Source organism: Rhipicephalus microplus, chromosome 3 (assembly GCF_043290135.1).
Source record: "Rhipicephalus microplus isolate Deutch F79 chromosome 3, USDA_Rmic, whole genome shotgun sequence".
Lineage (NCBI taxonomy): Eukaryota > Metazoa > Arthropoda > Arachnida > Ixodida > Ixodidae > Rhipicephalus > Rhipicephalus microplus.
This window is the reverse complement of record NC_134702.1, coordinates 15,360,872-15,432,243: the sequence shown is the minus strand read 5'-3', so window position 1 is coordinate 15,432,243 and position 71,372 is coordinate 15,360,872. Positions and strand designations below refer to the sequence as shown.

Sequence of the window (71,372 nt, the reverse complement as noted above, 5' to 3'; positions counted from 1 at the left end):
TCACAAAGTTGAGTGACCACAGGTTTTACGCTGCATTGCGTGTGTTGTTAAAGGTGTTTCTCTCTCTCTCTCTCTTATTCCCTTACTACCCTCCCCATGTGTAGGGTAGCAAACTGGGCGTAGTCTATTTAACTATCCTACCTTTCCTATATCCTTAGCCAAGGGAGGGTTCAACCATTCTGTATGTATGGTCGTGCATTTGTTTGTATGTGTTTATAATACAGATTCAAAAATGAAAAAAAAATTGGGTATTGGGAAAGGGGAGGTGGGTTGAAGCCTCTTTGGGTACGCCAGTGATGAAGGAAGCTATCCGCTCAACTGGATCCGCTATGCGCTTTAGCACAGGTACAAGAGCCTGCACGGAAACATGAACTTGATGAAAACATAAACGTATATAGAGACGTCATTGCACCAATTCAGGGGCGCACTCGCGTATGCACCGATGGACATGATTCAATATAGACACGACCTCACATTGTGCTACTTTTTTTTTTGCATCTATTCGCGTTGTACACAAAACCAGCGCGGCCACCAGCACGAGTGGCAACATATGCCGTCTTCGCTTCGGAGCGCGCACTCAATCTCTCGTCGTGTGCACAGTCCAAGCTTGCCTCGGCGTGGCCTTCCAGAACTCTGCGTCTACAATCTCGAAGGCCGTGGTTTTCTCCCATTTTTACCTTGATGTGCTAGTGGTCACAAATGAACACTGGCCGTGCAGTGCGGTAACTCTACTTCAGCCTGCCGTAAAACTCGTGTGCTGGGTAGTGCGAACTTTTGAAATGATCAGAAGGGAGAGCATATCTGCTTCATGGAAGAGTGACTTATCTCGACGTTTACAGCGGGAATCGATGATACACGAAGCACAAATGAGGAAGGAATGATTGATTGCCCCGCCGCGGTGGTCTAGTGGCTCAGGTACTCGGCTGCTGACCGGCAGGTCGCGGGGTCGAATTCCGGCTGCGGCGGCTGCATTTCCGATGGAGGTGGAAATGTTGTAGGCCCGTGTGCTCAGATTTGGGTGCACGTTAAAGAACCCCAGGTGGTCGAAATTTCCGGAGCCCTCCACTACGGCGTCTCTCATAATCGTATGGTGGTTTTGGGACGTTAAACCCCACATATCAATCAAGACGCCCCCCCCTCCCCCCCCTCCATCTGCACCAGCGCCAGAGATGTTTACGCTTTGTATGTCGTGGGCGCAACCGCAAGGTTACGAATATCGCATCACGTGGCAGGAGAAACCGTCACTCGAGACACTGGGCGAAGAGAGAGAGAGATAAATATAGAAGAAAGGCAGGGAGGTTAACCAAGCTTGGCTCGGTTGGCTACCCTACACTTAGGGTGGGGGAAAAGGAGAATAACAGAACGGAAAGAGATAGAAAAGAAGAGGAGTAAGAAATAGAAGCATGAATAGTCAGCTCGATACTACACAGCACGGTCTCACACTGTTCTTTCACAAGCGGTCGTGAAGTCTGGTAGCCCTTAAGAAGTACAAGAGGGCTTTCGTGGCTTTGCGTGTATTGTATGGAAGCCGTCGGCCAAGGTCCCAGGATTTTCTCTTCTGTAAGCGGCCGTGAATCCAGCTGACAGAGCTTGGCTTCCATAATACGTCGTTCGGTCTGGTATGCTGGGCAATGACATAGAATGTGTTCAAGCGTTTCCTCGCAGGCACAGATGTTGCATGCCGAAGTGCTCGCCATTCCAAGGAGACGAGAGTACGCATTCGTAAATGCGACGCCCAACCTCATGCGACACAGTAAAGTTTCAGCGCATCATGGGAGCCCGGATGGCAAACGAAGTTGCAAGTTTGGGTCGATCGAATACAGGTGCGTGTAGGAGAAACCCGGCGTATTGCATATTAGGCAAGCTATGCGGCGAGCAAGTGATTGTAGTCGCCTTGCAGCATCCGTTCTCAAGAGTGGTATGGGCGTACGCAGGTTTTGGTCATGAGCCGATCGAGCAGCTTCATCCGCGCGGTCATTGCCGACAATTACGCAATGACTCGGCAATCACTGAAATACAATATCGTGACCTTCCTTGAGCGCTTCGTGGTAGTCGTGCCTTATCTGATATACTGATTGTTCTTGTAACCTGTGCTGCATAACAAACCGTAGTGTCTGTAAGGCTGATCTCAAATCGCAAAAGATGGCCCATTGGTTAGGTGACCTTGAAGCGCTGCGAGCTCTGCTGCTGTCGCCGTCATGGTGTGAGAAAACTTGTATTAAAGCAACACATTATCAGATGGAACAACCACTGCTTCTGTACAGTTGTTGTAATTAGCGGAGCCATCGGTGTAAACATGTATATATATGCGGTCAAAGTACCTTTCGCCCGACAGACGCAAAGTCAATTGCTTCAGGGCTAGCGGGGACATGCGTGCCGTCCTAACGATTCCAGGAACTGATAAGCGCACCTCAGGTTGACGGAGACTCCATAACGCAGCTGCTATAGATGCATCACAAGTTTGAATCCAGGCGGTAATATGTCCTGATGTTTTGTCACAATACCGCAGAACGAAAAATGGGGCCTCCGCGCTGTCAAACACGCTAATTGATGTGACGGTAACCGTGAAGGACTCACAAAAGCGCTCCATCTTTCCAGGCTGTGCCTGCCGAATCAGCATGCAGCCGGGCGAATCTACGTACCTTCCTTTCTTCATCCATTAAACTGTTGTCTAAAGACAACAGTTTTCTGCAGTAAGCTTTCCAAAGTAAGCAGTAATGCTTTCCAAATTCTCATTCACGCACTCTTCACTCGACCACGACAGTACACGTGGCACAGCCAGCAGTGGGAGGCTTTGGGGTTCAATACAACCCCCCCCCCCCCCTCAAAACACACACTGAAATTTTAACAGTTTACGGAACCTAGAAGACATCTTATACACAAACGCGCGTGCGAACATGCGTAAAAAGGGGGTTGGACAACCCCTACCCACGAAACAAAATTTCTGGCTGCGCTCCTTGCTGTGGGACATTCTTACAAATGGCAGCTAGCAGTTTGGACGAAGTGGCGTTGAGAAATTCGTTCCGGTACTGGCAAAATTCGAAGATAGGGAACCAGGAATGTAACGAATGAAGAGACAGAGAACGAAAGGGGTGAAGGCGCCACTGTATCTGCACTCTGTTATCGTCGCACAGCTCCTTCTCCCTTTCTCAGCAGCGCTGACACGGGTAATCGCGCCCGGATGTTACGCTTCGGCGCTGAATCACTCGGTCGGCCTCGCTTTGCGATATTAACACAGAACACCTATACACTACCACGATATGAAGGAGCCGTGCTTGGCAACCACCGCGATTGTGTGATCCAATGCCATCACTCACAATCGCGTGGTGACTGATACAAAGCAGCAGTGAGCACAGAATGCCAATCACCGTATATGCATACATGGTGCTTTTGAAATCTTTCTGTCTTTTCATATTATTTTATTTTTTCTCGTTTTCCTTGTTTCGGTGTTTTTCTTCTATAACACTATCATGCTGATGGGATAACCAGCTGTAACGCGCTTTTTTTTAACACTTCAGTATAAAAAAAGGCAGTTCCTACGTACAGTGGGAATCAATGATATGCGAAGCACGAATGAGGAAGGTTGATATATTACTTTCGAATCAGCACAGCGTTACGAGGTGGACGTAAATTATGCCGCACATGACTTCCATGTCATGATTATCATCGTTGCAGCTGGCATTTGTGTTCGTCGTCCATTCACGTCTGTCACAAACGACTACAATTCTCGTTTCGCCCGCGCGCCCCATCGTCCTGGGAAGGGCGCTTTTGAGTTGGGAAGACGACATCCAGCGACTAACGACACAGCAATGCAACGGTGCCACCGCGTCTTCCTTACACCTGTACCGAAAGGGGCACGCATGTGTTCAAGGAAAGGAAATGGCCTTCAGAGGGGACGGGAGCACGCGTACGCCGCGAAAATGTTTGGGACTGCTTCGGAATCGGCAGTTCACGTGCAACCAGCAAGAAGCGCGGTCGTCGGTGTCGCGAGTCTCGCGTAGGCGGCGAGCATGGAGTGACCCGCGCAACGTGTTGAGACGGCTGCAACACCGGACACCCTGGTCGCCTCCTGTACTAAGCTGGCGAGACCTTCAGCGGCACCCCGTCAACTCCCCTACGTGTACCAAGAGCTGGCCTGGTTCGTATGGAACTTTTTGTTTTCACTTTTTTTCGACTGTTATTTTATTATACCCAGCTTTTCAATAAGTGTAGTTGTGTGCGCTGCGTCGCACGTAGACGTTCAGAAGCGCGCGCATGATCGTTGTTCCGTAATTATTTCCCCGTATCTCTTTTTTGATTTCCACCATGTTGCTATTTTATTAACATTCCGCGTTGTGGTTACTTGTACCGGCTCGAGCGTTCTTTTGGAACATAGTTTGTTGTGTAGTTGTTCTTTTCATTCGCGTATTAGTGTTTTTCCTGTGTTATTTTCATAATCTCCTTGGCATTGCCCTTGTTTTAATTAAATGCTTGTCTGTGTTTAAGCAAATGTCCGTGTCTGCTCTATGAGTACGTCGGTCAGGCCCATACATCACTACACGTGCAACCCCGCACGGGTCGACCGACCTGCAAATAAACTTGAGATGCACCACTTCGAAGCCTTTCAGGCGTCGCAGGCCGAAGCGTAAAGTGGAAGCCTGCGAGTCTGCCGCACGTCGATGTTAGATCGGCAGGGCCTCACCCGAAGTGTGTGACAACGTCATACACCCAATTTGGTATGTGTGAAGCTAGCGAAACGGTCGCGAGCGCACCATATGCATGAGCGTGGCGTGTATTCATGACTTGCATGCCACGCATGTCACGATGTCCACGTTAGGGCCTGTCACTGCAGTCATACCACACCATACCAGTTCTGCAATATGTCATTGAACGACACCACGGCAAGATCAGGAAGACCGTGGCATGTAAATCACGACATTCATGACATATATGTGATGATTTTCGCGTTGTGACTAGTCACTTATGCTCGTCATGGAGTCACGTTATGTCATAACAATTTCCGTATAGATCCCATTATCGAAACGGCCAGGATGGCTACAAGTCGTATGCGGCTAGACAGATAGATAGATACGTATGCGAGTACTCGCGACATGGCCATCCGGAGGAAGGTGCAAGGGGGCAGCTGCCTCCTGGCAACCTCCCCTCCCCTCTTCCAATGGCAGTGAAAAAAAGTCCCCCTGCTTCCTCTACGTAGCTGCACGATTCTGCAGAACGTTTTGCGGATGCCCTTTACTCATGAATATACACAAAGGGTATGTGTAGCAGAACTCCTCTCACAAGGAAATATTTTTGGCTATGCCCATAAGGATACCCCAGAGAAGAGGACTTCCACGATAGACGTGATCACGGACGGATCAGTCATGTGACGTGATTCCGATCACTCTGCAGCCATCATTCACACGACGAACGAGAATTCACGCTCCCCCCACGGGGATCCCAACTGTGGTTTGGGCTCGGGTGACGTATGGTGGTAGTTACTTAACCTTCCTTGTCCCTTAGTGCATACATCTGGTTTTTGCCTATGCCAAGTTTCCTCTTCACCGCTTTGACGCTCCCCCCCCCCCTTTTTTTAGAGCATGTTCAATTCGCTTCACGTTATACCTTCTTACATTGGATACATTACGCCTATTAATCAACTTCGAAAGATCTGCCAGTTCTCTTTTGTCTGTTGTGTTTGAGGCTTTCATGCTTTGACGTTTCTTATTGAGGTTCTTCGTCTCCTGGGACAGCTTGCTAGTGTCCTGTCTAACTACCGTACCTCCAACTTCCACTGCACACTCCGTAATGATACTCGTCAGATTATCATTCATCGCGTCAACGCTAAGGCCGGTTTTTTTCGATAAGAGCCGAGTATCTGTTCTGAAGCGAGTGTGGACGATTGAGTTTGAGTTTAGTTTATTTACCACGTACAGTCGTACAGTAAGTGGCTGGGACAGAGGAAAAAAGCTGTATAAAACAGCTTGACAAAGCCCTATATTCCCATGGCAACTGTGGCGACAAAAACGGCAAAATCAAATTAAACACAGGACAGTTTAAACCAGCAATGCATATGCTTTGCATCAGAACAAAAAAATTAAACAAACTATACTAACCAAAAACGCACATACTATACATCGCAAGAAAGAAGTAATCAAACAGAAAATAATACTACACACAAATTAATAAAGCATATTTAAAATAAAAATATTAGAGAGCATACGAACATTTTCATAATTAATTCCTAATTTATTTAGTATACGCGGCAAGCAATAACTCAATGTCTGAAAGCCATAATTTGTGCGCGGTCTCGGTACATGCCAATATTCAGAGTGTCGGTTTAGGCGCGTTGAAGGATTTAATTGCAAGTTAGCTAAACTACGTATTGTTGCGAAAGACGGCGACGCCAACACGGCCCCGGAGGCGCCACTGCTTTCAACTCCGCCGGGAAGGTCACCAGCCGTTTGGTAGCGTATGTTTATCAGCTCGCGACTGCGTCTGCGCAGAGCCGATAAGACGAGCGGACGAGACGACGGTGAGTTAAACAAGGTTTATGTACAGCATATATACAGAGGCGTTACAATTTCGGCACTGGGGCCGACAGAGACTCGAAGAGCCGAACTCTCCTCTCTAACACATAGGTCAGCCTTTCGCCTAAGACCGCTGACTCACACACATGTCGGCACTCCGACACGGGGACGCCTCTCACATAGGACCGCCGATCGCGACGCGCCGCAGGGCTTCTTTTATTTACACCGGGTCCAACCAAAATGTCCAATCAGAAGCGCCGCTGGTCGTCCGGGCAGATTCCGCCAATGGGGCCGCCGCGCCATGCGTCAGACCACCTGACACGAGGACGCCGGCTCGCTGTCACGTGCGCAACTGACTCACTGCACGTGGGCCAGAGGAGCGCCGCGCGTGTTCACGCCGTCGAGGTGATCGCGCCAGGCAGACTGCGGGCTGGCCTTGACCCAGATTGCCTTTTTCAGAGGCACGGTCGTTTGACGAGGACTCGCTGGCATAACAGCACCCCCGCCGCCAGACAATGCACCGGAAAGACGAGCTGCTTCCACGGGGCTCGGATGTCAGGTGCGCTCGTTCGCCAGGTCCCTCCAGGTTCGCCTCCAGGGCCATGGGGAGAATACAGCTCCAGACTGGTCCGGGAACACATTCCACTTTTGACGACGGATCCCAGCTCCACTGGCTCGTCGCCACAACTTGCTGACCAGCTTCACTCGTCTCTTCTGACCATCTTCGGTTTCAGCACTTGTCGATGGTTCTGCAACTTGCCAAGAACGGATCGACAACAGACAACACACGACACACGCAAGTGCCCTCGGTCACCCGACAGAACACCAGACAAAGTATAGTACAACATATACCTATCTACGTGTTTATCGGAATTTTGTTCCCTCTACATCAAGAGGCACATGTGGGACAAAAGACTCTTAAAATGACAACTCAAATTTTTTTTCCCACGTACAACAACGTAACGAATTAGAATACCACATGAAGTTGGCCCCTTGAGATCACTCTGAACGAGAGCGCTCAGCCCAGGTCGTGATGAGGTCAAAATTTTGCCCCGAATCGCCAGCCAGAAACCGAAAGGTTGAGAAGTTACTAGCTGGAACGCACTGCTCAATGCACCTGCATTAGCGTTTACCTTTTTTTTTCTTTAGCGAACGTCAAAGTTGCGCTGTGGAGCAACATGCTCCACTTCAGTAACCGGCCACTTTTAGGCGACGATACCTATGCGGCACCAAGAGCGGCTCACACTTTCGACGTTGCACAGGGGAACAACGATACGGCTTGCTACGGATTGACTCCTCACCGCTTAGCTCGATATCGTGTTCGATCACCCTCATGTTTCCGGGGCAGTCCGAAAACACGTCTTCAAACTCGGAACCAATCTTTCTCAGGTCCTCTTTCTCAGGTCCTCCTTCACTTAAGCTAGGCTCTAGGTTTATCTGCTCCCGGATTACTTTCGATCCCCCTTCGATTACCTCACTAGAACTCAAACTTTCTGCTTCCTCTTCCTCTGAAGCATTCAACAACAGATTTACGATCGCTTGATGTTGAACGTATGGTTTCATCAAGTTGTAAATTTTGTCCGGCCGCCTTCCTAATTTCACTTCATAATTTGTATCGCAAGGCTTCGATAATACTTTGACGGGCCCTTCCCAATCAACCTCAAGCTTGTTCCTTTTGGGTGGCTGCAGCCGCATTACCTGATTATCAACTTCAAAAGCGCGCTTCTTCCCCGATTTCTCGTAGTGCTCCTTCGACGGCACTTTTGCCGCGTTTTTCTGGCTTTCCACGAGCGCTTCAATTTGGCTTTCCACTAGCGCTTCAATCGAGAGATCCTCACTCTGCCCTCGAATGAGCGTCTCTCGATCAACTCTCGGCAGCTCGCTCCAACTTTCCGCTACAGGCGAGAGCGTTGCAACCCTCTCGCTCTGACTCAATGGCGCCACGTCGTCTCCCCCAGCGCATACCGCGCAGGCCGCTTCCGCGACGGGCCGCTCGCGTGACTGCTCCCATGACTCATGCGGAAACTTTCCTTTCTGGGGTTCCGTCGACCCGCCGACAAGGCCACTTGAGAGTTCACCGCATGGAACCAGATCAAGCTGCCGCGATAGCTTCCGCGCTTGCGATCGCGTGAGAGCCATGCACGCTAAGTTGGGGAAGAACGATTTGCCCTGCTCTTTGAGAAGCTGCTCTGAGTTGTTGGAGAATAGATAAGGAAAATGATCATTTAGCGCGGCAGACACAGCTGCTTCGGTGCGAAGCTTACCGAACGGGCCTTCAATGACAACCGTGGCGATTGGTAAGCGAACACTCTGCACCTCGGCGACTTGCCTAATCCACGCGCATTCTCCTGTGAAGTCATCCGGAGACACCAATGAAGGATGGACAACGTCCATGGTTGCCGCTGAGTCTCTAAGTGCTCGGCACGTTTTCTCATTGACCCTAATTTCTTGGAGATACGGCTCCAACAACCGAATGTTTTTTTCTGATTCTCGGATCGTTGCGAAAGCAAACTTTTCCTGACAGTTTCTCGCGATGTGCCCTTCCTTTTTGCAGTTGTAGCAGATTAGCGGCTTCCGTTTGTTTTCCGGTTCTAATGCCTGTGTGGTAGAAACCTCACTCGATTTCTCCGCTTCTGCTTGCCCTTCCCCTACACTGTCCTTCGTAAGAGACGGGTCCTTTTTGAAATTACGGTGCGGAACGGGTTTCCGTTGATCAGGTTTCCTTGAAAAGCTCTCTTTTCTCTCATCCTTTTCAACGCGCACTGCCCTGCTATGCAACTTTCGGCGAGTATAATACTCCTCAGCTAACTCAGCTGCCTTGTTTAACTGTACGTCCCCAAGTCTGTCCTGCAGCCAAAGTTTGACATCCTCCTCGATGCAGCGGTAGAATTGCTCCAATGCAACGCATTCCACCACTTTATCGCGGTCGTCATAAACACCTTCGCCCTTGAGCCATTCAATTAAATCGGCTTTAAGACGAAACGCGAAGTCAACGTGTGACTCATTCCCCTTTTCAGCATACCGGAACCTTTGTCTGAAAGCCTCGGGTGACAACTTATAACGTCTCAAGAGCACTTCCTTAACCTCGTCATAGCTCTCAAACGCTTCCCTCGACAAGCAAGTTATCGCGTCGGACACTTCGCCGGGAAGAAGAGCTAGCAGGTTCCGCGCCCAAAGAGACTGCTCCAAAGCATTTCGCTCACAGACGTGTTCAAACTTGACGAGATACTTCGCCATGTCCTCGCCTACTACGAACGGTGGCAGTTGGTCCCGAATTCTGAAACCGCTGACCTGAATCGTCGGAGAAGCTACGCTAGGCGCCTGCGAACACTGTAGGATTGCCAATTCTATTCGTTTCATCTCGAGGCGCTCCTGTCTCTCGGCCTCCTCGCGCTCGCGACGTTCGCGCCTTTCAGCTTCTTCACGTTCGCGAGCTTCGCGCCTTTCTTCACGTTCGCGAGCTTCGCGCCTTTCAGCCTCCTCACGTTCGCGAGCTTCTACTTCTCGCCTTTCAGCCTCCTCACGGCGTGCTTTGATATCCACCCAGGCCTCATCGACTTCCTCAGCCGACACTCCCTCATCCTTCATGATCTCAAGGATCGCTTGCTTTCGTTTCGCACGGCCCAAAGTAATGCCGAGTTCCTCACAAATTTCGATGAGTTCCTTCACTTTAAGGTTCTCCATCGTTCACACTAGCCTCTTGCTGTTTGCCCCTGTTAAGAATCTACTTGCCGTACCCACTATAAGCCTACTAGCAAGACGCGCAAGCAATTTTTCACACTCCCGTGTTTACCCCCTCCGCATTAACTTTGGTTTCAAAGCGCTTCGACTTGGCTTGAAACTATCAAAGCTCACTTCAATGCTTCACACAGCCCTTCTCTAAACTACTACAACCTGAGCTAGAGTAGTCTGGTGAACTGAGGGGAAAACATCAGGCACTCACCGCATCGATGTCGCTGACGCCGGCCGATCCCGCAGCTGCCAACCACTGTTGCGAAACGACGGACCGATCCCGCCGAAGCCACCACTGTTGCGTAGCCACCTCCGAATCCCACCGCTGACCTCCACTGTTGCGAAAGACGGCGACGCCAACACGGCCCCGGAGGCGCCACTGCTTTCAACTCCGCCGGGAAGGTCACCAGCCGTTTGGTAGCGTATGTTTATCAGCTCGCGACTGCGTCTGCGCAGAGCCGATAAGACGAGCGGACGAGACGACGGTGAGTTAAACAAGGTTTATGTACAGCATATATACAGAGGCGTTACAATTTCGGCACTGGGGCCGACAGAGACTCGAAGAGCCGAACTCTCCTCTCTAACACATAGGTCAGCCTTTCGCCTAAGACCGCTGACTCACACACATGTCGGCACTCCGACACGGGGACGCCTCTCACATAGGACCGCCGATCGCGACGCGCCGCAGGGCTTCTTTTATTTACACCGGGTCCAACCAAAATGTCCAATCAGAAGCGCCGCTGGTCGTCCGGGCAGATTCCGCCAATGGGGCCGCCGCGCCATGCGTCAGACCACCTGACACGAGGACGCCGGCTCGCTGTCACGTGCGCAACTGACTCACTGCACGTGGGCCAGAGGAGCGCCGCGCGTGTTCACGCCGTCGAGGTGATCGCGCCAGGCAGACTGCGGGCTGGCCTTGACCCAGATTGCCTTTTTCAGAGGCACGGTCGTTTGACGAGGACTCGCTGGCATAACAGTATATAGCCGTGACCTTTTATGGTATCAGATCTAAAAGAGACTGCTAAAGAATATTCGTAGAGCAGGTTTAATTTGATTATTTTGTATTTAGCAAATAATTGTGAAGTATGGGCATTAAAAAGGAGGTTAGCAACAGATCGTAGCGCCTTTTTTTGTAAGATAATAAGATTACTAATAGATTGCTTTGTTCCATTACCCCAAATTAAGTTGCAGTAACTCAGATGTGATGTAAAGAGCGCATTAAATATCAGAAGTTTTTGAGGAACTGGCAATAAACCCTGACATTTTCTCAAGACACCCAATACTTTGCAAAGCTTACTGTATAAAAATTCCGTGCGATAATCCCATTTCTTGTGTTCATGGAAAACAACGCCCAAAGACTTCGCGGTGGAAGAAAATTCGATTATGCTGCTATTTAACATGAGATTGTAGGGTTCAGTGGTTTCATTGAGGGGAGATTTGGCACGAAAAATAACAGCTTTTGTTTTGAGACAATTTATAAGTAAAGAGTTTTTAAGGGTCCAGCTGTATATCTTATTGTATTAAAGAAAGACAAAAGTCAAATTTGTTAAGAACTGAAAAAAAAACATATTCTTAAACGTAACACAAAGAAAGAACACGGAAAACCTCAGCGTCTTGACACATGTCCGCTCTCTACGAGATCTTATGAGCGTCTCCCTCCACGCAGTCCGTCCCATCCTGTTGACGTAACTACGCACCACTTTCACAAACACACCACACACAGGGCGACCCCCGTCGAGGCAATATCGGCGGCGGTGGGGCGCGGTCTCACGGTTTCAAAACCTCGGGGCTGGCAGACGAGGGATTCTGTCGCTTTCCTAGAAAAGCGTCTGGACTACGCACGTGACGTTGAACAAGTACAAAAGAAAGAAAAATAGAAATACAACATCTATAGACGCCCAATCCCTGTACTTTCCCTCTATAGCTCATTGATTGGCTTCTTGCGTTAGCGTTGATTGAGTTACCTACGGATCAGAAACCTAGAGGCTTACAAAGAGGGTTCACCTTAAATTGAGGACGACGCAGCCAGCGATGGAAAGGAAAATGATAGGTATGTAACCTTAAGACACAAGAAAAGAGCAGAGTGAATCAAGGAACAAACTGGAGATACGGATATTGTAGTTGAAATAAAGAAGAACGTTGCCGGACACATAGCGCGTAGGCAGGATGACCGCTGGCCATTAAGGGTAACCGACTGGATTCCCAGAGAAGGCAAGCGGGTGAGAGGGAGACAGAAAGTTGGGTGGACAGATGAGATTAGGAAGTTCGATTCGTGGGTATAAAGTGGCAGCAGCAAGTACAGGACCGAGTTGACGGGTGGAACATGGGAGAGGCCCTTGTCCTGCAGTGGGCGTAGTCAGGATAATGATGATGATGCATGATGATGATGATGATGATGATGATGATGATGATGATGATGATGACGTAGTACGTGATCCCCGGGGTCGGACAACGATTCCGCCTGTCGTGTGAATACAGCTTTAGGTTCAACGGGAGATCCGCGCCTGCATTCACTAGTCTTGGAAGTTGGAACGCCCTCGTGCGCCCGTTGAATTGGATAACGGGGCAAGCGCCTCGGCACCTCACGAACCTTCGTTGTCTGTAATGCCCTATTCATTTGTGAGCTCTAGCTTTCTGCGGGCAAGTGGTCTTAGAGACAGACTGTAAACAGCGTCGTGGATCATCTGATGACCTTCTCTCTCCTTTTTTTTTTTTTGCAACGTCTCTTTTCTCTCATCCTTTATCCCCCTTACCCCCTTCCCCAGTACAGGGTAGCCAGCCGGCATGAGAACTGGCTAACCTCCCTGTCCTTCCTCATTTATTCCTCCTCCTCCTCCTCTAGCGGAAGGGCATTTCATTCGGAGGTCATCTCTCGGCCGTCGCTCTGTGCGTGGCAAATTCAAAATGAGCGCCAGGAGATGCGCGTGCACGTGATATGCCTTTTTCGATAAGGACTTCGCGTCGAACCAACTTCCGGCGTTGCGGAAGGCGCGCGCAACGCGTGCAGCATAAGCAGGGAGACGGCTCATACGGCTGTCGTGACCGTTGCCGGCGGGTGTACGCCACGGTGCAATAAAACTCTGCGGTGTGTGCTCACAGTGCCTGTGCGATGGGCAGCCTCCAGAATAGCATCGGGGCCGAACCGAGAACTGGACGTGAGAGCCCGCCTGCCACTTTCAGTGAACTTGGAATACGCACGGGCCCGGATCTGCGGAACACAACTCTTTTTGGGCCGGTAAGGTACACCTCGCTGCATCAATACGCTACGAATACAAGTAGCACCATCTGCTGCTCACAAGATCATGCACGACATTTATGGCACAATCAATTGTCACCCTTGATCGCGTAGCTGGTAACCACGTATCATATCGTTGTCGGCAATGACGTCCGGACAAGTTAAGCACTTCCGACTGGCGAGAATTTGATTCCGGGCGTTGTTACGCGCGCGGTCCTATTGGTTGTTACGCGTGCGTCGTTACAACCATACATCCTGCATCGTCAGACGTTTGATGTTTTAGGACGTGATAAAAAGTAAGTACATTTCGATAGCATTGGGGCGCATGCAGCTGGCGCTGGAGACTGCATATTTTATCTATTCCGTCCACGGTCTATCAGTACCCCGAGTATGGCTGTACGTCAAAGCGACCGTCAAGATTAGTTGAGTGTATCCTTCACATGTTTGTATGATCAAACCAAGAAAATTGAAGGCTCGCACGCACGAAGCTCTACGCGCGTGGAAATTTAATAGACCTGCACAATGCAACTGCTGTTGTCAGAATGATGGTTCGACTATTTCCTGCTCAGAACTGCATAGTTTCCGCACACATCGTATGCCCCCTACATACATACATACATACATACATACATACATACATATCGCTGATGATAGTACTGTTGCATCTGTGTGCAGCAGGGGCGGCGCCAGGATGTTTTTACTGGGGGGGCAACCACGAAAAGTGAGTTCCTCCGGGGGGGGGGGGGGGGGGGCAAGCTAGCTCTGCTCCTACTAGGTTTTCAATATATGCTTCCGGGCACTTGGGTGGGCATAGGGGGGGCAGGCGAGAATTTTGGGGGGGCTCCAGCCCCCCCTTGCCCCCCCCCCTGGCGCCGCCCCTGGTGTGCAGTATGTGTGGTGAGAGGCAAAGCCTTGGTGTAACAAAGTCGTGTCAGTTTCCTTAAAAAAAATTGAAAGTACACCATGCACTAAACCATGGAGTGTAGTCATTCACTAAACCACGGGGTGCAGCAGAACTTTTTCGAGGGGGGAGGGGGGGTTAACCGTAGTTTATGTATGTTCATGCGCGCGTTTGTATGTCTTCGTGTGTATATACACAAGAAAAATTAAAAATTGAGTGTAGGGGCGTAGCGAAAGGGTGGCAGGGGGGGGGTTCAATTTCACCCCCGCCCTCCCCCTTGAGTACGCCCCTGCACCAAACAATTTCCTTTTCTTCAACAATTCTTGAGCGTGTTCGGAAAACGCTGCCGATTGGTGGAAGAGGCTGCCGAGAACACGCGAGCCGGATATTGCAGCGAAGCACGTGGCCTGGAATTCGCAATGAAATCTCACGGTCAGCTGAAAAATTGCTATCTCTTCTTTCGGCGAAATACGCTACGAGCTCAAAAACTACTCGTCACAGCCATTGCATAAGCCATTGTCTGATTTCAGCATGGCGTGCTCGGTCCGTTGTTGGGGCGGGCCACCGCGGCACGACTTGTCAACGCATGCGCGCGCGATCCCACGAAAAGCCACAATCAAAAAAAGAGAGAGAGACAGCTGAAGGTCGCGAGGGGTGCTTGACGTATTTTCTCCTCGCTTTGAACGGGACGGGAGAAGTCACAGCGAAAGCTAGAAGAGCGGCCTTTCAGAGCCTTTTCTAAGCACTCATTGGGTAACATGCAATCACTCCTGAAAAAAAAAAAAAAAAAAAAAAAAGTGGGGGGGGGGGGGGGGATTTCAGCATGCTACAAGCCTTTGTAACTCCGCTCGTACTGGACAGAATCTAAAAAAAAAAAACTTTGCGGCGTTGAATTCGTGAGAAAATAAGCTCATTTAATGAATCAATTCCATGTTTACTTAAACAAGTGTTTCAGGGCTCCCTTAAGTAATACTGCTCACAACTGAGAAAGCTTATATTCGACGATGGATCAGCTAGGAGATCAATACTGATGAAAATCCTCCGTGAGGAAGTGCAACGCTTTTCGAAGCAGCCGATAAATAAATTAATTCACTAAAAGATTTCATTGCCTCACAATATTCACCACAGCGTTTTTTTTTTTTTTTAGAATCCCTCCAATACGAGCAGAGTTGCAATCACATGCGCGCGCTGTAATTCCGTTCTTTCTTATCTCGTCCCGACGAAAGCACTGCAGCGAGGAATGGCACGGATAGACTCTATAATAGGCAGGGAGAAAGAAAATACTCGCGTACTTTCTCTCTCTCTCTCTCTTTCCTTCAAAAGCGTGGCTGTTCAGTGCGATCTCGCGTGCCCGCGCAGACATGTCGCGGCCTCCCGTGGAGGCCCCAGTAACTTCTGAGCGCGCCATGCCCAAATCAGCCATCGGCGTGATACTTAGCCTATGATACAATTGTTCTTGATTGTATAGCATCATTTCACCAGACAGGAGAAAGTGCTTTTCAGCTGACTGGGAATTTGTTGTGAATTCCAGGAGTCTCATGCAACTACCGATTGGCAGCCTTTTCTGACCATGCTCAAAAACTGTTGCAGGGCCCAACCATTCGAAGGTGCACATTCGCCAGGCGGGTTTTTCCTAAAAACATATGTATCCGCCCTACTCACGACGCTTGATTTATTTTGACAAAGCTACACGCTGGCACCATTGCTCCTACAGGAAGACTACTGTCATTGTTTCCATTATTTCATTGAATGTGACACATGGCACTCATCGTCTCATTGCAGCTTTCCTCCTCGGCCTGCTCGCATGATTTGGGCATTTGTTCTCCCCATTTTTGCATATCAGCAGCCTATGATAGCTTCACAGAACTGTGTACCAGACCTGCATGCCCGCATGGGTTGCCGTCATGAACTTTTCATATGTGCAGGCGTGGGTTTGTAGGGATGGCGCAGTAGCTTTTCAGTGTCATTTCATTACAATTTTAGATTTCAGAGGTCCAAGTAATATCTTTTTTTATTTTAGAAATTTCCCAATTTAACAATACAGTAAGTGTGGTCATTGCTTCATTAAATCCACTTCCAACAGTACTTTCGCTTTCACCCTCTTCAGTTCATGTCGCATATATTATTTGCTAGTACGCTTGAAGAAGAGTCGACATCTCTTTTAGTGGCCAGATTTCTAGCACACAATGTGGTTACCTATGGCAGTTGTGCATAGCAGTCGTTGCGCTTGACATTTCAATGTCGCGTGTCATACCGTGAGCACTATACGGACAGCAAGGCTTTGTTTACAGTGTTTTAACAGCATATTCTAGTTCATGTGTCAGTAGCATTGTCACTTGTTGGAGCTGGTGTGTATTTACTCTGTCGTTTACTCTGTCAACAAATAATGTGGCCATTAACGGGAGTGTGACAATTTATTTAATTGCAGAGGCAATGAGATACTCATTTGGGTGAGTATCTGAACTTAGGAAGGCAGTAGATACCTCACCCATATGAGTATATCTGATTGCCTCTATGATTGAATAAACTGTCACACTCATGTTAATGGCCACATTCTTTATTGGCAGAATAAATGACCGCACGATTCACAATGTCGCTCTAAAATGCACACCCATTGGGGCAGACTTCTGAGCACACCCATTAGGCAGCATCTTCCTTTGAGGTTTAAGTGCCGCTACCTCCTATAGTGGTCCTTGGCTATAGTTGCACAGATAAATCTTGTGAAAGTGGGGTTGTCCTAATATTATTGCCTGGGAATGCTGCCTTAGATTTCTGTTTTGTTCCAACTAGTAACGCCATGGCATCCACCTACTAGTTCCCCATGCATGAAATGTCTTTTTTTTCTCATACATTTGTTCTTTTCTTTTTACAGATCAAACGACTGAGTGCTGTATCTAAAATAGAATGGGAATTTTTCACCATCTCTTTGCTGAGCCTCCTAGTGTCCCTAGGTTTCACAGTGGAACGTCTGATAAGCTTAAAAAAGAACACGGACGATTATACTTTTGCCATCATGTTATGCTTCACATCATGTAAGCTGTTTATCCAAGTTCTGGCATTTTAGAACAGCTGTAACACTGTACTATTTATAATGGCTTCCAACCATTTACATATGACGTATTGCATGACCTTGATATAGAGCTCTTACCTTCACCTTCCGTGGTGCTTTAGTGTCATATGTTTCAGTTGCTCGTAATCAATATGGGAAATTTAACATCCTTCTAGGGGGCTCTAACTAGGAGGTAGTTGAGGGAGTTCCTACACCCCCTGAAATTTTTTTCCTGCTTTAACTTTTCACATGATACTATTTATCTACATGCCCTCACATCAATCACCAATTGCCAGTTTGCCAATCTGCACATAAACAAGTCCCCCGAAAATTCCTGTCCCCTTACGCGTGCATTTGTCTGCCAACTTGTGTTAATGCCTTAGACACAATCATAACTCATGTGTATAAATGACTGTAGCTTTTATAAACTTTTTGGATAATCAGGACAATAAAAATTCACTTAACTTTCAGATTGTGCCCCTTTGATGTAATATTTATGTTAGTCATAACTACAGTTTTGTAAAGTGTTGTGTTAAGGTTGTTTGCCATGGTACTGCAAATTAAAGTGCTCATCCCAAAAAGTATTTTATTAAAACAGTAATTTATTAAAGTGACATGCCGAGATGGCTTTTTGCAGATTTCATGTTCCGTTGTATTCATGTGTCAAGGCATATTTGTGTTTGCATTCCGTAGTAGCATATTTTTCCTGAGTAGTGCCACAATAATTGGTAATTCTGACACGCACCACTTTATTGTTCATAACTTCAGTTGTTTACCATATGTTTTGTGAACGAACTCACTACAATATAAATGTAGGGAGGTCAATTAGAGCAATACAAGCTCTGTCAGCAGTATAAACTCTTCTACTGAGGTCAATCATCGATGACCTGAAAAAATGCTTCAGGACCCCTTTAAGTTCACATTATCAGCACTGCTGAGAAGTGTTTATCGTTTGTGCTTGTGTGACATCAGTGTTCTTGTTTCTTTTTTTCAGTATTCTGTTTCTTCTACATCGTGCATGGGATTCTAAAGGAAAGATACCATGAAATTGCCATCTTCATCTTTAGCAGTATTCTTCTACTTGTGTATTTGATCCTCAACGTTGTATCTCCAAGCGAGACTCCTGAACCGTCAGTTCTGAAAAAGATACAGTAAATTCACTGCCATAATAAGCTTGGCAGAGAACTCTTTTTAAAAAGGAAATAACAATTTAAAGCTTTCTTTACAACTCTCTGAAGTCTCTATGGATTTGGGTATTCTTTTTAGTGATGGCTTCATGTGAATAAAGAGATGAAAAAGAAAATCTTTGAACTGGGGTTGTTGCGGGAGCCAACGTTTGGACAAAGGAACTTGTCTTTATCGAGGCAACAACTGTTGCCGTGATGAAGACAAGTACACTTGCCACAAAGTTACGACACCCCTGTTAAAATACGCACTTTTCCATCTTTTCAAGCGTCCATTCTCTCTTTGATTGCTGTCTTATTTGAATTTCATTTAATGTCTATAGCAGATACGTTTTCAGGTTGCTGAGGAATCGTTTATTATAGTGTGCAAAAGCGGGAGCAGTTACAAACGCCGAGTACAAACTGGCTGGTGTTCCATGCAGGTGCGGCTGGGTGTGGCTGTCTTTTTTTTACTTGGAATCGTTTGCCTAGGTGGGCAAGTAGCGCATGCTTACTGGAGTGAGCGCAGGCTGCTTTTCCGCATCAACGCCGCGGAACAATTGCAAGCCATGCTCGGATGGCTTTTCCTTTGCTCCTCCCTCATCTTCTTCGACGTCCAGCTACAGGTTGGAGCTTGGCACAACTTGTAATCGTCAATAAAAAGCTGAATATTCAATCCACTGATAGAGTTAAGTGGAATTAGAAAAAAAATCTGCTTTTGCAGGTATAAAGTACAGACTTGGAAAGGAAGCATTTGCAATGATTTTGCAATAAAATAGTACACAATGCTTCTTTGACTCTTGCACATGTGAAGTAAGCTTTTTTTTTTTCTACTGCACAGAAGAGGTGGCTGGCTATTGACCATACTAATTAGCAGTTAAGTTGAACCTACAGTTATAATTAGGACACATTGAACTTGAGAATATCTTTGTTACATACATAAATACTGTAACTACAGGTTTATTAAATGTTGGTATTGGTAATGAACATTAAATTTCTGTGATACATTTTTATGCTTAAGAATTATTATATTACATGTGTTCATTATGTCACAGTTAAGTTGCTACAGTAATCGACAATATGAGAATACAGCTGGCACAAACTCACTCATTTTTTATAACATCATGGCAAAAGTAGTTTTCAGTGTTAACATCCAACATCGATTATGCTTATTGGTGCAGAGGCAAAGAGGGTAGGTGCAACGTGATGCTATTATTAAGAAACAGCCAGGAAATTGCTGGCAGTGTGAAGATGTGTATTTAGTTTCAATGCTTACAGAAAAATTTTTAATCCCACTTATATAAGCCACAAACATGCGAAAAAAGTTGAGTGATAGCATTGCGCGATTATGGCCTGGCAAAAATGTGAACACCACCTGAATTTTGCGAATAGCTGAACAAGAGGCAAAGCTAGTGCAGATGAAGTGGATTCTTTCTTTCAGGGCACCATGCTCATCTTTGTCATGAACCACGGTACAGATTTGAGTCATACCGAGATCATTGTGCTGTCCGTTGGACCAGTTGTAACCGTGGTCTGGGCCATTGCTGGGGAATGCACTGTGAGTATAGTGAATTTTCTGTGCATATTTGAATAGTTCTGCTTTTAGGGTGCTATACACATAAAGCAATATAATATAATAATCATCTGGTTTTGAGTGTATGTACATACTATCACAGCATACTCATTTCAGAATTTGTGCACACATCCACCACTGGTCGCGAACTGCTGTGGTGGTCTTGTGAAATGCCTAGCTTTTACAAGCTTGCCTAAGTATGCCAGAAGTCCTGGGTGTGAAGAGTGCTCTCGTTGGGAACCAGATAAACCACCGTTTTTTCTGGCGTGTTTAAATTTCTTTGACCTGGCAGTCACGAACATAAACGGTTCATTCAGATGATGTTGCTTGAGATGATGTTGCTTGAGATGGCATGTTGGTCTGCTTTAATTCAGATCGTTTACTGACAGCTTATTTCTCGGTTCATTGAGCTTGTGTATAGGTCCATCACATTCTCGTTGTTAAACAAGCACTATACCCATCACAAAGATTTCCCAGGAGGGGATATCTTTAGGTGCAGGCTTGATGAAAAAGAAACTGTGGAGGCGTTCTGTCCTAAGTTGGACGGTGAAAACGAATACTGCGTGTGTGCCGTGGGTCATCGAGCAGATCAAGAAACAATGTGTTTTTGGTGCACCTGAAAGTGGCACTGCTACAACAATTCACAGCTCAGTTTCACTAAGCTTTGTAGTGACATCGGGTGTTTCGTTAACCCCAGAGTGAAAACAAAGCTCCCCCTCTCCTCCCCTGGAGAACTGTGGCGAAACTCCTCTTAGCATCCTGTTTATGCCAGTCGCTTTGCAACATGCATAATGAAAGCACATTAATACACCTGCTTCAGCCACAGGCATGCAATAATGCAGCAGAGATTGTCCCACAGCTGTGGGAGGTTCAATGCAAAACACATTGTACACTTCTCAGTGACACAGGTATGCTATATGATATGGTTGCTTAGGTGCACTGCAGAGAGTCTTAAATTCATGAGGAAAAGACTTGGCCCGATGAAAGTATATCCCCGCCAGTCAGGCACTTTTGAATGCCTCAGTAGTAAGCTCCTAACCCCCTTTAAAGAACCTCTTTATGCTTGCAGGATATATGATTCAGTTATAGTGCGGGCAGTGGAGCATATGGAATCATGCACACCTCCATGAAGCTGCAGTTCTTCATACATGCTAAATTGTCTAATCATCTGAATTGCATGGACACATGCATTAATCAGATTTTTTTTTCTAATGCGGAGCATTTATGCACGATGTCACGTGTTGTGCGTCAGAAGCGATGTGCACACCCCCACTGCGCATGCTCGCGCCTCACGTATCGTACGGCATGCTTGCGTTTCCTGCCAACTGCTTGCTCCCCCCCCCCTTCTCTCGCCTCATAAGGCCGACGCAGGTAGCGTCTGATAGTAAAAACTGACTGCTCAAGCTGCACAAACCTTCACTGGCCACCCCGTAGATGTAGGCACTGGATCACACATCAGCGTTCCACCACTCGTTGAAGGCAACGCTACTCCTTCATTCAATAAATAAGAATGATAAAGACGAAATAGCAATTAAGAATTTCCAAACTACACCCAATTACGTAACATTCACGCGATACCCCCCCCACTCTGCGACGCACTTACTTGAGTTCCCCAGATGCGGGCAGCATTTGCTTTGTAATTTTTTGTAAGTTTGTAACTTCAATTTTTTTTTTTCTATGTGTAGGAGCCTGTCACGCTGTGACGTGCAGCTTCTTTCCCTTGTGGCAAGTCACATATACAGTGTGTTTTGATGTACTAGTCACGTTGCTGAATAAACTCAAACGTATATTTCTCAGATGTCTCAGTTACTACTAGCACAGCATGAGCTATAATAAGATGTAGATGTTGGTGCGTACGATGCTTTCTGTGTGATCCAGCTTGTCATTGTCAATTAGCACTGTTTCTCACAGGCCTGCATTTCGGTTTGTTTACTTCAGATGAACCTATTTTCCTTAATGTAATCTGCATGCTACAGTGATATAGTGACTGTTTGTAACACATGCAGTGTATATGCTCCATTTTCCCATGGCAATTTCACATTTGAAAATGATTTAATTGAAGTAGTATTAAAAAGTCTACATGCATGAGGAAAAAAATACTTCCTCTTAATTCTCTCCATTTTTGCTGCAGATTCGCAAGGAAAGCAAGATCTGGCTATCCATTTTTGTCCTTCTATGGCTCCCTAATGTTGTCTACATAAGCCTGAAGCTATATGATGTAAGTTGCATGCGCAAATACTCATCCTTTAGCATTTCCGAAGAGGCAACTTAGTGTAAACATAAAGGCAAAGTTTAATACAAGAGAAACATTGATTAGTTTAATTTGAAGCAACACTTTTGGCCTTCTCGGGATAGCTTTTACTGCTGCAGAGTCCTGTCTGCTTTCGAGTGATTTTATAGCTTGGCCAATATATGTATAGATATACATATTAATATTTTATGTACTTCAGATATACCCTAAGTGCCAGCAGAGTGGCTGTTATGTATACTGCTGTATGTTATTCTACAAAGTACTGTATTCTACTGATAAAAGAGGTAATCTGCACAAAAATCTAGACATATAATGCCACCTTATAGTTGTCACTATAAAGTACACGAACCACTATAGTCAGTCTCACAACATATTAACAGCACAGCCAATGCTATGAACCTCAACAGATTGTTCAAGGCTTCATGCTAAAATGTAGTTTTAATGCTGTCATGCGCTGCTTGGCCCATCAGTTCCCTGCTGATGCTTGTATTTGCTTGAGATTTGTGAGGGCTTACTAAAGACATAGATTAAAGACAAATGCTTATCTAGTATTTCCATTCACCGGGACATCATTCGATTCTTTGGTTTTTGAGTAGAAATCTGGGGTTACAAAGCTGTTTTACAGTACGTGAGCACAGGTGTGCTCACATTTTGCTGTAGGATCCAGAGCTCCCTAACATAGTGTTAGAGAACGTGTAACAAAATTATAATAACTGACCTGAAGAAATGAAAAACTACACCTAGGGCCCAAATAGCTAGGTGCATTACTCTGCACTGCTAAACAACATAATTTTTCTTAAATGGGTATGCAAGTAACCCTCTTTCATTCTTTACAGCTGGAGCCCAGTGAATCGTGGACTGTTTTGTACAAGGCCACGTTTGCATGTGCTGTGGTTGCTCTGCTTATTCGCTTGACTTTGGCTTTCACCATGTACAAGGTGGTGCGCAACTTTGGCCATGGGCTAAGAGAAATATGTACGTACATGCAGAAGATTTTATATATTACTTTTTATCTGATCACTGATATATCTAAGCAAAATGCAAACATTAGAGATTCCTCTGGAACTTATATGGCTGCTAGCGGTAACGCTGGAATATTCAATGGCACATGTATAAATGCCAACGCTTTTCATTACTTGTCAGTATCGACAACCAAGGCTCTGTGTGCCAATATCAGAGCACAGGTGCATTGCTTGCTGTAATTTCAGTTTCCATTCAGCCTAATGAGAATTTCACCTTGAGGACGCTGACTGCTCCATTCGTCTACATCACGACCCCATAACAATATCACTAACCCATATCACTTGCATTGTCTTCTTTGTGACTGATCTTGGTACTGCTTCGACTTTTAAAGGGAGGTTAAAACAACCATTTAGGCTACATACTACAGCTTTATTGCACACACACGAGGATTCAGATGAAAGTATTACAGACAGTCACTGCGCTGGTCCTTGTAATCCTTTCATCTGTGTCCTCGTGTGTGTGCGCTAAAACTTCAGTATGCAGCAAAACCAACTAGCCCGCATTTCCGCATTATTGCACTTAGGCTAAGCCCATAATACTTGAAGATGTCTAGAGCGTCAATGTTATGGACAACAGCTATTTAGTAATTAAGATATCAAAGTAAATTTAGGACACTACTTGCAGCTCCAAAATTTCTTGTGCTAGCCTGATGTCGTCAGCATAATTATTCCTGTTAGTAGCTCTCTGCGATTCATAATAAAAAAAAAGATTGTTATTTCATTAAAAGATAGCATAAAGTGTGAGCTCTGAATTTTTATTTGATTCTCAGAAAACATTGAGAAACTTTATTTGCTTTTAGCTTGTATGGTCCAGTACAAACTGATCCAGCAATCATTTCCTCTTAACGCCTCGCTACCAATATCGCAGGCTATGCTATTGTATGTACTCTTGTGTACTGCTATATTATTAAGCACTATCAAACAATTCAGCATTTTTATAGGTCTCTGTGCACTGCTCATTTTCAGGAATTTACAGTGCCAATGTTTTAGCATTGCACAATTGGCAACACACCTGTTGATTGTTACATCAAGGTGTAAAAATTAATCATATCAATTAGTGATCAAGCAAAGCTGTATTTATGCTTAGACAAGTTAATTAAAAAAATTGGAACATTTTCCTTTCCTATAATAAGCTTATGAGAAAATAACTTGATTTAAGCCTGCACAGAAAGCACTCATTGGACCTTTCAAGCAAACATTATTGCCCAGCGGGATAATTTTTCTCATGAATGTGCCATTGCTTTCTCACTGAACAAATGTGTACGGACAGCCACAGACCTTATTTGTGGCAATATCTTTAGTTGTCTTAAATTTCAGTGCCCTATATGTGAAGGGTTAATACATATATATTGTCAATCTCATGGGAATTCATTATAAATATGAATTACTTGTCCCAGCCTCACAGACAACTTTTCTTGGTAATAAAACAAAGCTTAAGCCAAGTAGCACAAGTTTTACCTTTTTAATGTACATAGTCCCCCAATTACATTTATGTTTTATATATGAGAAATAAAAGGAAACAGCATTACTAATTTCTTCTTCATTCCAGATAGCTATATGAAGGAGGAAGTGGGGTACACCAGCAAGATGTTTATACTTGTTTTACTTGACATCTTGTATTTTCAAGCTTTTGCACATATGTGAATGCCATACCTTTCACATACCTCAGATTATAATACTAAATGGTGTCTCCACTTTCAAAGTGAAAATTTGTCACCTACTGGCTTTTTCATCTACTCCCCTCAGAAACTTGCGACGAACTTTGCCCACAAATATCTTTCTAAGTAGAAGAAGCAGGTGGTGTGCAACGCTAATGTCATGCAGCCATCACTTTTCGTACAAGAACAAAATGCACACCAAACGGGACTATCGTACGTAGTAATACAATAAGCTCAACGAATAAATTAAGCCAAGTAATGCGCGTACATTTCTTTGTAGCATCTACAGTTTGCGCCATCTCGACGTAATCGCCCCGTCGCGGTGGTCTAGTGCCTAAGGTACTCGGCTGATGACCTGCAGATCGTGGGTTCGTATCCCGGCTGTGGCGGCTGCATTTCCGATGGAGTCGGAAATGTTGTAGTCCCGTGTGCTCAGATTTGGTTGCATGTTAAAGATAATCATATGGTGGTTTTGGGACGTTAAACCCCACAAATCAATCAATCATCATATCAGCGTAATTTGGACTTGAACACCTATATTGCAGCCAACATTACCAGAGAACACCTTAGACATTACCCTTAGCAGCAAGATTTGCAGCAACGTGACGATGTTCGGCTTGTGACCCAAATGTCAAAGGTTCGATCCTGGCTGTGGCTATTGCATTCTTATTTAGGCAAAACCCTTGAGACTCGCGTGCTGTGCTATTTCAGGGTACACTAGAGGGGCCCTGCAACACTCTTTGAGCATAGTGGGCAAATGCTACCTATCGGTAGTCGAGGCTCCCGAGAACGCGTGAGCCAAACACGACAGCACACCCCATGGCTTGAAATTAATTCTTGAAGTCAGCCTGAAATCGCTCTCTTTTCTCTCTCTGAATGATGCCATATACTTAGATTGCTGCGCCATACAGCCGACGCCCACACCTTTGAGCACTGTGAGCTACAGTGCAACTCCGCTTGTATATATTTGACAAATTCTAAATATTCTTGCAGCATGTCACGCGGACACGTAATACACTAATAGTGAGACTATTTCATTATGACTCGGAAAAGTGTAGCCTGGCCTCGTTAAAGAATACTAGACAGTAAAAATTTTCGAAGACTTCGATTATGGCGTGCCTCATAATCAATATAATGCTTTTGGCACAAAGGACCCAAGATATTATTACAGCGAAAGCTGTTATGAGATTGCAAAGGTCACATGCACCATGGTAGTCCACCACTGCCAGTGTCCATAACCACTATCGCACATTAAAAAACAAAACAAAAAATACATTAAGAACCCAATAGCATACGAACCCAGGTATTCTGCCAGCCAGCTCAGTGTTCTATCACAGAGCTACGCCTGTGCTTGAAACTACATAAAAAACTGACCTTAGGTAGGCTTGATGTCAGCAAAAAAAATGCATTAATATGAGTAATAAATCATTTCAGGACAGCCAAGGAACAATCGGGCATCAAACAATGCGAATTGCATAACAAGTGGGTCGTCGATTGCTCCAACCTATTGCTAAAGCTACAGGTATAATTCATCATCATCAGCCACAGCATCGAAAAATTGCACAAAATTCCATGCAAGTGTGTTGCGGGTAACACACTTCTCTGACTAATGACAAAGGATGGCATTGTGAATGCCTTTTACTACACAAAATTTGTGATCTGTGGCATAATGGGTACCCTGCAAGTTCCCCTGTAGCAGTTACTCAGAGTTTTTAGAAAGGCTCTGAAAGGCCTCTCTTCCTTTCGCTGCGACTGTGCTGCGTGTTGCAAGCAGGCCTGGTTATTTGTTTTATGTTTAGGTGTGGTTATCATGAGTGAGTGGCATAGCTAAGAGGGAGGGTATGTTCGGAACCCTCCTCCCAAAATGTTTAAATTATGCTTTCGTGTCTACACACGCAGTCATAAAAAGGATGCACGAACATAAAGTATGATTGACCCCTCCCCCTCCTGCCTCAAAAAAGTTTCTGGCTAGGCCCCTGTCATGAGCAATTGCTCATACCATTCAATAATAATTAAAAAAAAAATCTCGTGTCACTTTTGGATAGGTGAATACTGTGCAGTTCTAGAAACTCTACCTCCTCAGCTTTCTTCTCAGAGCGAAGAAAAGTTTTTGTGGTACGTTGATGTCAGCAAGGTATGTGTAGTCACTTTTACAAGCTCAACTGCTCTTTATTTTGCATTGGTGGCCATGGGAACCACAGTGGCAGTCATTGGTACCAATCGGGCACGATCAACTGAGCGCACTGGAGATGGAGAGGAAGCGTGATCTGGCTCCAAACTACACTGTGTGCAGTAGGACTTTCCACCTGTGCATATCAAGAGTGCTCTTGTATGGATGATTGAGGGCTAGTGCTATGTAGCCTTCGGACATACCATGCTGAATGCGCCAGTTCTTGCCCAGCGCTATGTGCCATACCGCTCACAACACGAGCATTTGGAAGCAACCAACAAACATCAAAGTGCTCTTTAAGTCATGATGTTGAAGTTTGTATGTTTCTATGCATTACTGTTGACAAAACTGCCATCTTGCAAAGTACTATACTCTCGCTGTGAATGGACTGAAGCCCATGACCAAATGTTGCCACAGTCATGTTGTGATCATGAGATTGTTAGCTTAGTGTCGCATACTTTGGTTCCAATACTTTGGATATGAATGAAACTGTTAAAGATACCTTGTGTTCCAGGTCTCGTTTGCCAGGAAGTGTGAACTGAAAGCAGAGAAGTGCAGTGACATTTCATGTATTATATACCGCACAGGTGGCTTTCATTCCATGTTAAGCAAACAGGCTCCTAGTGTCACTGTTGTTTTTTCTGAACCTTCACGAAACGTTGTGTTTGACATCCTTGGTCATATGCCACCGTGTTTCATTTGCTAACAGTTCACACATTATGTTGTTCACTGTTTATATGGCCATCCCAGATTCTGCTGAGTGATTGCTAGCTCATCAAAGCCTAAGGTTGAGCTAGTTCAAGTGCTACTAAAATTCAATAGTACTGCACATCACTAAAATACACTTTGGGTGCCTGTATGTAAGCAATGCCTCTTATATGCTTTGTCAGTCAATCTAGTGGCAATATTTTTTTATTCGTGCTGTGTCTGTACATTCCTTCCAATATGTTTCATCTTTTTGCACTGGTAAATTTATCCTAATCATGAACCCACTCACCCAAGCAGCAGTTTTAGAAATATTTGTGTTTTGGCATATTGTTCCAGATTCTGTACACTGCTTGTGCCTTGGCAGTACTCGCCTGTCTGCATGAGCTCATTGCTTGTATTCTTGTGATTTTGTAGAGTGTCAGTTTCTGGTGAGTGCCCAAATTATCACAGGGCATCCAGAAATGCCTGTGGCAGAATTAGAACAAATGTCAAGACTTTGCCAGCTTGAAAAAAAAGAACAGAAAGATGAGGCATTTAATCTTGGGAAAAGGACATTTTGAAGGGCATTTTCTTCTTTTCAGACAGATTTTATCGCTGAAGCGTCACTTTGTAAAATGGTTTGTCATGATATGAAGAAGGTTTCTATTTAAAGGATCCTTATTTCAGTATTAATGGTCATACTTAGACTGGAATTAGGCTGGTTTAGCCTAATTCCAGTCTTGTTTGGACAAACATAGACTATCTATGTCAGTTGAAAGTTTGCATAGTGTTACAATGATTAAATATAAGTTTTTCAAGTGTGTTCACAATTTCGTTTGAATTATTTTCAACTTTCCACCTGACCACACTATTTGGTGCACATTGTGATGCAGAGATCGAACATGTAGATTTTTTTTTTTTTTTTCAGAAACCCAAGCTGATTTTATCAAAACCAGTTCACGTTTTAGACAAAACTAAGCCGTCGAAGGAGACTCTTCAATAATTTTTAAAATGGTAGGCTTGATTGTCGCCTAATATTAAGATCATTGTTCTGGTCAAACTTTGCATTAATGTGTGGGTCATCCGTATTGCAGCAAAACAGTCATTTGGACTAGTACGTAATGATTCATTTTAAATGCAAAAAGTGGGGTGCGGTACAAAACAGGGACAAGAAAAGACCTGTGTGCATCTGCGTTGTCACTATGACATGTCACTACTTAAACATACCCTTGATGATTTGATGCAAGGCATGTAATACACATGCCTGATGATTATTAAAAATAAGCCTGTAAGTCGGTGAAGAGGAATCACTAAACATTTGTGTGTCACGTAATCAGACATGCCGCACCTTGTGTGCCTTTATTCACCAACATATTATATTTGTGTATATTTTTTGTGCATACCATACAACATGCACGCATTTGTACACTTGTACAATACATACTTCAATAAATAAAATGTTTGCCCTCATTTAGTCTTCTGAGCACCAGCTATGGTACTGTTGAAGTCCTGCATATCACTCAAAGCTGTGAGCAGCATTTCGTTACATTTAGTTACAAGAACTTGTACACAAGAACTTGTGGAAAGCAAGATTTAATCCAAAGCAGATTTTCTTTAGTGGATAACCAATAAAAAGATTGGTTAATCAAACTTCACTCTCATTTTCCCTCTCTAACCATGTATATACTATTAATGAAAGTTGCATATACAAATCCTCATGGTTATGTCACAATGAGAGCAACAAGTAACTATGATTATTGATTTGTAAGAACTTAGTGAATATAGATGTAAACTACCCCTCCCCCCCCCTCCCCCCAAAAAAAGACAGCTGCCACGAGATAACTGCCTGTCCTGGCTGTTTCCTATCACGCATAATATGCACAGAAAATACTTGCAGGCTGAGAAACACTTTGAGGCATCATTTCCACATGTGGCCTCATACAGCTTCTATCATACAAAACCAAGAAAAGCATAGCCTTTTCTTTTAACCCCCGCCCCCACCCTGTTAAGCATCATAATTACAAATTACTCTTGGCACACTCATGCACCACATTCATAACCTTTTAAAACCTAGAACTACACTTGAAAGCACTTGGTATAGGCTTCTTTTCACTTCCAAATATGGAGTGCTTACACCGTGACTTCAAACGAGAACAATGACAGCTTGCAGTGTCATCCACACTTCTATACCTTTTGTTGCGACATGTTTCTAAGCTGCAATCTATAGAGTGATTTAGCAAATGACATTCTCACTACTCGTGCCAGTCCCATGGCAGGCAGATTAGGCCATCTTGGAGGACACTACAGTAGTGGGACACGTGGAGACGGCAGCCGCTTAGCAGTGGCTCCAGCCACAACGCTGCCTTGAGAAGCCGCTCGCAGCAAAGTGCCATCCGATCTGGCGTAACATCATCCTCTTTCGAAAGCGACTCCAGATTTAGTGTTTCGACACACAGCTGGTGGAGCTGTGTTTCAACGTGCCGCTGGCTTCTGTAGAGAAGACGTCTCTGTTCGGCCGTGGACAACTGGGAGCCAATGAAATCTACAAGAAGTGCCGGTGGGCAGGAGGCTGGCGTCAAGAACTGTCCAGTAGGGGACAGCATGAGAGGGCCCGCTTCGCATTCAACACCCAACTGGTAGTCTGTGAGACGTACTGGCCAGTCATCAGGGAGGCCCTTGGTCCAAATGTGTCTGTAACAAAAACAATGTTTTTTTTATGTTGCATGCAATCGACAACTAGTATCTCCCAGCATATCTCCTGTTCTTAGTGGAAATAACTGGAAAGATACATATTCATTCTTGACGCATTACAGTGGGCCAGCAGAATAAGAAAAAACATGTCTCTTTCAACCTCTTACATTACACGCTATTATTCTGAGTTGTGATGGGAAATAACTGATGTTTTTTGTGTTCTCTTGCCAAAATGTTTCCATTCCTCTGTGCAAAGAAGCTTGCTCCTGCTTTTGTTGCCTAGCACGATGTGCACTGCCATCTACCGGAGCACGGCAAAATAACAAGATGAAGGCAGCTGATCCATGCCAGTTAGAGCAAAGGTAACATAAGCATACACAAGTTGAACCCAACCCTAGCAATTTTTACCAGTAATGTGCTGTATGAGCACAATTCATTCACGAAACCAAAGCAATTAATGAAGAAACAGTTTTCCACAGATATATGCTATGATTAAGGTTGTTTACGAGCCTTTCATTAAGAATTTGTATGAAGCTTCCCTTACGCATTACATTTTTGAATCCCTACCTGAGATAATGAGTAAAAATGAATCGGTCACCACTAACTCGATTTTCAATTACAGACATTGAGACAGTATAGCATGAGTACGACAGTACAGCACTCCTTTTCATACTTGGCAGATGCTGCTGCAGATGAGGTGTCCAACTAGTGCAGTCATGAGTGTCATTCTGAATGTAGAACTGTTATTTTTAATGTTCACTAAAGAGAAAGATTTTTCTAATATTAGTAAATTACTGTTTAAAAATATGAAAATTACCACATTTGCCAAGTGAAGATGCTTGGTACGCAAGAAAATGGTGAAAACTGAAATGCAGGTGGCCATACCATTTAGAAATTAGAGCGCCAATCACTGCGATGTCATAGATTTTGACGTACTACATCTACCAGGACGTACACAGTCCCCACTTGGTAAAAGTTGAGTACATTGTCCTCTGAGAGAGTCTAGACTTAACATATATCAAGTTTTAATAAATGTAATTGAGATAATGTCCCCAAAAGTTTAAAAGTTCACTCTACTTTGAAATCCTTATTGTTATGCGAAGAGATCTAAGTGCAAAATTTAAAAAATGAAACTTTAACTTTGATTTTTTTCCTCTACTGATATGCCCATGATGACTAAACTAACAACATTAGCATCTTCAGGGTAAGATTTGTCAATCTAAACCAATCCATTGTTTCATATTTACATTGTGTGCAAGTACATATCTTTTGGAATGATCCAAGTTTAAGCTTGTTGGTAGATTAATTTAGGTGTTGAAGGAGCGCTAACTCACCCGACTAGACAATGTGTTGTCTCTCTTGTCTCTTTGCATATGCACTATTCTGTTGTTTAGCCCTACTCCAAAAGGTACAGTATTCATGGATTGAAGCAGTAAAATTTAAGGCTAAGTAATGCATACACTTTTGTGTCTGCCATCTTCAGTTTGGGTCATATTGGTGAAATTTTTAGGCGAACGCTTAATCATAGCCAATGTTGTCTTTAGACACCAGATTCTTCGCGACATCGCTTGCTCATGAGAAGCAATTGCACACGCCAGTCTTTATACTAAAAAAATTGATGCCGTGTTTGAATCCATGAGTACTGTACATCTCTTGTACAATTTGTTGGTGGAAAATGGAAACATGGAAGTCCATCTGATGTTCACAGCACTAGTACTGCCTCCGGCGAGTCAATGAAGGTTTATGTCAATGGCTTATTTAAGCGGTCTTTGACGAAACCTGCTGCTGTTATACTGTGTCAATACATCAGTGTACCAGAACGTGTACTACCATTGCTTTGGAAACATGCCACACAATATAGAAACGAAATGTACACTGCTGGCACGTGAATACTGCATCTGCTTAGTCGCAGAATGCATGTACAACTTCAGGGAAGTATGAACAGAGTTGATCCCTGCAGGGAAGCACGAACCTATACAGTGCCATGGTTAGCTTGCTCAGCTGCTGCACATACGCCTTGGCTGCTACTGCCGGCTTAAACTTGCGGTGCTCGACACGAATCCCGCGTAACGTCTCCGATAGGGCGCGCTCGGCGGGCGGTACCAGCCTCACGTAAGCGTCGTAGCGGGCCAGCGAACGCAGCAGCGACAGCCAGCTGTGGCGCACGTCCTCGATGCTCAGCACGATGTGGCCGTCGAGCGAGACGCCCGTTGTTCTGCCGAGAATAAGCGTGCGGCCGCGTATGCTGGCAGCGACATCGGGGTGCTGCTGGCATAGCCGCCGGAAGCTCTCGAGAGATCCGCGGTAGTGACCCGATCCCCAGTCGCACTCCCAGCGCAGGTCCTGGAGGCTCAGCTCAGCAACCGTCTCCTTGGACAGGCGAAAAACTTCTTCTCGTACGGGGCCGCTCGCAGCCGAGCGTTCGCGCGCAGTGTGGATGTTCTCGCGCAAGAACCTCTCCAGATTGTACACAGGTCGACCGTCCACCGTCCACTCGTGGCGAGCAAAGAAGTCATCGCCCGCTGGAGGCTCGTATTCGTACCTCGCAGACGCCGGCGACTGCCTGTGCTCCGGCCTGCCACCGGCTGACTTCGATTGCGGTTTCAGGTTGAGCGAATCAAGATTGTCCGTTGGAAGGCTGCACGACGTGAGGACGTTGTGCACGGTGGTGTGGACGTTTTGACTGGCGAGCTTGATCTGTACGTTCTTGAACGGCTGCCGAGGCAAGGTCGCGGGCTTTGTGTTGCGCAGATAGAAGTTAAGGTTCAATGGCCTCGCCGTCTGCTTCTGCAACAGGGACTCGATGTAAGCGTTGAGTTGCTTGAGGGAGTTCTCGTTCGTCTGTTTTTCAGCGGGATGATTCCAGAACATGTCGGGATGCACAATGAAATAGAAGGGACGCAAAGCAGTCGATACATCGTTCCAGGTAACTGTCCTTGAAGCATCTCCGGACAACCAACGAACGCAGGCCGAACACTGCATTAGCGTTGACCGCGCCCACAGGACATTGCTTGACATGCTGACAGGCTTTTCGTACCTTAGTTTCTGAATGGGTCAACACTTGTGTCGATCACCACGGTCTTCTAATTGTGTTGACAGCGGCACGAGTATCACGTGTCGTACCTGTCATTGTTCGACGAATGCGTAGCAGACAAACGAACGAAGTTAACAAATTTAATCTTTGTCTTGGCTCGGCTCTCCTTGGTGATTTCACGGCTGAGCATTTAACATGCTTGCAGCATAGTTTGCAAAAAACGTCAATAACAAGTCAAAAAATGTATTTAACAATCAAAAGTTAATTTATATCAATTCGCAGTTAAAATACTATTACCTGCGTGCGCACAAGTGCGATGGCATAAAATTGTACAAGTCGTTATGAGCCATTCTAGTGTGAAGCTGTAGCCGACTACGTTCGCATGGAGATCGCGGTTTGCTTTCTGTTTTCGTAGTTGACGCGTAGCTTCGGGCTTGCTTTGTATTGATATTGTGTTCGAGGTAGTTTGAACCGACATTGTGGACCTAGCATGTGAACTGCTATTTTGGATTTGTGCGTTTCGCAACAAAACGAGCATGTAAGGCAGTGGCGTTTTGTTGTTGTGAGCGCTCGGGAAACTGCCCGCGATTCTCGAGGTATACATGCATGCGCGAAACCATGTCATGGTGCAGTTAATTTTAATTCTAAGACTTTCCTGACTTCGTGCAAGAGCGCTGCTTGCTTTAAATTAAGCTTATGTAAGCATGTTGTACAAGTGGAAAGTCGCGACAAATGTTTGCCAGTAGCGAATGTGCCTGAAGTGGAACGTATAAAATCTGCATCTGACGTGTGTTTGTTTACGCAATTTGCTCTCACTGGTCTGAAAATTCTGTTTAGATATCAGAATGTCTGGTGTAACTAATGATATCGAGAAATGTTTAACCATTTACTTATCAGCATCTCAACGTTGCTTTTTGTGGTTTTTGTGGTATATGCACGTAAAACATATTGCAATAGTAATTTGTAATTGTATTGATACTGCAATTTGTAAGGTAGCTGTGCATTGTGTTTTGTTCACTATGCGTTTGTCTGTTGAGCGCGTGGTGTGAACTACATAATGAGCGCAACATAGATTTTAATGAGGCATCAATTAATTGTAAAACGCCACAGTTAATTGTGGAATACGTTTCGATGTATTCACTTACATTTCAAATTAGTGTGCCTTCCAGTGCATGCATGTTCAGCTGTACATTAGCTCCAACTTAGTAAAAAAAATATCCTAAAGCACATTACCGTAAGATTCTTGTAGCTTAGCTGTTGCTGTAAGTCGCTTACAAACCAATCAAACAACTTTCTGCAGAAAGTATTTTTGTGATGGGTTAATCATATCTCTGCTGCTGACAGTGACTAGTGGAAATTTTGTCACTTAGCTGTTCTTTTACAGGTGTATAATAAGTTGGAGTCTGAATGAAAAAAAAAAAAAAGCTGACCCTTGATTCTGACAGTTGTTTCTGTCTTCTTTTCACCTTTTCAGCCATGACTGTGGGAGTAGTACAAAACCTGCGAGGCTTTGCCCTCAGTCATCCACCACTGCTGGTGTTCAGTTCATGCCTTTTGGCTTTTGGAGTTACCATGATTGTGCTGGCTTACATTATTGGAGGCACAGAGCTGCCCAATCCTGACATTGACATGGTAATCTTAGCGTTTTCTCTATGCTTCGTTTTTGTCTTGAGAGTGAACCTGGCCTTACTCGAATCTCTCAAGTCTCTCTCAAAATATTTCTCTCAAGTCTCTCAAAATATATGCCTTGATGTACGGATAGACCGTGCCAATCTGCAATCTCTAAGCAGCAGCTTGCACTTCTGGCAAGCTTTCATTCTGCAGACGTGTTGTGTTGGGACACACTCCATCTAAGTTTGCTTAAATATGCTTAATTGCAGGAATAGTTATGTTGTGCTGTTGGTATAATAATAGACACCTCTCAGGGTTTATGTGCTGTCACAAGTTCTTAAGCAGCAGTCTTGATACAGTGATTTTGGTTAAGACAAATAATTCCTTGGGTAAATGGGCTTTTTAAAAATTTCACTGGGTATTATACATATTGTTTGTTGCTGTTAAAAGCCACGATGATATTGACACTTGTACATTTACAATTATTTTTTTGTGACCTAGTCTTGCATCATGTTGTGGACTTTCTTTTGGAAATACAAAAATTGCCATGTTGAAGTCCTATTTGCCAGTACCATAGCGCTGCCGGAGAAAAGATGAAGTCGAATAGATCAAACTAAGGTGCAGCTTTTCACAATGCTGGTGACTCAACATGAAGGCTATAAATACTCAACATGATGATGATAATAATGGTATGCTTTCTCTGCATGTGATGCCTCCCTGGCCTTCTTGTACCTTTTCTGTTATTACCGTAGATAAATATAGCATGAATTTTCATTTTTCTACAAGCAACATATGCAATGTGTCATGTGTTTTCACGGCTGATCATTGAAGTTTTCTTCCTAATTTTTCTATTTCTTGCCTGTTCTAGGATTGGAACGTGTTTCTTACACGTCTCTCCGAGTTACACTACTGTGTCGGACCTCAGTCGAATCCTGGGAGTGGGGGGCTACAGTTTGGAGGCAGCAAACGTTCTGCACCCCCAGTTACCACTTCTAATGCAACTGCGGATGTACCGGGTGTCAAGGCAGTTGACAGGGCGAAAAGTCTGAGTGCGTTGCTTCCCGACTTGGGCTCTGGCGACCCTAAAGATGACAGCCCCAATGTAACAGTTGCTGTGGCTGTTCCAGCGACATTCTTTCGGGAAGCCCTGTCCAGTCCTGTCTTCTGGCATGGCAATGCTCGGGGATATATGCTGGGTTTTTCAGGTGAGAATTTCATATGTTTTAATATTTCACGCACTTGCGGCCAAGAGTTTCTGTTTATTATTTCACAGTTTTTTCTTTGCTGAATGAAACACCTTGGTAATGCACACATCTGTACACCAAGGAGCACAGCAGTGGAACTTCTGGCTGCCGTCACATAAGAGATAGTCACACCTGTGTCACAAAGATGTTTAGAAGATCTGCGAGTTGACGTTTCATTGACTCAGAGGTCTAGTTCGAGTTGCTACATGGGCGCACTTGAGGGTCGTAGAGTCAAAAGTCCATCAAGTCAGTGGAGCTCTCTATGACTCTATCGAAGCGCCCAAGGCCATAGAGTGGCAGAATCAGAAATAGCTCAAATGTGCCCTCTCACTCACAGTATGCTTGTTCTCATAATTAGAAAAAAAAATAGCACCAGTATGCCCTGAAAATAGCGTGTCTTAGTTTTAATATTCAATTAATAAATACTCTAAAAATGGTGACAGTTATGTGTTGTTGAGAGTGTGGCAGGAGCACAAATGTTGGAAGTTTCACTTCTCAACTACTTTAAAACTAACCATAAAATGTGTGAACAATTTATTCATATGCTTAAACAAATATATTTGAAATATTTGTGCATTCAGGTGTATTTGTGTGATTTAACGTCTGACTACTTGAAAATGAAAATAAAGGTCTGCAGCGCCACAAGTTTTGCGAGATACGCTTGCACGACTCAGCGACCATTGAAAGCTGTCATGTAGCAGCATCACAAATCTATTGAATCGATAGAGTTGTGTCACCTTGAAGGCCATTTACTGGATGACCTTTCAAAAGTGCCCGTGTGATATGAGTATCACACTACGTGACCAGAAACGATACAATGGCATGTCGCTGTCAACTCTGGTTCTGAGACTGGTGATGCTGGCAAAATAGTGGAAATATCAATGCAACTCAGCATAGGTTGCTGCCCCCCCAGTGACACTGGCCAGTGTTTGATAATTGCAAAATAGCTATACTTATTTAGCTGTGTGGTCGTCTGGGCCACTTGGTGCATGATCTGAAGTGAAAGAATTTAGCAAGTTTCAAATATGAACACAAGAAGAAAGTAACACATGGGACAAGCTTTGACTTGTGACTGAAGTTCATCAAAAAACACTATTCCCTACAACAGAGCGTTTTGAAATTGCTGGATCTTCTCGCTTTGCAGCTATGGTTTTACAACACCAGACAGAACCTCCCATTCTATTCAAATTTAGTGGAGGTAGCGGTATAATATTCTATATGCGACATTTCTTCTCCATATGTGTCGGCATCTGGAAGTTCTGCTGCTACGCTATTTTCGGGTACATAATTTCCAATAAGAGGGCAAATATTACGCAGGAAGGAAACACAGGCACACTCCTCCCTTGCTCGTCTTTTCGGCTTCCATATCAAGCGAAATTTGTTTTCCCAGATCCTGGTTTCAAATGTGAGCACTGCCTCATAAAGATGGAGGTGAACAACAGCACTGAAAAAGAGAATATGGGAAGCACAAATGTGGCGAGGAGAAGCATGTAACACGTACATAGATTCATTGGAAAACAAATAGGTGCACCCACCTTAGCAAAAGTGTTAGTGGTGTTCGGATGGCCAGACTGCAGTGTAATCTAAAACGATTGCTTAAGCACATTACCATAACATTGCTTTGAAGGCACACCGGCCTTGCTTGAATGTACTATTTGTAGCTGAAATTTCTTATGCACTTTTTATAATGACTCACTATTTTGTATTGCGAGCTTATGAAACTTCACTTGCTCTAATTTGTGAAGTGTGTGGCCTCTTCTGTTGGATAGCTCTTTGTTACTGTGCTTTGTTTTCTTCTATTGAAATAATTTTGGCATAAACCCTATAAACTTGACATTTTTTAAATAGTTGGACTAAGTTATAGTTATTCAGTTGGGACACCTTATCACACAAAAATTTTTTATTTAGTAGTTTCTCAAGCTTCTTTTGAATGAATCAGTATTTTCATGCTGTCATTGTTCCTGCTCTGAGCAATAGCACTAATGTGTAGGCAGATAATCTTTGCCATAATGTTGTCTGAAAAATCTCTGATGTAGATTTTTTTATTTAGATACACTTTAGTCAGCTTACTACATAATCAGCACTATGTTAGCCCACTTTCATACTGTGAATCTCGTCTATATTGAACTCGCATAGATTGAATTATCTTTTATATTGAACTATTTTAAAGTGCTATAATACAGTCAAACCTCGTTATAACGAAGTTGAAGGGGGAGTCGTAATTACTTCGTTATAACCATTAGTTCGTTATAGCCAATATCCATTTCTACCGACAATTAGCCAGCAAGAGAGAATGTACTCACCACCGAATATCACAGCAGCCCGCCGCGCAGAGAAAAACGGCCGTCGGAAGGCAAAAAACTAGCAAAATAATAAAGAACAATGCACTTTATTTTCGCCAAGTTCAGCACACCAGCTGGCAGATCACTTCGAAGAAAAATAGTCCTTGATAGACTTTTGCCGACTCTTCTTCAAGCGGATGACTGCTCTTTCAGCGGCAGCCGCTATTTCAAGTCCGTCCTCACCGTCATCATGAGCACCAAAGAAGCGGCGCAGCAGGTCTGTCGCATCCAGCGCTTGCGCGGGCGTCGGTACGTCGGGTTCGTTAGGCTCCGGGGTGTCAACACATTCGTCACTGTCATCATTATGCACCCCCGTCACCGCGCGCACAATTTCCGCATCTGACAACTCTTCGGTTGTCACCGCGTCAGCATCGGCACCGACGTACGTGCAGAAAGTGTCGCAGTCAGGCACAACGCCGGCGTCAAGGAGAGCGTCCCACGATGTCTGGGCCTGGTCGCCCGCGGCACCCTCACTGGCGACATCACCGAGATCTTCGCTGGGCTCTCCGTTGCTGACGCCAAATGAGGCATGCCGGAAGCAGTTGGCGATCGTGCTTGCCGTGACGGCAATCCAGGCAGCTTGTAACATCTCGATCGCCATGTACAGGTCGATCGTTGTCTCGCGCTTCATGCTCATATTGAGCAAAATGCGGTCGATGACACGCTTGCGGTAGCCCGACTTAAAGTTCATGATCACCCCTTGATCGAGGGGTTGCACAACCGCAGTAGTGTTAGCCGGCAAAAAGCACAGCTCAATGTTTTTTAACACAACGGTAGTGTGGTGGGCCGCGCAGTTATCCAGGACGAGGCATATCTTGCGGTTCTGCTTGCCCAGCCGCTCGTCCCACTCACGCAGCCATTGTGCAAAGATCTCTCTCGTCATCCAGGCCTTGTGGTTGGCCACATAACTCACTTGGAGTTTCCGCTTTCCTTTGAAGCATCGTGGTGATGCACTTTTGCCGATCACGAGGGCCGGCACCTTTTCGGACCCGTCCATATTCGCACAAAGTAGCACGGTCACACGGATCTTGCTCTGTTTACCGCCCTGGCAGCGGTCACCTTTGAGGGCCAAGGTTTTTTGCGGCAACATCTGATAGAACAGGGCAGTCTCATCTGCGTTGAACAAATCCCTGGGGCTGTATTTTTCGAGCAGCTGCCCAATGTTCTTCTTGATCCACGCCACTGCAGCTTCGCGGTCCACAGATAGCGATTCCCCGCTGACAGCCCTGCCGACGATGTCGTGGCGCTCCTTGAAGCGCTGCAGCCAGCCGTCACTCGCCACAAAATCATCGTGCCCCATGATGCACGCGAAGTTCCTTGCCTTCTGCTGCAGAAGTGCCCCGCTCACAGGAGTGCCGCTTGCTCTGATTTCTAAAAACCAGTTGAACACCGCCTTCTCGACAGCTTCGAAGGCGGGGGCTCGCAGCTTCATTCGGTCGCCTTTGACGCCACGTGCGACAGCGTCGGCAATAGCTTCTCTCTTGCTTAAGATCGTTGACAGCGTGCTCAACGATACGCCGAAATCTTCGGCCACTTTTTTTTTCTTGACGCCGGACTCAACGGCTCTCAACATTGCAGACTTCTGCTCAATTGTGATGATTTTGCGCTTACGTTTGCCGTTGTCCATGTCTAGCGGCGGAGGGGTGTTGCTCTTCCACAGCGAACGACAACGAACCAAGCACAAAGCCAACAAAGCCGCAATCTCCGCCGACCCAGCGTGGAGCTGAGGGAAGGAGGAGGTCAGATGCGCGGGCGGGTCAACGAGTTCCACAGGAGAGGGGAGGTCGGCTGACGCGCACGCTCGCGCGAGTTGCTGCGCGGGCGAGTCCATTAGTTCCTGAGGAAAGGGGAGGCAGGGCGACGTGCACCCACGCGCGTGTTGGCAGGCGGCGCAAGGCGCGAGTTTTGAATTACCGCTGCCGTGATGGGACGTGAACCGGCGCGCGCTATAAGATATTGAATTCACGTATACAAAAATGATCAGTAAATGCTCGTTGTGGTCAAAGAATGGTTCGTTATATCCATTGTGAGGAAATTTTCGCTTCGTTAAAACGAGGTTTTAAATACATGGGCGTCTATGGGAATTTCAAGGGGAATTACAATTGCTTCGTTATATCCATTAGTTCGTTATATCCCGCTTCGTTATAACGAGATTCTACTGTACTTTATGCCAATGCATGGGAAATATGGGTGCATTGAATAAAAATAGCTGGGTCACTTCACATGTCGAACATCGGTAAGTGTGAAATGCCATAAGAGGTTGGCTTTCCCTAACAAAGTATTTGCCTGTGGTTGATAAATTCAGTAAGTAAAAAGTAGCTTTTATGGGCTGGGGGGGTGCTGACACCCCCTGTAACGTTGTTAGCTCTGCGTGGCGCTCAGGTCTCGCCCAAAAGTCGCATTTCAGGTAACAACCACTGGGCGGTAGGTGGCATTGTGTTCGCCAGAGTTGGCCACCACTATCGTCATCATCATCATGGGGCAAGCCTTGGTGGCGGGCAAGAGTTGAGCGAGTCTCTTCTGCGCGCGGCGGTTGCCGCGAACGGTTGTCTCTGGCATGGGGTCCTCGGCGCGTGGCACTACGGCCTGCGCGCCGGGGGGCCCACGTGGTAAGTCAAGCGTTGGCGACGCTGCCTTGGATACGTTATTGTGTGTTTGTCATGTTTTGGAGTGTATGGAAATTGTGTGTAAGGATGTCCTAGTGAGTTGATCACTATTGATGTACCGATTCGGCAGACGATATCGTCGTTTTAAATTAGTTGAATAAATGTGTGTTGGCTGTAAGGTTTGTACCGATCGCGTCTTCTGTGTTCGTTCACTCCAAGAGCGTGGCGTGGCGCTCGCTCGCCATTTCGAGACCCCACAAAGCAGTGCTGTTTTCACAGATAGAGTATTTTAATATGTATACCATGCTTCCGCATATAACTCGTGTCACCAACTACTAACAACCCCCCTCCTCCCCCAAAACGTGTTGCCTTGAAGCTACCTTTGTGGCATTATTGTGAAGTGGTGCCGTGAAACCAGTTTGTGTTTGGATATTTTATGCAAGTATGAGAAGTTTTTTAAAAGTTTTATCTCTAATTATAAGATGTATCAAACCAATTTCCATTTTTCTTCACATTCGATACAAGCGGGCTCAATTGTATCTTGTTCTTTCTCCACTTTTTTTGCAGCAAATGGAAACTACCTTGCTCAGTTTTGCTGTTATTTTGTGCCCACAATGCCCCTCTCCTTGTGCAGGTAAACGAGCCAAAGAGCAGTTGCTTCTGACCATGATCCTGTGGCCTCGTATAAATGACACCACGGCAGCCTGCACTGGAAAGCACTGCCATGTGGACACGGACACCTGCATTATTTTGCAGGGACCATCACATCTCATGCCCAAGACTAAGTAAGCTCTTTCATTGTTTTGAGGTCCAGATTGCCGAATTAATATTTTGAGGCTTCAAAGGACCTCTTACTGGGGCTGGTTGGCACAGCCACCCAGTTTTTTAACATGAATCTGCCACAATCAACAGCCGTGTCGATAAGCTTCGTATAACGTAGTGCAGAGGCGTAATAAATAAAAATATGGGCATAAGTGCAGTGTACGGTCCAGTGCAGCTTTTGTCTGCTGGGCCGTTATGTGACATGAACCCAACCCCACTAGATTTTTGCCTTTGCTTTATTGCCCTGTTTTCGGCTTGGAATGGCAGATATCATTTGCGACTCGGGAAGGTGCTGTGTAAATTACAGTAAAAAAAAACAAAAAAACACTGGTATCCATGTACTGCAATCAGCATATGTCTATCGCATCCCATCTATCTCAAGCACAGCCACTTCACCTTTCTTTAAAACTCTGTGGCTGCATTCAGAGAAGAAAAACGGATGTTGATAACAGTGCTCAGAAGAAGTGGGGTGGATGTATGGTCTTCGGAACAGCCTAGCAAAAGACAGCTGGACAGGACCGTTCATCATGTGAACATGTGTATTCTGGTAAACTTCATAGCTGCTCTCACTTATACGGCACTTATCGACTCAGCTGTGGATCCACTTCAAAGAATTGGGCAGCTGTGCGTGTTCAAAGGAAATGAGTACCTAACAGCATGTGGCCCCATTTTTAGTTCTTGTGCATTATCTGATCATTGCAAGATAGTGAGATACTGTGGTGACCAGCGAGTGTATGATATACAGAGTACCCCAGCTAACTCTAGCCAGCCTTTACAAATATGCTGACAAACTCTATGACAGTGTGTCTAAATATGTGTTGCCAACTATAACATGAAGAAAGTCGACAGTATTCTTTGTGTTATGTTTAACTGCTTAATTAGGCAAAAATAATTATCTTATAAAGCAACAGAAATGGGTGGGAAAATTCAAGTAGAAATATGTAGATCAGTTTGTGAAACATCAAATTCAACAGTTTCTGACCCTCAACTACCTCAGTGGTCCTCAGCCATAGATGTTTCGAAGACACCTTGTGGATCGGCAACAGTGATAAGGGATTCTTTGCAGTGCGGAAAAAAAAAGGGGGGGGGGGGTTGTCATAAATTAAGACAATGTACAATGTGAAACAAATCCCTTTCATTTTTTCTTGACAAAAATGGTCGAACTTAAGTGCCATTTCGATTCCAACTCAGTAGCATGTCAACAAGCTGTGTAGTCTACAGCCACATTCAACTTGCTTGTAGCTATGTTTGCTCTTCAAATATGCAAGCCTAGAATAAGTACGCTGCCATGCCTATGTTGTAGAAAACTGCGCCAAAAGCTTTACAAACTCATCGAGAATAGGGAACATAAATTAGCTCTATCGCAATGCAGAAGTGCTGTGTGGTGAAGCACATAAAAAAATCACGGCATAACCACAGAATGAATGATGACAAGTGAGGCAAAGTGTGCGTCGATCTGTCCGTGCTTCCGTCTGTGAGTTCGTTCATCTGTAGGCGTGCCCGTTCGCTCATCTGTAGGCGTGCCCGTTCGTGCATCTATTCGTGCATGCATCAGTCCATCCGTACGTGGGCCCGTTTGTTTGTCCTTCTGTGCATCCGTGTGTTTGTCCATCCGTGTTTCTGTCTGTCTGTATGCTTGTCTGTCCATCCTTTCATGCGTCCGTCCGTCCATCTAGTGAACACTTCAAGCACCGTGATCTCGCTTCTTTTTATCATATTGTAGTGGATCATAGCAATGGGGTGACCGACGCGTGAGGGGTAGAACGGGAAAAGAGAACGACGAAGACAGTGTTGTGTTGGATTGTGTTCGAGCGAGTGATTCTTGTACATTATATTTGGTGGCAGCGGTGACAACGTTAACCCATGTTTACAAGGAGTAAGGCCGTCACGATGAGAGCAACAGTGGGCACTTCACAGATGCACTTTACGGAAGACGACACGTCATCGACGGCCCTGGAACCTCCTGTCTTAACTACGCATTGGCACAGGCCGCGGCAAACCCAGTCTCATCACACATCTCGCCACCAGCGCCCCATCAGCCTCTTCTGTCGGAGTTTGATGTCCAGGATACGCCAAATCACCCTCAACAGTCAAGCGCTGGTGCCAGTCTACCTATACCTGACTGCCTGCAAGCCCTTGTTTCACAAGGTGAGGCCGACAGACGAGCCCTTACGAAAGATTTCAAAACCCGCTTTGCTACCCGCTTACTCTCTCTTGAGGCCACCCTCACCCAACGAGCCCTTACGCAAGATTTCAAAACTCGCTTTGCTACCTGCTTGCTCTCTCTTGAGGCCACCCTCACCCAACGTTGCCCGACGGGGGATGTCGTCGCCGACCTAGCTGTGCGGCTCTCAGTCATTGAGGAGCAGTCTGGCCTTCAGTAACGTGTGTCTACCGCGGTCGAACGAAATGTTCCTCTGTCAGCTAAGCCTCAGTTTTTCAGTGTACAACTTCTACCGCCTACCTTCGATCGCACCACGTCGGCAGCATTTTTGGTGCAGTTCGAGTCCGTTATTGTCCTAAACGGCTGGACAGTTCAAAATAAAGCTCAGGTGCTCATTGTGCAGCTCTGGTGCCGCGGTTAAACACCTCGAGTACATCCCGCAAGTCATCCGCTCGAACTATGAAGCTCTGGTCTCGGCGCTGGAAACCAATTATGGCGACAGTCATTTTCTTCAGCTCTACCTCATACAACTGAAACACGATTGGCAAGGTCACCGTGACCTTCAAGAGCTCGCTGCTCACGTCAACAGCTTGTCCTGGAAGGCCTTGTCGGGTTGCTCTACTGCAACCATGGACCTTATTGCTGCTAATGCCTTTGTTGGTGCCATAAAAACAGAAGTGTCCAGCACTTCATCCGCCTCGCTCGTCCGAACGCTCGCAAGCAGCTCAGGATCCATACCGGAGGCCAACCTACACGGACGCATTATCCCGGACCCGGCATTTGGCTCTTACTTGGCTCCACGATCCTACAGCGGTTCTCCGGTGCTACCACTGCCACGATGTTGGTCATTTTGCTCAGAACTGCCCTCGAGTGACCAAGTCGCTGACAAATTCAGCTCCTCCTATGCAATCTTCCTCGGGAAACTACAATGTGGGCCATCGTGGCGAGGACCCTGCATGATGGCTGAAGCCCCTCTTCTTTCACTAGGCCCCTTCACCGGGATGCCAACTCTGCCAGTAAAGCTTGGAGATTTGCCGCAGCACGTTGAAGCACTAGTGGACACAGGGGCTGCATTCAGTTTTTTAGCGATGAGTTTCTGGTCTGGAAGATTTTTGTCGAGCCCTGAGCAGGTCGATCGACCCCATGTCGTCCTAGCTGACGGAGCCACTCTACCTACTATCGGCGAAGTCAGCCTGAATGTGTGTGCGCTTGGGAAGACAGTGAGACGGCGGTTCCTTGTTGTCCCAAACCTGTGTGTGCCAGTGATCTTAGGCTGTGATTGGTGCGCAGAGTTTGGCATTAGTTTGCAGTTTAACGGCACTGATTGCACCTTTGAACGAACATGTACCACTTCGACACCGATTCGAGCAAGTCTTGAAACTTCCAATAAAGCTTGTTCTAGGCAGTCATATTTCTTGTTGAGTCATGTCATTTACAGAACTGTTGACAAAGTGCACTCCGTACTCGCCGACAAATGCCGCATGATGAAAAGTCTGATTACTAAATTTTCTTCGAAAGTCGGCATTCTAACAACAGGCAAGAATACGGCCATGGGTACGAACAGAAGCGAAGAACCTGAAATTAGAAATCCATCCCTGCTTTTCAATCCTGTGATTACGGTAACCTCAGTTACCATTCCCTTGTCGTCTGCTGCGTGGGTTCCTGTTTACAACCCCGACAGGTCCTTTGTTGACAAGGACATTCTTGTAGAAAGTATTGTTTGTTCCCGGCCTGGAGGCGAATTCGCAATGCCGCGGGCCCTCCGTCGCTGTTCTGGCAAAACCTTCGCAGTGCTTGTCTTCAACCTGTCCAACAGCATCCTGTGCGTGCTGTCAGGCATCGTCCTCGGTACCTGTACCTACCTTGAAGCATCGTCTGTTGTAGCAGTAGTACAGCCCATAGCACCTTCGCCACAGACTGCATCACCCTTAGACTGGAATAAACTCAACTTCGGCCCCAACTTGACTCCCTCACAGAAAGCTGAGATTCAAGCACTTCTACAGAAATTCCATGACTGCGTGGTAATGTCACCCAGTGATCTCGGCCACACTCCTTTGGTGCAGCACAGAATCGTCACCGGCTCTGAAGTTCCTGGTCCCCATCACCTGCGCCGAGTCTCTGCCTCTGAACGCGCAGAAATCGCTAAGCAAGTGGATGACATGCTTGAGCGTGGTATCATATCGCGCTCGTCAAGTTTTTGGACGTCCCCCGTAGCTCTTGTGAGAAAGAAAGATGGCACAATTCGTTTGTGTTGACTATCGACGGCTAAACAGTGTCACCAAGCCTGACGTATATCCGCTTCCTCGTCTTGACGATGCCTTTGACCACCTGCATGGTGCCCGTTTTTTCACTACACTGGATCTTCTTTCAGTCTATTGGCAGGTGGAACTAGACCTGAATGACGCTGAGAAGACAGCCTTTATAACTCGAGATGACCTATACCACTTTAACCGCCTGCCATTTGGTCTCTCCAACGCCCCTGCTACATTTCAGCGATTAATGGACAGGGTTCTTGGGCATCACAAGTGGTCGATGGCTTTGGTATATTTAGACGACATAATTGTCTATGCTCCCACGTTTCCCGAACACATCAAGCGTTTATAAATGGTCTTGTGTGCTCTCGAAGACGCTCGCCTTTGCATTAAACCTCCCAAATGCTTTTTTGGCTTTTCGGAAGTTAGTTACTTGTGGCGCGTAGTCAGCGCCAAAGGCATCAGCCTTGATCCCACGAAGCTCCGAGCCATTGCCTGAATTCTGCCTCTCACCACGGCTAAGCAGCTTAAAAGTTTCTTGCGCTTCGCTTCATATTTTAGATGCTTTGTCCCTGACTTCGCTTCTCGCGCAGTACCTCTCAACGAGCTACTGAAGAAAGAAGTTCGCTGGAAATGGGAACCCGACCAAGAAGCTGCCTTCCGCATCCTCAAGACTGCCCTTCAAGCACCACCAATGCTTGCGCACTATGACGAGAATGTCCCGACAATTCTACACACCGATGCCAGTGGTCTTGGCATCGGAGCTGTTCTCTTGCAAGTTTGAGGACGGGCAGGAGAGACCGGTCGCTTATGCTAGCCGCTGGCTCAGTGAACCAGAGAGCCGATACCACAGGGCTGTTCTCTTGCAAGTTAACGAGGACGAGCAGGAGAGATCGGTCGCTAATGCTAGCCGCCAGCTCATTGAACAAGAGAGCCGATACCACGCCTCTGAACTTGAGTGCTTGGCGGTAGTTTGGGCAGCCGAAAAATTTCGTCCGTATGTTTATGGTAAAAGCTTCACGGTCGTTGCTGACAACGTCGCCCTTCGCTGCCTTCAAACAAAAAAAGACCTCAATGCTAAGTTCGCCAGGTGGGCTCTCAAACTGCAAGATTACAACTTTTCTATTGTCCATCGCAGCGGCGCTCGCCATAAAGACGCTGACTACCTTTCTCGCCACCCGACAGCTTTCAGCGACATCTCCCCAGTCACTGCAGTGCTTGATTCATGAACTACACAGCTACAAGATGCATAAATTGTCGATTATAACCAGATGACTATCGAGGGAAGTACGCACTTCTAAGCGTTGTCATGAAAGTCTTTCTGCATCGTATGTTGTTCGAGAGGGAATTCTTTATTACGGAAATTATCGGGATGGGTCGTGTGTGCCTGTTGTGCCGGTAGCCATGCGACAATCAGCGCTATTCATGTGCCACGACGCTCTGACTGCCGGTCACCTTGGGCTGCACAAGACGCTGGCACGCTTCAAAGAGAGGTTTTGGTGGCAGGCAGCACATGCACAGTGACATTTCCCGCTACGTATTGTCGTGCACAGTCTGTCAAGCACGGAAGGCCGCCACAAATTCGCAACCGGTCCCCACGCAACCCATCCCTCCTCCGGAAACACCTTTAGAGGTTATGGGACTTGATCATCTGGCACCGTTCCCATGTACGCCGCCCCGCAACAAGTTTCTCATCGTTGCCACAAACTATTTAACAAAGTGGACCAAAGTCAGGGCTGTCCCTGAATCTTCGACTCTGCACGTCCTCACGTTTTTCAACGAGTGCATCATTTTTCGACACGGCACGTGGCACGTGACCGTGGCACGGCCTTCACGTCCTGCACATTCAGAAACCTACTGAACGACCATGGAATTCGGCATGCTGCAGCCACTCCTCAGCACCAACAAACAAACGGTCTGGTAGAACGTACAAACCGTACCATAAAGGACATACTGTCGTCATACGTGAGTCCCAGTCATCACAGCAGGGATGAATACGTCGCCGCGGCTGTCTTCGCCCTCAATACCTCACAGCAGGAAATCACACGGGAGTCACCGTTCAAGCTTGTCTATGGAAGGACGCCAAGGCTTCCGCAAGAGAGCTTCTTTGGTTTGAACACAATAAAGCAAAACCGTCTGAATGACACCAGTACTTCGGAGCTTCTTCAGAAGGCTCGCTTTAGAGCGCACCTGGCCATAGCGCATCGTCAGGCGAAATTCCGCTCGCCTTCCAACGAGAACCACACCCCTTTCAAACCAGGAGACCTAGTGCTGGTTCGACGCACCCATTGTGTTCCACAGCATTGCCGGAAGTTTTTTCCTCAGTATGCCGGCCCATTTCGCATGGTGACAGCCCTAGGCCCTGTTACGTTCTGCATAGAAGTTATTCCCGAACTGGGCACCAAAAGCAGAAATCATGTTTTTCCCGCCCATGCAAGCCGGTTGAAACTTCATGTGCCGCGTGATTTCTGTATACACGCCTCGTCGTTTTCTGACTCAGACTCCAGGGCAGAGGTAACGACGAATGTAGTGGATCATAGCAATGGGATGACCAGCGCGTGAGGGGTAGACCAGGAAAAGAGAACGACGAAGACAGTGTTGTGTTGAATTGTGTTCGAGCGAGTGGTTCTTGTACGTTACAATATATTTATCATATACAACTAGCACCATTCAGCAGACAATCCAAGTATTAAACGAGAGTATGTACCACATTTTTACTGTCACACTTTGTTAGCACCGAGAACGGGGTAACGACGCCGCGCTATATTTTTCGTAACATGTGGACATGTGCCCGAGGGTGGGTTTATGCAACTTGTTTGCGGGTATATGCCACAGGTTATGCACTACGATAATAGGGGACGCACAAGCCATGCCATAAGGAGCTGCCCCCCTAAAAAGCTAAACCATCTTTGCTATTTCTGTAACATTTCAAGTAACCATGTGCATCAAGTTCAGAATGCTGTCACAACTAACAGTGCGAAACGCAGCAGTGCTACAAGCCACCAGTGCTTCATATAACAGAAATGTGGTCCTGTGAACCTCTTTAGGCCTTTCATTTTATTTAGCATTGTTCCCGACATCAGCACCGGCACCTTGTCATTTCAGCACCAAAAAGAACCCGTTTGTTAGCAGCAGACACACGCACACTCTCTGCTCTTCCTGCTTGCATGGTGAGGAGGAGCACTCTGCGCAGAGGAGAGATGAACTGACGAAAGAGGTGTAGTGAAGAAAAAAGCAAAATGATTGTGAGCCATTCTGCAACCATCAAACACATGTGTGACTCTACTATTACGGCTCCATTTAAAATATTCTCACCGCATTCAACCTGTGTCAAAAGATGATTTCACAGCAGCGTCAGGCCGCTATGCCACGAAACTGCTTTTCAGAGGAAATTCATTCTGCTGTGAATCCACAATCTATAGTAAAATGAGCGTATGACGTGCTCCCCGATTATCTTTGAATAGTAAAGATGTTCTTGGGCACTGCTTTCATCTGGTGACCATCATAAATAATAAACCATAGTAGAATTTACCCCCAGAAAGTGGGTAAATCCCACGACGTACATGTGTCCTATCACTCCCACTACTTTCACAACTTACCACTATGCCCACAACTGCACGCCACCAGCTTTTCTTTTTCATTGGTGTCTGCCAAGTGGAGCTGGCTGGATTTTTTACAGTAAAAGCCTTTGATGTCTCATGCTCATGTCCGTTCATCCATCTTTGCACTGGCACAGTGTGCCAGGGCACAGACAGATGGCAACATCTAATTCAGAAGACGCACACTCTTGTCTGCCGAATCAGTTGAGCCTCCACAGAAGTTGAATAAGGAAAAGGAGGAGGAAATGGAGTCTCTTGCTTTCACGTGTAAAGTGTTGCCGACACCACATTGGTGGCACCAAATTATCTAAATAAATGCAATTTGGTCTCTACATTGCCTCATCTTTGATAAAACAACTAGGGAACACCATCCGTACAGAAGAGACACTTCCAAGTTCCCACCTTGCAAGAATGAGCTTAAGGATTTTTTGCAATCTTTTTTCTGTAGTTTCACTTCAAAGTATTTGAAAAATATTGAACAATTATTCAACTGTTCAAAAATTATTCGATTTGATTCACACTCAAGCTTAAGGGGAGACACAAGTATGGGAGGCTGAAAATTTTCCGAAAAACCGGTTTTTTTGAAGTATTTTTTTTTCATAATCATTAAGGTCTAAGGAAGCTGTTCCTAAAATATAGCCCTGTAATGCGTATTTGTCGAGTTATTGGGTAGCAAAGTCAGTTTGATGACCATTTTCGCTTCCGAAACCACCTCAAAAACGGTCGTATTCAACGCCACAGCACGCGAGAACCGCACCAAGTAGCGCGGCCATTTTGGTCTCATTTTAAAGACGCATTTTTCTATTCTCTGTTCCTAGCAGAAGAACGTTTTTCGTCTAGCAACAACGCAGCTATCGAGCATAAAGAAAAACTGAATACTCGCACATCATTGGTGCGTTTTGTCACGTGGGGCAGTTTCCAGTTTTCTATTGGACGTGAACGGATTCGTCTGCTAGACAGCGGCGTGCAAGCCGCCATTTTGCGTAGAGGCCTAACAACGGCTGTGAATTCGGTGCAATGGCAGGCGGTCATCTGAAGTTCCGGAGTGCTCATGCGGTCGGATAAAGGCGAAAACGGCGTCCGAGAGCCCGCACCTTATCACCAGCGAGACCTTCTGCCGCCGAGAACTCGGAAGAAGCAAGTTGTGCCAGTGTTATCACCGCCGTGGCACCCGCGATCGCGGACGCGATAGCCGCGTCCCAAGATCACACGAGAGCTGTGCGCGTCGACACTCCCCTGGTTTCCGACGCTGAAAAAGTGGCCAACGAGTGTCGTGCGAGCGATGTTCTGCAGGATCTTTCATCGAAGTCTGCCACAAAACGCAAGCTGTCTTTTTTTTCGAGACTCGTATGGAGGCGCAACGCCTGGTACGCCGTTCACCGTCGTTAGCTTGCAGTAGGTCAACGAACTTCTTCAGTGTATTAAGTGCGGTGTGTGTGGCGGGCCTGGCAGAATCTTCAAGGAAGACCGCGAATATGGCATAGCCGCGAAACTTGTTCTCACATGTGACGAGTGCTTGTAAACTGAGGACCGTATAAAGCTCGCCGAGAGCAGGGGGGGACGCAGCGCACGGCCCCTCCGAAATTAACGTGCTCGCGGTTCGCGCGGCAATGAGCGCAGGAAACGGGCAAACTGCGCTCAACGATATTTTTTCCGCCCTAAATATTTCACGGAGAGGCCTTCACACCAAGACATACCAGGATTATGTGACATTGAAAATGAACCCTGCCGCGCAGAAGGCTGCCGCGCGCGTTATTGACGACTGCGCGAGCACCGTGAAAACGGTGTATTCCGAACTCAACTATGGAAATCCTGGAAATATCGCCGTTTCCTTTGATGGGACTTGGTTGACCAGCACTCATCCCATATTTGTGTAGGGACCGTGATTGAACTATTCACGGGTTATGTGCTCGACTTCGTCGTCCTATCGAACTTTTGTTTGGGCTGCCAGCTAGGGCCGAAGGAGGACAACCCAAGGTATGCCGAGTGGCTAGCTGGTCAAACTTGCCAAAAGAATACCTCCAGTAAGCCAGGACAAATGGAGGTGGAAGCAGCACAAATTTTATTTGGCCGCTCATTGGAGAGACATGGGCTCCGCTACACAACCATGTTGTGTGATGGAGACAGCCGGGCCTTCAACAGTCTGCAGGAGGCACAGGTATATGGCTTCGTGCCGATAGAAAAAGAGGACCGTGTCAACCATGTGCATAAGCGCATGGGCACAGCACTTCGAAACCTCCTGCAAAAACAAAGAGCCGAAGGAAAGCCAAGCCTTGGCGGCAAGGGCAAACTGACAGGCGAGCTGGTCGCAAAGCTCACGTCATATTATGGATGGGCTTTACAAAGCAACCAAGGAAGCATTGAGGCCATGAATAATGCTGTCTGGGCAACCTTTTATCACGTAGCATCTACTGATGCAAGCCCTCAGCACTCTCACTGCCTAACTGGTGAAGAGTCATGGTGCAAGTACAACAAGGCTGTTGCCAAGCAGGAGACTCCTCCGAATCATCGCTACAACCTGCCGGAATATGTGGTTGATGCCTTGCGACCTATTTACATGCGCCTCTCTGATAAGAAATTGCTGGAGCATTGTTAGCGAGGCAAAACACAGAACCCAAACGAGAGCCTGCACTCCGTCATCTGGTCGCTCGTGTCCAAAAACAAACACGCGTCGCTTTTCACCGTTGAAGCTGCTGTGGCCGAAGCTGTCGCAAGGTTCAACGCTGGCAAAGGGAGAGCAGATGCCGCCATATTGAAGGAGCTGCACCTGCAGCAGAGTGTTGTGGCCGCTGAAAGATGCTCTGAAAAGGACAGTCGCCGACTAGTGGCATCGGAGAAGAAGCATGAGCATGCTGAAAACTTCAAGCATGCCATGAAAAGAAAGCGCACCAAGGAGAACGATGATGACTACATTCCTGGTGGCTTCTAACATGGTTCATACACCAATTCACACCTTTTCTTGTTAAATATAAGTGCTCAGCATGTTCCTAAACTTCTTTTCTCGTTTTCTCAAAACAACATTTTTCATCACACCCTAAGCCATTGCCCTCAGTATCTTTTGATGTAGCAGTCGGATTTTGATAATTCTTGCAGCATTTGTAAGCTTATACATTGATTAGTGCAAGAAAACAAAAAAATGTAATATTTTTATTTACAATAGTGATTTAATTAGCAATAAACTTAAGCAACAGTTTCATATTTCTAATGAGTATACTTAAGGCCATAACTCTGGTACCAATGAAGCTAAAAATAAAATTATGGTTTTGTTGCACTCCCTGGCCTTCATGGAATGCTGTCATATCAAATTTGTAGCAATATTTTATGAGGAAAATGTCAAAAGGCTGGGCAGAATGCAAGTTTATGCAACAGTCAATATTTAAAAATCTAAAAGTGATGGCAAAAAACTAATTGCATATTTGTTTTCAGCTGTGAAAAATATATATTGTATTAAAATTTCAGCTGGAAATACTGAAAATTTAAAAAAAAATTTCAGACCAGTGTCTCCCCTTAAATATTCTAATTCACTTCACATCCAAAATTTTTCTATTCGCACAGCTCTACTTTTCTCTCATGGCCGTTATCAGCGGATGCTCTGGCAACAATAGTATGTGACTGTGCTTACTTCTGTAATGTGGTACTCAGCCTTACTGGTTTGATTTTTTTTCTGCCACAAGTACAGGTACTTTAGATACCAAATAACTCGTTTCATGGCACATTCAATAACTAGGCACCTTTTTGTTTGTTTGATTTTTGCAATTCACAATAATTGTTCTCTGTGAAGTACATTCCATAATGAGTGTTAAAGCTTACTACCGATATGGGCTAAAGGTACTTTAGATAGCAAATAACTCGTTTCATGGCACATTCAATAACTAGGCACCTTTTTTGTTTGTTTGATTTTTGCAATTCACAATAATTGTTCTCTGTGAAGTACATTCCATAATGAGTGTTAAAGCTTACTACCGATATGGGCAAAGTATGGCGAATTTTGAAACTTGACTCATCTCATTGCTATTTGCTCTTCACATCATGCTTGCAATTGAATTCACTTCAAAATTATTCATTTCTAAATATTATTCACTTTCACTTCAAACCGTAAAAGCGATATTCACAACGGCCTAATTCACAAAGGCCTAACACAAAGACCTAACAAAGGCCTAACACAAAGACCTACTCACAAAGGCCTAACAAATTCATGAGCTTGTTGCCTTTTAGGAGCCAGGCATCCTCGCACACATCCTTCAGTACTGATGTAATGTTCACGTCTGGTTTCATGTCTGCAGGCGCCCTCCCAGATGCTTTCTGGAGGCTGTTCCGCCCTCGGTGAGCAGGCAGGTGTTTCTGCAACGTTCAGCCGCTGACACGGGAGGCCGCGTCAACTGCAGCGGGGGAATCTGGACCAGCTTCCTGTACAAACCCAACCCGGACCTGACTGTCATGCTGTCATATGTAAGCAGCCTTCGTGTGGCCCCAGTAATGCTGATGAGACATTTCTATCCTTTGCCACCAACGGTTATATCAAAGCTAGAGCAGTTTCATTTTCATTTAGACCCCCTTTTTGACAGGTCAGAAATACCCAAAGAGAGAAGTGAATCTGTTTCTATGACACTCAGTAATATTTGGTGCACAATAAAGGGATCGGCGACAGGCCAGCGCACGTAGTAAGATCCTGGTGGAAATGAAAATACCATGAACTATAGTAACAGACATAAGTATCCTTTTCACGATTCGAGTAGGATTATGTTTTAAAGTCATCTTTGAAAGTCATAAAAAGCTAGTATGATGCATAGCCTGGCGGAAGAGCTTTGGTGCTGCACCATGGAGTCATTTAGGCTTGTGTGAATAGCAAATTTTGGGTTCAAATCGAATTTGTATAGTATATGTCATGTACAGAAAAAATGAGCGTAGATGTCAAAACCCTATTCGCCTGCATAAAAGTGTTGGATTGAAGAAAGTCATGTGCAAATGTCATAATATTTTATTCAAAGAGAAGTTGAAGCAACAAACTTAAACAATGTTGAATCGATGTTAGGGTAATACCTTCTTTTAACCTTGAAGCGTGGTTTCGGGGTATTAGCTTCCCCTGGAAAGGTGTAAATGGTGTGACACTCCTTTACTGCAGTGAAATTATCTTTACAGGGAGGCTAGATGCAGTTTATATGTGTTTATTTGATCATTACAAACACTTGGAAATGAAGTATACTTTAAATTAGTTTTGAAACGAACTCGATTACTGTAATATTTGTTCAAATACTTGAAGTGCGGGAATATTTGCATAAGCTTTAAGCCATTTAATTTGCTGTAGGTAGTCCGATGCTTTTATGCACACAGGGCCTAATTAGTGCTGAAAATTGAAGTACATGTATTATTTTACATCTCTAGTGTATTCTGTGCTGTTTACAAGGCTACAGGGGTTGACATTGAGAAGCGGTTCTGCTTTCGTAATTAGTACTAGTAAAACAAATCAAGCCATCACGCATGTATACGGATTGCATTTATGTGCAGCGAACCGCAGTTCACAAACACGAACTGCTGTTGCACTCACCTACCCCTGCCTGCAGCATGTGTTGTGTGTATGACATTGTAATCATTGCAGATAAAAAATTTTGATTATAAATGGTTCACAGCATTTTGCATGGTTATGCGCTTTGATTTGTAAGCTTCCAATTGCACTAAAGAAAACAGGTATCATAAGTACTGTTTTTTGGTGCCTTTGAACAGTCCGGCAAGCCTTTTTCTCATCAGTTGTGCGTGTAGATTATTGCAGGTGTACCAAAGTTAGGACTTACTTTGGAGAATTGGTAAAACTTCATAGCAAGGAACGTGATCTGCAATTGTCTTACCAGCAACGTGTAAAGACTCGACCGCGAGAAGTGCTTTAGGGAATGAACTGCGTCCAAGTAACTCCACAATGAAGAGCATCAATTTCTGCGAGGCATTAGCTAGGAACTCTGTACATAGCGCTCACAAGTTTCATCTGCATGTGGCCTGCACTACTGGTGGGGCAATCACAAAAAGACGATATACCAGAAGGTTTAAGAAATGTGTCCGAAGTCCTCAAAAGTCATGGAAATGCAATATTTGTTCAATATCTTCACGTACAGATTTTCTGTAGCTGTAGACATCTTAAGATAGTTAAAGACATCATTTGGGACAGTAATTAAATTATTGAAGGAAGTTAAATTAATTAACTTTTCAATTCTTAGAGTTATGTGGTTATTTCAGATAGGAGAACTGAAGTTATTCATGCGCAGAAACCATTGCAGCTTTGGGGTGTGGAAGAAGTGGCCTCTAGTGCTTAATGTGTTAAATTGAAATTCCACCAAAATCCACTGTGAAAATGAAACCGAAGCACCGGTCAGCGCAACAAGCAGATGACACAAAACAGTGACTGTTCTAGATGACTATTACAGAGGTGTAATTATTCTGCAATTAGTTAATGTATATGCAACATGCTTGCTGTAACTGCATGTGCAGCCTACACACCCACACAACAAAGTTGTTTGCTGGTTGATATAAGGATGCTCAATAATTCTGGATGTCTCCGCAGGGCATGGCTTTTGTGCTCCTAGAGTTTCGGTTTTGCCGCTCAACTGGGGTGAATTTCATTACATTGCAATTATAGCTGGAGGCAGCTTTTTTGAACTCTCAAAGCTCTGATGGTTTCTTCGCATGATAGACTTCAATTTTTTTCATTGAACATAACCTCCTAACCCAACTAATAAAAAAAGTTAATTAGTGTACCTTTCTTAATTACTATCCCATATGGTGTCTTGAGCCACCTTAAGATGCCTGCGGCTATAGAACTGTGAAGGGATTGAATATACATCGCATTTCTCTGGTTTACAACGTAGAAAAATAATAATTATTGCCAAGTCGTATTTACTAAGTCGTCTATTAAACTGTTCCCTCTCTCATTGTTTCACAAAGGAACGGGTAGAAAAAAGTGTTAGATTTGCATTTTAAGGTAGAAATCTTTTTGCTGTTATCACAGCTAGTGGTACCTGTGTTAAAATGATATATATGGTGCAGCAGTTTAAGCCATAGTTTTCATCTATGTAAATGCCTGGAGCAGATATCCACACAAAAGAAAGATGGAGATTTTTTGTTTGTCTTTTGCCAATTGTTATATATATTTATATGCACACAAACACACATAGAGTACCTTACAACGTAACTGTGTGCAATCATTTTTAGTCCAGAAAAGTGCTAACATTTACGTTTCTACCGAGAAATGGCAGCGCACAGGAGGAATTTAAGATTTTGATGTGTAGGTACCCCTTTGCTGTTACCCTGTTGATATGTGGTGCAGCTACATGACAATACAAGGCTAATTTCGCCTTTGTGTATGGCTTCATAGCAGCATGCTTCGTGTTGCCACACAGCCATAACTGAAGATGTAGCTGTGTATAATGTGTGTTTCCACATTTTTCTTTTGTTTGTTTTTTATTCTCTTTTTCATTGCATATTATGGTACATGAGAATGCATGGTGTGCCTTTGGCGGCATGTCAAAAGAACTGAGAATAAAAAATAGGCTTGAGTGATTGCATTAGCTGTAGGCTTTCTCTTTTAATTTCATAACTTTTCTCATCGAAACGTTCACCATACCTATAAGGATTGACTAATATAAGTGATACGTAAGCCTGTCGGTGTACGCAATGTTTCACAGATTGATTGGTAATGGCCACCGCTTCCGTTTATCTGTGTTTCTGCTTGAACTTTTCCTTGACAGGGTGATCGCTCTCTAGTCAACCTCCATTTGATCCACACCAGCTACTTCCTTTTCTTCGTGGTGATGACACTGGCCTGCTATGCCATCATTCGTGGACGCTTCCACAAGGTGACCATGGAGAAGGTGAGGAGGCTGTATTGTGTGGTGTACATCACTCATGTTGTTGTCCTTGAGTGAGAGAAAAATACGTAAATGCCTGTTTGGTTTGAGCCATTGCTGTTGGAGTCCAGCCATGTTGGAATCGGCACTTATAGTGCCAAGCCCATTTCTCTGTATGTTCCTGCTCACTCAGGTGTGGTCCAGTTGGGGAAGGCAGGATATTTGTCGCATGGGCCAACATGAGTGCACCTGGAGGGAGTGCATTCGCCGAATTCACTTCGCTGTGGCGAAGTCTAGCCTCGATACTAGTAGTTCGAAAACAAATAAGTTAATAACGATAGCTTAGTTCGTAGGGATTTTTAAAATATGGTTTTTTGTATTAGCTATATTTGTATGCATTAAAACTTATGACACCACAAAAACTACTTTGCTGGGTTCACTCCCCAGCATTTCGCAGCCACAGCTCCAAAGGGCATGCCCGGCGCATGCTCCGCAATGGCTTTATCCACCATGTTGATACCTAAGCATTATTTTGAGGGCTGCTTATAGCTATGACACCTTGTGTTAAGAGTGGACATGGCAACAAAAACTATCGTTGTTATTTATGAAGATTAAGTAGTGAAATTTGGTATGCAGACATCATTTGTTGCACTGACATCTTAACTCAAATTGATTTTGGGCGCTCTAATGTAGTTTTTGTGGTATAATATTACGCCTGATAGATGTTCATTATGATCCTAAAATTAATGAATTGATCAGACATGAGTTCGTCAAAAGTTTGCATAAAGATATTCACAGGAACTCACTCTGTGGCATAATGCTGTTGGTTTATTTTTTAATATTTAAGGAAGCGCAGGAAATATTTTTGAAGTGTGCTGGACACTTGGTCTTACATTATTTACAAAAAAAAAGGTTATAAAAATCTGTGTGATGTGCGCACAAATATGGGTAGCTTTATGGCACTCACCAATGTTTCAGCGTCTAAGTGCAAGATACGGAATGGCTATATCCTCATTTGTCGTGAAATGGAACTGGGATGACTGACAGCAACTGCTCAAAAAACAAAAGCTGAGTAAATCAAGCTCAAAGAAATTGGAGCTATAAGCTAAAGAAACAGAACTCAGAAGGAAGTTGGCTTTATTTTTCATTGGAGAAATGCAGCTTTGTGGCTATCTTGAGCTCCGATCTGTCCTCGTTACGATGATGTCTATATGGTGGCACTGTGTCAAGGGAAAGCTGCAGACTTGCATTTTCTAAAGCCCAGTTCTCACATAGCTTTTGACTGCAGCCCACCATTAAAATGCTTTTCTCTCAACTTCTACTACTTATTTTTGTCTAATATTTCACCATGATTGGCACTGCATTGCCAGAACTGCCGTCATAGCAGAAAAAAATTAATTGAAAAATTGAACATTTTGACCAAATTTGCCATTCCCATTGCCACGTCCCCACTTGAAAAACATTGCCTGAAATAATGAATATATGTTGTTCCTAAAAAAATATCTGTTCTGCTACTTAATTTCCCATTGCCATTGCATTTCCCTTTCTACTGCAGCGTGTCACCAAAAGTGACTTTAAGGGGGGCGGATAGAGAACTCTCTCGAAATTACGGTAAATTTGCCACTGTTATCTGAGTTTTTATACAGTGTGAAAGAAAAGGCATGTTTTCATTAAAGGCCCAAACGTATTAGTGGAAAAACATGTGTGGTGCACCGCCAACAGGAAAACACTGTTGGGACAGTGTGGCTGCACCAATTCGCTGCAAGCCCCTCCTTTTTGGATTGTTGCTGGGAACACAAAGGCTGAAGTTAATCCCTCCATGGTTTATATTTGGGGATGGCCGGTAGGGAAGATGTACTATACTTACAACAGACTGAAGAAGTTTAGAAGAGCTTTCAGAAGCATTTGTTGCAATGGTGCACACCAGTATTTTGCTGCCTTAGATACATGTCAGAGACAGGGTTGTATGCAGAACTTTTTTTTCAGATGTGGAGGGGGGGGGGGGGGTGTGGACATCTTTTTTTTATCTAAAGTGGGAGCTATGCCGGCAAATGGTCATTTGGCACTATGTATGCATGACAAAAAAAATTTTTTGGGGGGCGGGGGTGAGAGGGGGGCACGGAAGTGCCACGGTCAGGAGGAAGCTTGCTTGTCATAGAATGAGGTAAGCTTACACGAGTTCTGGAAACCTGTCCTTTATTATACCTCCATTCAGACCCATTCTTGAAAGACTAAATGTCCAAGCCACACAAGCACTAAACGAGCCTCCTCACCTATGTGAAACGAGCGTCTGGCAGGGCCCCTCGCTGTATAACGTGCACAATCTTGTCGCAGTATAGTGGGGGCAAGGGAGCCACTCCGATTGGTCTTCTCAGAAAGCCAATCACAATCTTATTCCTCCCGCAGCATGAGAACTCTACCGTGCAGCAACATTGGAGGCTTGGATTTTTACTGCTGTTGGCGCACCACAGGTGTTTTTCTGCTAGTGTGTTCAGGCCTCAAAATATGGGCTGTGCATAATGTGGCAGTTGATCTGCCTATTGTGTGGCTTTAGACAGTGTCCTTGGGTAATGTGCTACATATTGTCTGGCAGTTTAACACAGTGTTCTTATTAGAGTTTGTAATGAGCTGAAACTATTTTTTTTTAATTTGTTGTACTGAATGGAACTGGTGCAGCACCAACACTTTTGTGCCCTTTCTCTGTGCCTTTTCGCCCTTTATGATGAAAAGTCTGTAAACAGAGGTTGTTTCGAGCTGACGCTTCGACGAAAAGACTTGTCTTCCTCAAGGCTAGAATAGAGAATTATGTTCTAGCCTTGAGGAAGACAAGTTGGCTTGTCGAAACGTCGGCTCGACACAACCCCTGTTTACGTATTTTTCATCGCAAGCTTCCATCTTCCCCTTCCTACCATTTATGTTATTTTCTTACAGCATAAGCTGTTATGAACTCACAACAGTGTCTGATTTTAGTGACAATGTCGTCCACTTCCATCGGTGTTTTCTATTAACATCAGGCGTCCAGCTTGGCCCTCCAGTGTTTTGTCTCAGAGCCATGCCAGTGCTTGAAGGTTCTTCAGAAAAAGAACCCTTATAGGCATCATGTTGGCTAAGGAGTCACATTAATAAACACAATATGGAGTGACAGAAACTTGGAATCATCCCAGGTGTCACTCCATGCGAATTGCTTAATGAGCGGTTAGATTAACCGTTTTACCCATTAGGTACACAGTTGTATACACCACCTGCTACAGTTGAATTTCTAATTCATCATTGCCGTTATCAGTCATGTTGGTGCACTTAATGTCTTAGAAGTGCATGATGGACACTTCACAAAATTATTATTTATGGCAGAGTGGGTACTTTGCAACTGAACTTGAAGTAGGTGCCCTTTGAGAGTTTATGAACTCTAGGAAGGTCTCTCCTCCAACTTATGCTGCGTGTTCTGCACAGGCCTGCTGTTTTTAATGAGAAAGTGTTGGCATAATTGGTGAATGTGCATGCTCGCAAGGCGTCCATAATATCCGTGTTTAGAAAATAACTAACCAACGTCCTCGCCAACATTGCACCATTCCCATTAGAGTGTCCCGGCCACCGCCATAATCCCCTCTGGGTTATTGTAAATATGTGTGGCAACCCTACCCCTGCCCCCTCAGAAAGAGGCCCTGCCGAGGCAGCGTCGTCAGCTTTGGTAATCCAGTGCGACAGTCCTGTAACGTTTGTTCAATCCAGAAGAAAAAAACACTCACAGCGCCTCTTATGCATTTGTCGAAGACAACTCAATGGCAAAAGCCGTATGGTGCCCCATTATTTATCATTTTGCAAAGTAGTGATGTAGGTACCCACTATGCATCTTGAAGGGCCACTCACCAGGCCCCATAGCAAATTTTAGTTAGGCAATGGAAGTTGTGTAGTGTCCGATGAGGAACATTTTGCCACAAATTTTTTTTTGACACGGTTCATCACGAGCGAAGAAAACGAGTTATTTGAAGCAGCGCGAAACGAGAATGACAGGAGGTGAGCTCGAAACCCTTGCTGCTCCTCAACATAGCCTTTGCAAGCCAAATCTTTTCCCCACCCTCTCCGGCATCTGACCAAGAGGTCACGTGCGCATGATGTGCCCAAACAAGTCCAACCCCCGAGCACGCGAGTGGCGTTGCTTTGTTGACCTGCATTATTTTGTGGTCTTCTGCCTGTTTCTGCAGGATGATTTGGAAACGCTGGCTTAGATGCGGTAGAATAGATGAGCACAATTAGTGCGCTAATGCATAAGAGCATTCCACGGCGGTCATCTGCTCGATGCAGTCACCCCAAAAACACGAACGCATGCAAAACACCAACACATTAGCCCCGCATCTCATGGCAATTGACGGAAGAAAAATGGAAAAATGGCGCTCACATTCTCTTGTTGCGTCTCAGTATTTATCTAGAGTTTTAGTAATCTCTTGGCAACAAATTACATAAGCTACGCATGCCGTGTTAAATATTTTTTGCGACGTCACGTGCCACTGTTTGCAACGTCAGAGCAGAGTCATCTATGTAGATGACCAACGTCACTGCATTGCCGTGTACGTAGGGCCATTCATACGCACACATCATGCCCTCATTCTCTAGGTGCGCGCCGGCAGAAGGGAGAGGAAGCAGCGTTCATCTTGAAATTTGACCCGTTTCCGTGGTGCGTAGCGTTGCAAATTTCGGCAGACATGACCATGAACACCTCGTCTACGTATTGCGCTTGTCAGCCCGAAATTGTCAAAGCTGGTGAGTGGCCCTTTAAGGCAATATTTGCAATAATGTTACTGCACACTGTGCTGATGCACTGGTTGATGATGATGAGAGGGGTGAATTGTCGCTCGGGAATTTCAGCATGCAGGCAGCTACCACTCAATCATTGTACAATCCACATGCTGCGACGCCTCATACCGTTGTATGCTTCTGGCACGCAATTCACATCTGTTCACGTGATTCCTTGCCCAATATGACTGTACTGGGGTCTTCCTCCAAAGTGATTTCATGCACTGGCATAGCTCTGTGGTAAAATATTTGGACTGCCAAGAAGAATACCTGTGAGAAATTCTAGCTCATTCTGATTTCTTGATAAATTCTGAAAGGTCACATGGGTTTTTTTGCCGCATGCCACTTATATTTTTCAAGGCCCGTGTCTGGTGAGAAACTTCGGGCTTCCACATAAACAAATTTTGTGCCTGTTATGCTCTCTGATGGGAGTTTACTGCTTCTCTTTGCAGCAAAAGGTTCTTCACTTTTAGGTCCCTTGCCAAGGCATGTTAGTATACCTTTTCTTCTTTTTCTCGTAAGTGCAGATAGCACATGACGCTTGTGAAGGACTGATACACCATACATTGTTGTTATGTATTGAGATTTTTTTTGAATTCCTGTGTGCTGTGGTCGAAGCATCTTAAAACACCTTAATCTTCAAGTTTTCAAAAGGCCTATGATGCAGAGCAGCTCTTTATTTTTCTTTCTTTGCCGACGAAACATTGCAAAAATTACCAGTCGTTCTCTTTCGTACCTTCTGTCAGAATGCGTTGGCATGCAATTAAATGCATGGCGTTTCTGGCAAAGAGTGTTTACATTCATTGCATTAAGTTGCAGAAATATTGTATGCAACTGAAAGCCCAGGGGCTCCTTTCAAAATACATGGAAATGGAAAAAAATGGTTTTTCTTTGCAATTATTGCTCTATATTAAATAATGCAAGTTACACTTTGAGGAAAAGGTGACTGTACAAAATAGACTTGTTATTTAAACTATCATTTCTAAAATAACTGGTATCAGAAATTCAAGTCTTAAAAAAGCCCGACTATCAACATTACAGGCAGAAATGAAAAGCGATATCACAGTTCTGCTAGTTGCACATAACAGAATAATGCTTCAAGTGAACAGATTCTAAGTGTTGTAGACCACCTGTGAATTATGCAAATAATCTGAGTAAAAATTTTTCTAAAACCCTTCACAGCATTGCAACAAATTTATGTAAGCTGTGTGTCCAGATGTCAGATTTCTCTGGGATCTATCTAGTGTAGTTTACAGTACTCTAATACCCTTTTTAGTGCACAGTTATGAATTCGTAAACATTGTGCCTTTACTATTTTAAAACTTAAGTTCTTGGGTTTTTATATGCTTGGGACCTCAAATGAAAGTTCTGTTCGCTAAAGTTACTGAAAATGTGCTTTCTCTCTGAAATGTAGTCTAATTGGTCGAGCTGGTGTCTGATAAAAGAATTTCTGTGTATTGCTTGAATTCAAATAGTTCTATAGAAATTGCAGTTTGCCTAAAAGACGCTCTTCTTGATCTTGCACTGCAAAAGAAGTGCTAACACAACATTCCTCTGAGAACAGAGGTTAATATTGGACAGATAAGCATGCTTGCACAGCGATGAGTCTCACATTACAAACTAAGGGAGCGTGTTATCTGCTACAAAAAAAATTAGGGGACCCTAAAGCTTCGCCTTTAGGAGTTGAACGTGAGAGCAACATCCTGTTCCTAGTGCGCACTTCAAACACTTAGTGCATGAAACCTTTTCGAATTTGCTATGCACCCACTACGTGGCCTTAAGGGAATAGGCACAGTAGCGTGTGTGCCTTTTGTAATGGGGTTACCAGCGTTCAACCACGGTGCCAGTATGATAATCACATATTCTGATGCTCATTGGCAATAGACGCTTTTACCATGTATTATTGCTGCAATATTTCCTGTTGCATTGTGAACTGCGCATACAGGACGCATGTGTTTGTGAAGCGTGAAAGCTACTTTCATTGCATTTCCAAGCGGAGGAAGTTCTTTTCTCTCTCTTGAAAGGCAGAGGCGTGGCCGTGTGGTAGAACATCTGCTTGTCACACAAACGACCCGGCTTCGATCTCCACTTGGACCCAAACAACCCTGGTTTGGGTTGTTTGGCCCAAACAACCCTGGTTTGGGTTGTTTGGGTCCAAGATTCTGCTCCAGGATTTTTTATCGTTTATTTATTTTATTTGCATCGTGCTAAATTTTTCGCTCGCGCATAAAGTGAGGATTTTTCGCTCACAACCAATGACGCCGATGTCGGAATTTATGCAAAACGAGCTCTTTAACGCTATTGCATTAAAACTTGGATGGCCTGTCCTAAGTCATGCAAGGCTAGATCACAGCAGCACTGGTGGGCACCTAGCTCATACTGGCTTGGCTTTATCCTCTTGACCAATGTTCTTTTTCTATATACACACACGCACATGCACAGACACACATACATATAGGGGAAGAAGTGTATACTTAAGGGCTAGTTTTTCCGTGTTTTACGCTATATTAATGAGATATAACAGACAATAATGGTAAGGAAAGTATAGGGGAAAGTATTAGACCGAATTGTAATGTAAATGTGAAGAAAGAAAAGTTGGCAGGAACCGAACTTGCAACCTTCGAATAATGCGTTCGATGCTCTAACACTGACTGAGCTACCACAACGGCTATGACACTTTATTGTATATATATGTGAATATAAACATGGGAGTGTCAGTCAGCACCACCAGTAACCATGGTGGCGAGTGTGGCACACTCTTTATATATATATATATATATATATATATATATATATATATATATATATATTGACAGCATTAGCAAGATAATAAACGAACATTTTACATAGCGAAACATAAATTTTATTCATGCGTACGCATACAAATGCTGCGATTTTCATCAGTCCGTGACTTGGTTTTCAATGCGGCTACAGCGCCAGACTCCTTATACTTGCCATTGCTCCATGATCCAAATTTTAAAAGACTGAAGGGAAAAGGAACAGGCATAAATAGTCCCCTGTGAAATAGCTGCAAGACAGGATGGCCAAGAGTCCCCTGGCGATGGATGAGAGCCTTAGCTAAGCCCTTGAAAAATATCCTAGGCAAGGTCCAGCCCCCCCCCCCCCCCAACCCCCCCGTACTCTCCGACTATGCTTGCTCTGTTTTGTCCATATTTATTTTTCTCTTCATCTCTTGTTCTGCATATTTTTCACTATCTATCTCCTTCCCGCTCCATTTTGTCTTTCTTTCTATCTGTTTCTCTTTTTCCTTTTATGCTGAGCTTTGCACTCACTGTTAGTTTTCTTTCTGACACTTTGCTATACTCCACTCGACTACAATTCTTTTTTTTTCTTTTCGCAATACTATGTAAGCTACGGAACTGAAATGCATACCTGCTACCGTGCCAAGAAATAGTACTTAAGCTTACTGATAACTTTCTCATTTGCCTTACTGAAATAAATACTGCCTTATTTATTATGAGACTCAAGCAGCTGCGGGAAGTTTTAAGTAAAATGGTTTTACTGTTCACTTTAAAAAGATGTCTTCATTTTCGTTCTACTTCTTAGACCTTTTTAGCACAGCCAATCTCCAAAGTGAAGGTGTCACCTGTGATGACGGTGGGCCAGTGTGCACCCACTAACACACTGTCAAGGTCTACGAGTAAAATATACTCGCAATATGACACTAAAATGTACACTGAACAATCAAAATGCCTCTCTCATGCACATTTTTCAAGCATATGTTTTTCTAAACGCGTTAACGATGTGATTGAGCCAAACTAAAATAATCTGCAGGCTGCCGTACTGCTTGTGGACCAATGTGTGGAAGCCCCACCTCCATTGCCTTTGCTCCACTGCCAAGATGAATAGTCTCAACAAGTATTGCGTGCCTCTATAGCCGAGTGGTTACGACCCTTGCCTTCAGATCACGGGTTTCAATGTCGCCTCGCCGAGAATTTCTCTCTCTCTCTCACTGCAGTTGTTCTCTCGCTTATTAGAATTGTTGTATCCCACACAAGACAAATCAGCACACATGTTCTGCGAATGGACAAGTCGATGAAGATGAAGCGAATGTAGGGAGCGCATACTGGTTCATGCCGATGATAATTTCCTATCTACGACACACGGCAAACGCCTCGCGGAACATCTCCAGTGTAAAATTTAAATTGTTTACTTGCTTGTTCTTTCTGATATGTTTGCTTTGCTGCTCTTCATTTGTGTTCTATACAGTGAAGACGTGTTATTATGACTCGAAGTGACTATAATACTCTTCGAATTAAGCAGACTTCGAATTAGCGGATAATATTCTTCGAACTAAGCAGACTTGGAATTAGCGGACAGGTGCTAGAATGAACAGACATTGCGCCACACTGTTAGGAAAGAACCCAGAGAAGCCGCCTTTAGATTTGTTCCTTAAAGTTAGGCAATATTACACATTTGTGGCAGGTAATTTTGTAAATTAAGTTCATGCTCTGACAGTGAACTGAATTTATTGGTAAGTCAGTGATACACCAGAAACAAGCAGCAACTTGCATTCAAGTGAGCTTTAAACCTTTTATGCCTGAATTAAATTGCCTTACAAAAAAAATTGTTTTTATTTTCTCAGCTTTAAATAGCAACCTTTAAATGATTCTACAGTTAAGTAATTTAAAATGCAACTACAATGCATATTTTTATGTATGTCACGAATTCTCGAAATGCCACAGAAGCGAGGACCTTGCCACAAAAAATGTACATCAGAATTACCTATCATGTCGTGTGGTTGCCTGCACACAAACTAAATAAAATGATTGAAGATAGAACTTATGTCACCTAGGCAAGAAAGAACAAAGTGAGACCTGCATGCACTTCGCATTATTTGCCATCAGGTACAAAACAATTGGTTCTAGCATAAAATAAGTACCTTAGAAAAGGTAGCATTATATTTTTTATGCTGAAAGCTAAGTTACCCATGACTACTTGACAGCTGGCACTAAAGGCGGCACGCATTTCGTGACTTGCTCGCTCAACGTTTTTCGGCATGTCGCGAATTCGCAACACTGGGTGGCAAAGCATTAATGCTGAAATATACAAAGCTATTTGTACTTGAAGACATGTTCATTTACACTGCGAAGTTAATGCTGTCAATATTTAAAGTCTTTTGTTCTTTTAGTTTATTTAAGGGGGCAGACTGCTCTTTGGGACCAAAAAGTGACAAAAATATTCATTTTTTAAAATTGACATATTTGGTTTCTGCAAGTATTTTTCTATCTCTCTGCAAATTTTCACGCACCAAGAAGTAGTAATTTTTTTGTAATGTCATTTTAACTGTCCAGATTCTTGGTGCTGTTAACATGCAGAACCTGCAAAAAAATGGGGAACCGAGTTTGAGGCTTCTTTATAATTTGCCAGCACCTTTGTCTAAAGCTCTACTACCAATTTATGAGCGCCTTCGTGAGGATTGCTAAACATGCGCACCATGATCGTTGCTTTTTGAAGAAACTGTGTTTTCATGATAATAAGGGTTGCAGCGCGAGCACGAATGTGCTAGAAAAAACAGACGAAAGTCGAGGTATGGAAGGCAAAGAGGACAACACGAGCGCTGCCTCCTCTTTGCCTTCCATACCTCGACTTTCGTCTGTTTTTTCTAGCACATTCGTGCTCGCGCTGCAACCCTTATTATCATGAACTCAAACCAACTAGCCCAAATCGCCATTCTTCTTCTGTGTGTTTTCAGTTTTTTTCATTGTTCTCAAAAAAGTAAATTTGTGACTATTCAATTTTGAGGCCTCAATATCTCTGCAGCTAGGGCAGGTACAACAATATTTCTATTTGCAGTGCAAACCTGTATGTGTGTAGAATGCAAGTATGGGAGCAAAATTTAGAGCACATGCCCTTTTAATTAATTACTAATCAAAATAGTAACACAATTCCAACTGCTTTTGAAAATGTATAGTTCATTTTGCTGCAAAATAACCAATAAAGGTCTAAAAACAAAAACCTCTTCCATACTTTCACTCTATCGTCATTAGTCTATGTTGGCATATCCTAAATATCACTTTTAATTAAGCACTTTTTTCTCTATGGTGGCCTTAAACAATAGGGAGTGAACTTAAGTTATCTCAGCAATAAAGTGAGTTACAGGAAAACTAATTACATATTTGAAATCAGCAGAAAAAACTGTATAAACCTGTGCAGTTTTATCAAGATCACTGAAGAAATAAACAAAAAATGTCTAAGACCAGTCTGCCCCCTTAAAACAATGGTGAAATTGCCCAAGGGGATACAGCTAAAGCCAAACATTGCCTGACGGGGCCGTGCCACCCATACAGCAGCAGCAGATGACATTTAAAACCATAAAAGCATACATGGAAATCAGTCGCTAAACATTTTTTTTCATGTAGATGAAAGTAATGAGTAATTTGTATATACTTCATCTATGCTAAAGAGCACATGCTTGCACTTCTGTTAGTACTTCACGAGCATCATCTGCAGCTTGCCCATGAGCTCCAGCGCAACGTTGGAATTCTCATCTGTGAAGAAATGCTGCTGTTTTGCTTTTCAAATTTGGTTTTGCAACAAATTGTCATCATTCTGGGCGGATTTCTGTAAGAAGGGACGAAAGTCAGGGGGCTTTCACTTTGAATGAATTGTTCTAGATACCAATGCGTTCGAATTATCGGAATGTTTCGCCCGTAGAAATTCATAGAGCTGTGCCAGTACCAGTGTGTCGGTCCAAATTAATGAGGTTTTACTGTACACAAATAGTGGACATCTGCAAAGACATGTATTTCACTTATTACTAAAGAAAAAAAAAGCACTTACTGCTGTACTGTTGTTGCTTGAATTTAGTACAATCTCATTTTATTGACTCAATGGTTTGACCAAGCTTTCAGAAAAGATAATTAGCAGTTGATTTAGATTGAAGGGAAGCTAACTCCTGCCACGACAGTTACCGTGATCTTGTTTAACTGCCGGTCGCTGTTTGAGAAGAGTTGCTGCATATTCTAGAAATACGACACAGGACGCAGATGTAGATGAGATGGATGTTTATTTGCAACTTTCTGTTGGATGATGCGCATGTGTCAATAGTGGAAAAATAAGGGAAATAGACTTGAGACATAGCTGCTACTTGACCACTAACAAAAATACAAAAAGTAAGTGTTTCTAGCAAGATACTTAATAAATTCTCCAATGACAAAAACAAAATGGTAATTGTTTTGTTAAAATTAGTGAAGTGTTGTAGAACTCATAAACAATTCCTGTTATGGAGATATAGGAAATTGGGTTACTTTCTGCCCACATTGTAGCACTCCAATGTTTCGTAGTTGGCTACATGAAACTAATACACTGCTTTCCTGCAGGTTGTAGTACATGCTTGACTCAAGCTTACACGTTTGCCTACCAAGACACAACTTGCAAACATTCCAAAGAGCACAGCCAGGTCTGCCAAGAAGTTAAACTGAGTGCGGCACCAATGAAAGCTGCACATCTTGTCACACACCAGGTTGGCTCATGTGCCAGCGACAGCATCATCACGGAACAGTGGACATTGTTTCTCTGACGTGTCACTTTCGCCAACCAGTCACTTCGTTGCAGATGTTATTGTGGGCGTACTGCGGAGGTGGTCATCTTGTTTTGTGAATAAAGTGGGAAGCCAGCCCAGCTCGTAGTGATTACACCCTCAAATTTTCCGCAATTTTAAATGTTTATGTGGAACGTGTGCGTAGTACTGAGGGCACTTCGTGCAGCCGTGGATGATTGCTGTAATCTCAATCGTCATGAGCAGTCCAAGTTGCATCAGAATGTCCTTGGGAGAGGTGCTGTGTAAAATCGGTGAGGACAGGCAACTCCTCAACCTGGCTCTGTACAACTGTTACAGTTCTCTGCTTCCTTTTAAGTCGTGTACAATCTGTAAATAGCTCTTTGTAGATTTTTTTTTCCAATCTGTCAATATGTGAAGAAATCTGTCAAGAGTGCAGAGAAAAAAAAAGAGAGAGAGGCCCGGGGACAATTGAAACCATTGCTACTGAATGTCACCTTTGTCCTCGTAATTTCAGTTATTGAAACACTCCTACACGACACGCAATGCAGCGAAATGAAATTAAAAACTAAAAAAAAAACGCGGCTAACGTGACGCGTACCACGTCCCACGACAATGAAAAACACAACATTTTTTACAGGTCCGGGTAAAAAAAAAAAGCGCATTAAACGTTGTACCTCAACTATAGATTTCGGCTCTATCAAAAGCGATATCCGGTACGAAGATTAGGTACGTACGATACAAAGTGCCACGACATCGAATATCTAGCCCTAAGCAGCTGTGGACGCCCGTTTTATCGCAGTACGCTGCCGCTACACGCGAAGAAAATACGCCTATGATTTGGCTACACGAATTAAAAAAACGAGAGGCCATATTAAGTGCCAACTCACAAAGTTCGACGTGTTCTCTATCCGG

The 71,372-nt window shown here is 44.6% G+C and overlaps 3 protein-coding genes and 1 long non-coding RNA gene across 7 annotated transcripts; 2 read left to right on the top strand and 2 right to left on the bottom strand.

Annotated features, from left to right (window-relative positions):
• The first annotated feature begins 13,220 nt into the window (after nt 1-13,220).
• LOC119181523 (uncharacterized) lies at nt 13,221-27,505 on the top strand. Of its 2 annotated transcripts, XM_037432779.2 has the most exons (8): nt 13,222-13,473; nt 17,247-17,406; nt 18,418-18,569; nt 19,030-19,212; nt 20,028-20,144; nt 22,291-22,377; nt 23,247-23,385; nt 27,292-27,505. In XM_037432779.2, exons 1-8 carry the CDS (start codon nt 13,348-13,350, stop codon nt 27,354-27,356), a joined length of 1,029 nt encoding a protein of 342 aa, XP_037288676.2. In that variant the 5' UTR covers nt 13,222-13,347; the 3' UTR covers nt 27,357-27,505. The 2 variants fall into 2 exon arrangements, with proteins under 2 accessions (XP_075745067.1, XP_037288676.2); XM_075888952.1 differs by lacking the exons at nt 17,247-17,406; nt 18,418-18,569 and having other exon boundaries at nt 13,221-13,473.
• A 2,533-nt stretch (nt 27,506-30,038) lies between these two features.
• LOC119163785 (T-cell activation inhibitor, mitochondrial-like) lies at nt 30,039-33,808 on the bottom strand. The gene is made up of 2 exons (XM_037415858.2): nt 32,611-33,808; nt 30,039-30,638 (listed from the first exon to the last, which is right to left on the bottom strand). Exons 1-2 carry the CDS (start codon nt 33,654-33,656, stop codon nt 30,200-30,202), a joined length of 1,485 nt encoding a protein of 494 aa, XP_037271755.2. The 5' UTR covers nt 33,657-33,808; the 3' UTR covers nt 30,039-30,199.
• A 231-nt stretch (nt 33,809-34,039) lies between these two features.
• On the top strand, nt 34,040-70,579 carry LOC119181531 (transmembrane protein 248). Of its 3 annotated transcripts, none has more exons than XM_037432799.2 (8): nt 34,040-34,268; nt 35,147-35,304; nt 36,152-36,488; nt 42,110-42,260; nt 54,596-54,761; nt 58,046-58,168; nt 63,388-63,425; nt 70,279-70,579. In XM_037432799.2, the coding sequence occupies exons 2-7, from the start codon at nt 35,149-35,151 to the stop codon at nt 63,406-63,408; spliced, it is 954 nt and encodes a 317-aa protein (XP_037288696.1). In that variant the 5' UTR covers nt 34,040-34,268; nt 35,147-35,148; the 3' UTR covers nt 63,409-63,425; nt 70,279-70,579. The 3 variants fall into 3 exon arrangements, with proteins under 3 accessions (XP_037288696.1, XP_075745068.1, XP_037288702.1); XM_075888953.1 differs by having other exon boundaries at nt 34,057-34,210; nt 63,388-63,421; XM_037432805.2 differs by having other exon boundaries at nt 34,057-34,210.
• LOC142803605 (uncharacterized) lies at nt 49,748-54,609 on the bottom strand. The gene is made up of 2 exons (XR_012894189.1): nt 54,491-54,609; nt 49,748-49,898 (listed from the first exon to the last, which is right to left on the bottom strand). It is a non-coding gene; the product is annotated as an uncharacterized LOC142803605 (long non-coding RNA).
• Nucleotides 70,580-71,372: the final 793 nt, after the last annotated feature.

What these genes read in the sequence shown, in the direction of transcription:
- LOC119181523 (XM_037432779.2), top strand. Translation starts at nt 13,348, where the DNA reads ATGGGCAGCCTCCAGAATAGCATCGGGGCCGAACCGAGAACTGGACGT. An exon ending in TCTTCGACGTCCAGCTACAG is followed by an intron (nt 19,213 to 20,027) that starts GTTGGAGCTTGG and finishes TCTTTCTTTCAG; the next exon opens with GGCACCATGCTCATCTTTGT. An exon ending in TAAGCCTGAAGCTATATGAT is followed by an intron (nt 22,378 to 23,246) that starts GTAAGTTGCATG and finishes CATTCTTTACAG; the next exon opens with CTGGAGCCCAGTGAATCGTG.
- LOC119181531 (XM_037432799.2), top strand. Translation starts at nt 35,149, where the DNA reads ATGACTGTGGGAGTAGTACAAAACCTGCGAGGCTTTGCCCTCAGTCAT. An exon ending in CCAATCCTGACATTGACATG is followed by an intron (nt 35,305 to 36,151) that starts GTAATCTTAGCG and finishes TGCCTGTTCTAG; the next exon opens with GATTGGAACGTGTTTCTTAC. An exon ending in ACAAGGTGACCATGGAGAAG is followed by an intron (nt 58,169 to 63,387) that starts GTGAGGAGGCTG and finishes TTCTCTTTGCAG; the next exon opens with CAAAAGGTTCTTCACTTTTA.
- LOC119163785 (XM_037415858.2), bottom strand. Translation starts at nt 33,656, where the DNA reads ATGTCAAGCAATGTCCTGTGGGCGCGGTCAACGCTAATGCAGTGTTCG. An exon ending in CTAACCATGGCACTGTATAG is followed by an intron (nt 30,639 to 32,610) that starts GTTCGTGCTTCC and finishes TTTTTGTTACAG; the next exon opens with ACACATTTGGACCAAGGGCC.